The sequence below is a fragment of the Carassius gibelio genome, chromosome A25 (genome assembly GCF_023724105.1).
Source record: "Carassius gibelio isolate Cgi1373 ecotype wild population from Czech Republic chromosome A25, carGib1.2-hapl.c, whole genome shotgun sequence".
Taxonomy (NCBI): Eukaryota; Metazoa; Chordata; class Actinopteri; order Cypriniformes; family Cyprinidae; genus Carassius; species Carassius gibelio.
In genome coordinates, this window is record NC_068395.1 from 2,662,010 (window position 1) to 2,734,098 (window position 72,089).

General features: G+C 39.6%; 2 protein-coding genes across 2 annotated transcripts in view; both read left to right on the top strand.

Moving 5' to 3' along the window:
- LOC127946880 (beta-1,4 N-acetylgalactosaminyltransferase 2-like) overlaps nt 1-1,143 on the top strand; it is a 22,582-nt gene extending 21,439 nt beyond the window's left edge. The window contains exons 10-11 of the mRNA XM_052543704.1: nt 184-409; nt 746-1,143. Of these exons, the coding sequence (XP_052399664.1) occupies nt 184-409; nt 746-927 (408 nt within the window). The 3' untranslated portion in view covers nt 928-1,143. The remainder of the gene's footprint in view (nt 1-183; nt 410-745) is intronic.
- A 30,489-nt stretch (nt 1,144-31,632) lies between these two features.
- Nucleotides 31,633-50,553, top strand: LOC127946881 (beta-1,4 N-acetylgalactosaminyltransferase 2-like). The gene is made up of 10 exons (XM_052543706.1): nt 31,633-31,637; nt 35,080-35,217; nt 35,291-35,397; nt 35,826-35,863; nt 36,289-36,469; nt 45,630-45,716; nt 47,475-47,656; nt 47,743-47,886; nt 48,124-48,349; nt 48,710-50,553. The coding sequence occupies exons 1-10, from the start codon at nt 31,633-31,635 to the stop codon at nt 48,889-48,891; spliced, it is 1,290 nt and encodes a 429-aa protein (XP_052399666.1). The 3' UTR covers nt 48,892-50,553.
- The last annotated feature ends 21,536 nt before the right edge of the window (nt 50,554-72,089 follow it).

Here is a 72,089-nt window from a genome sequence, read left to right on the forward strand (position 1 = left end):
TAAAATTAACTTAACTGTGAGTAATTAAACCTGTGAATTTTCTAATGTACATGTGCAATAAATGTTTATAGTTCACTAAAAAATAGTTCAAACCAATTAAGAACTTTATTGTGTCCAATATTGTGTCTTATTTTTATGTTTGTGAAAGACCTTGACTGATCTTATTCTTTCTCTCTCCATCAGGTTGGTGGTCAGGTAGGAGGAAATCAGTTTGTCTTCCAGCTGCAATACGAGGAAGGGAACAGTGAGGAAGGCGGCTGTATCACGCGTGTCACTCGTACCCATGCGCCCCTGCCGGGTTTCAACGGCTGCTTCTTTGCAGATGGAGTCGTCAACTACTTCCTGGGCCGGACGGAGGCTGTGCGGAGGGTCGGTTTTGACCCATTCCTCAAAAGAGTGGCTCACACTGGTGAGTGGATCTTAAAACATTCAGATCAGATGAAATCAACCATTTATTTTAGATTAAGTTCGTTATTAAAGTTGCCCAAAGACCTGACTATTGTGACTATATGCTTTGATATACTATATTCATCCACTGGCATGTAGGTCTTAGGTAATTCAAAGCAATGGGTGTGGTACAGATTTTGATTCATTGTCCAAAAACAACAGTTTATGACAGCTGACAAATGAGAAATGTGAATGAAGCTTATTCTTGATCCACGGTGAATGCCAGCTATAGAGATTGAGATGCCAGAGATAATAAGTGTTCATTCAAGAATATGTTTTTATTCTATATTCCCAACAGAATTCTTCGTTGACGGGCTTGGAGATCTATTAGTTGCCACCTGTAAAGGTCTCAGTATTGGTCATCAAAAACACAGTTCCACGAACAAGTATGGTTCCTACAGGCATCCTCCCAGAAGTGATACACAGGCGAAGATGACCCACCATTTTTTTAAGAACCATCTGAAATGCATCAAATACTAAGGAGCATTTGAGGTGAAACATGCCATGCCTCACACCTCATTAATCATTGTTTTTTTTTTTTTTTTTTTTTTATTTACTCTACAAATCAAAGGTTTGGATCTACTTATTCACAAGAAAGCTTGTTTTTACCATGGAATAAAAAACGAATTGCTATTTTTCAAAATTCTGATTTTTTTTTCTTCGCTATTCTGATTTTACATCTCAAAATGTAGACTTTGTTTCTTGCCCTTTTTTCAGATTTTTTGGTTTAAATTTCTTAACTTTTTTCTCTCATAAATCTGTAATCTTTTTTTTATTTTTTTTCACAATTTTTGCAATTTTTTTATTGTAAGTCTGTATGACAGTTATGACTCTTTTTTTCTCTAAATCACAAGAAAAAAGTCAAAATTGTGTATTGTGAGATAGAAACCCAGTATTGCGAGATATAAACTTGCAAAATTTCAATTACCTTTAAGTTAGTCCATGGTGAAAACATGCTTAAAAAAACATTAAAGCTATAAAAGAACAGATGGAAGAATGAGAATTATATAGTGACCAAACATATTTACTAAACTTAATGTTTTCATGGTCTGTCAATGAGCACTGGTTGACTGGGTTTGATTTTCCTTTCCTTTCATATCCACTCCAAAAGGTTTATTTTTTTAATTTTTTTTTTTTACTTAATTTAATTTGTGCAAATTAAGTAATGGCCTATGGGTTGGATGTTCATGTGGGTAACTGGTAATGATTTCAGGATAGGGAGGGTGAAAATGATAGTGTTACATTCCTGTTTTTTTATAAGTGGATCATACACAATTTTTATAAGTGAAGTATATAAAAGTGTACGCTGTTAAATATTACAGCTTATGCTGGGAGTTCATTTTTCAAAATTTTTAAATGTTATTGCTTATTTTTAGAACATTCAAAGGTAGTTCATTCAGAAATAATGTTCATAACAATGGTAGTGTTAGCAAAGTGTTCTTACTTTGTTAGCTGGGAAAGCACATTAACAAGTGAACTGAAAACAAGTGTTGCAGTTCCTGTGAATCACCTGTTTACTGTACACACTCTCAGAATAGTTTTTTACAAAAACTGTCACATGGGTACTGCCCCAGTGACCGCTTTTGTGCGTTTTTTTCTGAGAGTGCAGAATTAAACTGCTGTTCATTTTAGCTTGAGGTAGAAAAATATATTTTTGTAAATATATTTTGATGGTGTAACCTGCATATTACTTATTTATATAAGAGTCAAATTTGTATTTTATTTGATAAAATCAACAGGCCTGCAAAGTTACCATTGTCACCAAAATGTCAAAGTGTCATCGGTCTTTCATCTTTGCATGTTTACTGGATCAATATTGTCACTAAATACATTGCAGTGCCAATAAAGATTCAATGCTCGGTTGTCATTTTATTTTTTGAGAAAATTATTTATTTGTTTAGTCTTCAGCTTATGTATCCACTGTAGAAGTAAGCTATTTTCTGCAAATGTCCGACTTACCATTTGTTAGCTGCTATAGATAAATCGCTAGAAGAATAACAAAGTGCATTAAACATTAAACTTGTGCTATAAACCAATGTGTTCATGATTAGGACAACACATTAACATATTGTGATAGCACATACCAGTTTGCATTGCAATATCAATCAGCATAACGGACTGTTTTTATACAGCTAAAACAACTGCAGGCGAATGACACCGGAAGCTTCGAACATTCAGGTTACCCAAAATAAGGCAGGCGCGCAGATGGCACTAGGGACGGGGGGGACATGACCTCCCCAGATTCATAGTGACCCGATCCATCCCCCTCACTCTCTCACTGAAAGGCTCTATTGGTAAACAGAGTTTCTGAGTTTCCGCTATGTATATTAGTCTAAGCAGAAGCGACCCGGCCCGCCGCTCCTGCCGCTAAAAAGCACGCTTTTGACCGCAGTGTCTGATCGAGTCCCAAAACCAACTTGAGAGAGATTGAGAGAACCGATTAGAAGACGTACAGGTTGCTCACGTGACAACTACGTCATCAAGCTCAGTTTGAGTCTGTGCAGTACACCCGACCCCCAGGAAGCGCGTGCTTCTAATTGACTTCATTTTTCTCAGTTGAATCCAATGGTGTCGCTGTGTCCATTTCTTTTACTGTCTATGGTAAATATCGGGGCAGCTTTCCAGCGGTGGAGAGAAACTCAAGGATTGGGAAGGGCTCGAATCGGACGCCAAGGTTTCTTTGTTCCTTTTTGATAGGTGAGTAACGTTGATTTTGCGTTGTTTCACACAACTTATCAATGTTGGCTTTTGTTTGAATACGCCTTCGTCGTTGCCATGTATGTGTGGGGTGAAGATTTCAAAATAGGGGCGAGGCATGGTGGCCGAGAGAGCTCAACACGCTGCAACTTCACAAAACGCATTCAAATAGAAAAAGCACCAGCAAATTAAGAAAAGTTCTTCATCAGTTTGACAGCACACATGCTGAAAATACTCGCAATACAATGAAATACAAAAAACTGTTTTTTGAATTTTTGAAAAATTGTTTTTTGAATATTGATTACCATTTGTATAACCACAATTGTACAAATACCATGGTTAAACTATGGTTAGAGTAGTGGTTAATGTGTGCATGATTACAGTAACCATTTTTTGTTTGCTTTTTTATATAATAAATGCATTTATTCATTCATTTCAATAGTAAATTCACAGGGCTATGGTTAGTTTTTGTAAACTAAGCTGTAAAAGTAAGTTAGCCATCTTACATAACCTTTCACATTTACAGTAATTAGTCAGCTTATTTACAGTAGGCTAATAATATCCACACAAAAAAAACTAAGGAATGGTATGACCAGGATTGTTCAAATAAACTTTCAAAAGCAAAAATTTATATTATGTCCCAGCCATATTTGTCACTTTACGGTTCCCTTAAATATTTCTGATGTGGTCTGTGTTTTTGCAGCTCATTTCTTTATTTGTTTGTATTGTGAGTATTTGCAGCAAGTGCTGTCAAACTGATGAAGATGCTGTCTTAATTTGCAGGTATTTTTGTCATTTGCAGCACGTTTAGCTCTCTTGGCCACCGCAGCAGGTCCTGTTGGGGTATGGGTGTATTTGTTTTGATGCCAAAGAATCGGGTCAGGGCAGACTCAGGCTGAAGCACAAAAATAATCTAACCATTACTTTGTACCCACCTTCTCACTACACACTGTTCTGTTGTCAATAAACACACAACGATGGTGCTTCCTCTGACGTTTACGTTCTGTGTGTGTGTGTGACTGTGTGCTATGACTCCTGACCCCAGGGTCCTAAGAGGAAATGGTAGCTTCCTGAATTGTGCCTGTTAGGGGTGTAACGATTCATTCGTTTTCTCGATGCATCGATTACAAACATAGACAGTAAAAGAAATGGACACAGCAACCCCATTGGAACTCAACTGAGACAATTGAAGCCCATTTTTAGCATTTTTTAGCACTTCCGTTTCTGACGCGAAGACTCAAACGAAGCTTGACGACGTCAGCAACCTGTCTGACAGATGTACAGATTCTAGTAGCTGTGCGTGCAAACTGCCATCGTTAATCTTGCAGAGACGGCGAGCTTGAGCGGGGAGTTCTTTGGCGTGTATCTTTTGTCGTGTATCTTTAGAAATAAATAATGGACAAACGGAGCCTTTAAACGCCTCAGATGTAAAGTTATTCCCTGTCAAATTGACGCCAAAATGAATGGGAGTCAATGGGAATGCTAACGCAAGTGAAGTTCTGCTACAAGATGGCAGCACTCAGCCGACTTCAACTTCCGGTCGACTTCCTTGCCGCCTGATTACAAACCCTGTCGATTCACATGCATCGATCTTGAAACATGATTTTTGAATTGTGAATCGCCAATCTTGGACAGTAATCGAATCTAATGAATCGCGATTTCTATAGCGATTCAATGCTCTCAAAATGTATACACATTAAATTACTACACGCACAAATTAATGGAGACCTTGAAGAATGTTCGTGAATCGTGCCTCTTATCTGTCCTTCACGCGCTGTATCTGTTTACCGCCTGAAGACTGTCACAGGATTGCGCTCGCTCTCCGTTCGTCTCTGACGCAGCTGACTCGTGGCAAGTAATGCTAACGTGAAGTAGTTTTATTTTTCTGTAGTTTGTCAATGGCTCTCTTCATCTTACCGACGGAGTTACCGGAGCCATCGACAGCTGTATTTATTGCATAGACGGAGCAGAAATGTAAGTGTCTAAATCATATACGCAGATCCATTGAATGATAAATGTTTTTAAACAATGCAGATAAACCGAATATACGAAGGAAACTTTTAAAATTAACCACAGCATTAACAACGACCTTGAAATAAGAGCGTGAGATTTATCTGATAATCAGATGCATGAAAGTAGCGTTTGTTTCATTAGCAAACAGACATCTGGCACGTTTTCTCTCAGAATCATTCGCTGATGAAGAGGAAAAGTTAAATAGAGATGAAGACGTTTTCACACTGAAAGAGAAGCGATCCAGGCTATATCTGCAGCTAAACTGAATAAAAGCAGAATGAACTGATGAAACTAAAAAAAAAAACACAATTAAACAAATTTATGAATGATGCAGTGCTAATTGACATTTATTACAGTAGAGAAACTATAAAGTATATTTTCTACCTTATTCTGTGCAGAAAATTTAAATAATTGCTAATTAAATGTAGCCTAGTATATAAAACAATCATAAAATTGCCATTAGGAAAAAAATATTGATTACAAATGATTGATTATTGTCCAGCAGTGTATTTGATTTATTACAGCTAATTAAAAGTAATTAAAAAAAGAAGATATTTCCTTGTAAAAAATAATAATAATAATAATAATTATTATTATTATTATTATTATTATTATTATTATTATTATTATTATTATTATTATATAGGCTACATACATAAAATGATTTTATTTGACATTTCTGTCACTTCTGAAATTATGGCTACGCCCCTGGTGTGACAAAATGTTAGCTTATACAATCTTTAAGCTCTTTTTTAAAAACTTGGCTTACGCAATGCACAAAAGGGATTTTTTTTGTTTGTTTTTTTCTAACCTATGGTTCTCTAACCATAAATGCTACTGTAATTTCCCCCTTGACTAAGCAAAATGTAGTAGAAGCATTTAAATAATCCCGTGAATGCACTTAAAGAATGCAGAATCGAATCGAATTGAATCATTCAAAATTTGCAAAAATCGTTCTTGAATTGAATCGAAAACCTATGAATCGTAATCGAATCGAATCGCTGCCTTGCCAAAGATTCACAGGCCTAGTACTTATTGTTATGTATTTTGCATATCGCTAAAAAGTGCACCCAGGTACATTTATGCCATGAGACTAGGTAGCCCATTTTTAATATAGAAACCAGTCCAAATGCAATAAACAGAGGTGGGTAGAGTACCCAAAAACTTTACTCAAGTAAAAGTAAAAGTAATTCTAGAAATATTTACTCAAGTAAAAGTAAAAGTACTAGTCTTGAATAGTTACTTGAGTAAGAGTAAAAGAGTATCGGATAAAAAATCTACTCAAGTAGTTAGTTACTAGTTACTTTGGGTCATATATACGGAGCCTTTTTTTATATAGATATATAGACAAAAAATGTATGTAATGTATGTGTGTGTGTATAAATGTATATATTTCATCAGCCTTTAATCCAATTTATGTAATTTATTATAAAACCCTGTCTGTTTATTTAAGTAACAAATATAGGTGTCATGCCATAACATATTTTTAATACGACTGACTTTATTTTAAATGTGAATTTAACATTGAAAGTTAATGTGATATAAATATTGCTACTAATCTTTCATTGTTCAGAAAGAGAGCAAATAACATTTACATTATTAAACATAATTTTCACTGACAGTCTAGATTTCATTCACTCTCAGAAACTACCATTAAAATCACTGAAACTGTTAACACTGTGAAATCAATATCTTAATTATAGATTCGTACACACATCTGCACTTTGTTGTTTCTGACGAGAGAATTCGCCAGAAAGGTATTCAGTGAGTGAGCGAGTGAAGGAAGCACCGGCATTTCAGCGATGACTCATCGGAACAGAACCGTGTGTGATTGGTTAATGCGCAGCGCTGTAAAAACGGGTCTGTCTCTGGCTCAGCGCCAGCAAGCGATCACAGATCTGAATTTAGCAGCTGATGATATGACTTGCTGAACGTACTCGCACTGGTGTGATTGTATTAAAATTAATAAAATCTTAATCGGCTATTCTTTGTCTTTTGGAAGCTGCATTCAACCTGTTATAAGCCACACACGTACAACAAACTAATGTCACAGTGGTATCATGTACTGTAATCGAATGTAGCCCAAGTTGTTACCTGTTAAACAGTAGACAGCACACGCGTTCATCTAATAAGGATCTCCATCGCAAGCAAATAATAGCCTTTGCAGATTAGCTTTCAATTCAGTGCAGTTCCATAGCCCCGTTTTCAACGCTGCTAATATTCTTAAACGTTACAACTCTGAGTGAACCGCTTCAGAGCTCAGCGCGTGCAGCATGGAACTGAACGACTCAATCAAACTGATTCATGAACCAATTCACTCGTTTGCCAATTGGTTTGATCAAGCCTTTGAACAGAGTTGACTCAAAAGAATGAATCATTCGCGAATGGGCATCGCTCATTGTCCAGAGAAAAGTAGACGGCGCGTTTGGAATAAACTGAAGCATTTATTGCATTAAGATAAAGTAACGAGAGGGGCGTCGCCCACAGTAACGAAGTAAAAGTACAGATTTTTCCCAAAAAATGTACTCAAGTAAGAGTATAAAGTACCCATCTTTAAATATACTCCGAAAAGTATTCGTTACCCCGAAAAATGACTCAAGTAAATGTAACGAAGTAAATGTAACTCGTTACTACCCACCTCTGGCAATAAAACACTAAAAACGTCTATAAATATATAATAAAAAATAAAAAAAAACATGACAAACTACACATCATTGAGAGCTATCTGTAGAACTCTGTTCTGTCTGTACTGGTCACCCACTCCATAGGCGTTTCTCAATGTCAAGGATACTTCCTTGGTAGGACTGATCCTTCCAAGTCACTTCCTTCAGAGGCTAGGTGAGACTCCTCTTTAGCATACGGAGAAAACGTAAATGGAACAGGCTAGCAAGTGCACGTAATTGCGTCATTACATCAGTGAAAAGGTCCGTTTGAATAACGCTGTGAATGGTATCATTAAATTACTTTGGACAACTTAACTAGTTATTTATAAAAGAAATGCTGATGATGCAACCAATTGTTAAATGACAGGTCCAGTTCAGTTAACTATTTTTATTTGTATAATTTACAATATCAATACGGTAGTAATTTGTACTGGCATTTAAATGTCAAACTTTACTTATATTTACTACAGTTATAACAAATGTTTGGTAACGTAAATAAAAACCGTTAACGCTCCGACTACGTTAATGTTCAACATTTTTAACTAACGTTAGATAGAAAAGCTGCGCGCCTAGGATTGTGGGTGATTTGAGAGCGTGAAGAGCGCGAAGGATACACATATGCATCCTTTCCTGTGTATGGGATATTCTTCGAACAAAGGACTCAGTCCTTGGTTGAAATTCCGAGGATCCTCGACATTGGAACAGTCCTTCGACAGATGTCGATGACGTAGCATCCTCGAAATACTGGCTTTCGAGGATCCTTCCTTGACATTGAGAAACACCTCATATTTGCCTATGAGTATTTGCCTAAGATATTTGCATAAAAACAGTTCATTTGCATCTTGGGATTTAGGGACTGTTTGAGCATGAGTTCTCTCAATTTTAGTTGAAATGCATGTAATGGATCAAATTCAAATGAGCTCAAGGAAGAAAAAATAAAGAATAAATTGAGTGTGAAACAGAGTGAGCACTCATTAATTTTATCTCGTTTAAAAGCTCCCTGTGGCTTAACACAATTGTTTTAAATGTTCTGAGGATTTGAGGCTTTAGAGTGCACTTAACGATTGATAGTATCGCTATCCAGTTGAGTTTACACGTTCCGTTTTACACTTGACCACATCTGGGTCAGTATAACATGCTCACAACTTTATTTTATTTTTTTACTGTTTTGGGAGGAGTAAAATCTCCAAACAACCAGATGCATTGACACCGGATCCTTGTGTCGTCAGGCTGAGAGTCCAAACAGCTGATAAAACTTAACAGTACTCCACAAGTAATCCATACCACTCCAGTCCAACGATTAACATCTTTTGTTACACAACTTAATAATAAGGTTGTCCTGGGTAGTTAAAAATAGCACATAAGTAAGAATGTTAAATGCTAAGCATTAAATGCTCTATGAGCAAAGCAATAACATTATGCTCTCTACACACTCTTGTTTATAGTAAGGGGAAAGGACATTTTATTAATATAATTTTTCAAATTTCATGAATAAGTGATTTATTTACAATTTAAGAAGTGTAGTTTGAGCTACTGTGGCCGCCATCTTAGATATGCCATTTTGTCTGCAGATATGTCACTGGCGTTATCGTCACTGGTGTTACTGTTGCTGCTGGTAACACCAGTAACAATCAATAACACCACTAACTTTTTTCTCAACATAAGGTTTCATAAAACCTTCAACAATTATATTGATAAAGACTTGTTAGCATTTCATTACTGTTTTAATATTCCAAACACATAATATGGCTTTCCTTTTGACAGATATGGCGAAATTAAGTGCTGCTGAAAAGCAAAGTCTACAGGCAGCGCAGGGATACTGACCCAGACCGCAAAGCAGCCTACCCTAAACAGAAACACCAGACTTACTTAAATGATTTGGAGGGTCAAAAAAGAAAGAGAGTGAAGGATCTCACATAAAGGGAAAAAAGACAGGAGCAAAGAAAATGGCGTATCAGACAGGCAAAACACAGAGCGAGATTGAAAGCAGGAAAGACAGTGTTGACCCCCCCATCCATTCCAGACAGTCAACCCAGTACTACAAGGTCAGGTTTTAACATTTAACAATGTATTGTGCATTAAATGTATGCTAACTTTTTAGCATTTGTGACACAGAACCAAAGCAAAGGAATGACAGAAATTGAGTAAGATTTCATCGTTATATTATGTTGCATGCACCTCACATTGGAAATCTAATAAAATAATATATTACATCTTTATGCTATACAGACAAAGAATCCAAGGGCGTAGAGTGTGTAGGAGAGTAGCACAGGTAGGCCGAAGAAAATGTCAGGAGTTGCAAGAGAAGTTGGAAAAGCACAAAAGACTATTCCACAAGTACAAGAAACATTGTAAACGTTTGCAGGGTAAAAAATCAAGACATTGAAAGTACAAGAACGAAGACGAGAAGCACTCTACAAGACTGTCCTGCATTTTCATCAATTAGAAGAACTTTAAACTTCCATTATGCTCTCTTGGGGGCTCTAAGAGCTAAGTACAAAGCAGACAAAGCCAAACAGGGGGTTGTAAATATACGGACAGGAAAGCTGATAAAGAAATACAAATTCAAAAAGTTGTGCGAGCAGATGATTGGTTTTTCATACAAAGCCTGGAAGCCACAAAACATAGTATAACATGCTCACAACTTTATTTTATTTTTTTACTGTTTTGGGAGGAGTAAAATCTCCAAACAATCAGATGCATTGACACCGGATCCTTGTGTCGTCAGGCTGAGAGTCCAAACAGCTGATAAAACTTAACAATACTCCACAAGTAATCCATAACACTCCAGTCCAACGATTAACATCTTGTGTTACATAACTGAATTATAAGGTTGTCCTAGGTAGTTAAAAGTAGCACATGTAAGAATGTTAAATGCTTTATGAGCAAAGCAATAACATTATGCTCTCTACACACTCTTGCCAACTACTTTCAATAGACAACTTGCTAAATTATCAAATTGATGTCATTGCATCACCTTTTCATTAGATTGCTTCTCTCCTACTCTCTGTGCTCACATAGGGTACTGTATTTTAAAACCACGCAATTCCCCAAAACACTGTTATCATTTAGATTTCTGTTTTCAGACAATGGACCAAATTTTAAAGAGTGACTGCAACACAGCCCATTATAGGGGACATTGAGTGAAATTTTCATTGTCCCCTATAATATATATTCCCTATATATTAGGGATATGCCATCATCAAATTTTCCTTTTGCGATTAATTGCTTATGCTTTTATCACAGTATAGAAATTTTACAGTATAACAGGTTAAATTGCTTTTTTCTTATGAAAAAATAACTGAGCATTTAAATACAATAAAGCATAAAGAAAAATACATAAAGTTAAAAGTTTTACACATATTAAAGTGCAAAAGAACTATAAAGACCAATAGGTCACTCTTTACAATAAGACCTCATCAGTTAACTATTAACAGTCACATTAACAATGAGCAATAGCTACATTTGCTACAGAAGTTATTAATCTTTGTTAGAAATTACAGTCTTCATTCATGATAACTCATTAAATAACAGATGCAATTTTTTGCTTTCATTCAACACGTCTCTGTGTTCCTCCATGTGCTTCTCCTGTGTGTTTGTTTACATCAGAGAGCACACACGTCTTCCAAGCAATATACAGCGGTGTTGTACATTTTGACAAGTTGATGGGAACAGTATTCTTAGAATGCATTCCAAATTCTGAATAATCTGTAATATATAACCCAGACAGCAAGCAGTGTCAGCCCAGATCCAGCCCGAATGGATTTCACGGGGGCCAGATGTGGGCTGGATCTGGGCCAACACTATATTGCTGTCTGGGAATTATTCACGGTATTTAAAGTGCCCACAATAACAATATTGTGCACATTCATTACTGTAATATATTGCATTACCAAATACCAGCACATGTCTAATGCTGTGTTCACACCAAATGCGAATAGAGCATCTGGCACGAATGATTACAATGTTAAGTTAATGTAAAGATGCGTTTATACGTGTCTGGAGGTCTCACGAGGCGAATGTTGAGCGTCTGCCACGATTGGTGCATTTGAGCATTTCCGCGTTTGACGCAAATTTTAACTTTGGTGTCAATTCACGCCACGTTAACCAATCAGGAGCCTGCTCAGGAGTCACTCATTCAACATGGAGGAATGACTGATTTTGTCAGTGAGCGGGCTAAGACACAAGTATCATACAGAAGTTCATATTTCAGGAATAAAAAGGACCTAGCTTGGAAGAGTGTGTTGTAAATACACATTTAACTTTTGAGTCACGTACACGTTTATTGACCCACTGCCTTCCCACCGTTTTTTACAACTATTTTCCCCCAATATAGCCTACAATTACTTTTCGCTAACAAGATAATGTGTTCAATTCAGAGGACGTGTGGAGGAAATAGTGGAAAAGCCCCGAATGCTCGATCAACATCAGCGATCTTGCCAACATCAATTGACGTACGTCCGAGGCGAAATCCACATTCAAAATGTTCAAGGGGCAAACTAGATGCGGTAGACACGAACTTGACGCTCTATTCGCATTTGGTGTGAATGCTGCAAAATATATATTATATATGTTAATTATGAAGCACTGATATCAATATGTAATAAGCTTTCTGGCATTGTGTCTTCTCTGAAGACAAGAATGTCTCCGATTAAGCAATTGAGTTTTTATTTTTTATTTTGTTGGATGTAATAATGATCATAGCAGTCGTCATTTACTCCTGACATTTGAGCCGCTGCAAGAGGCAGAGGATTATTGTTACATTCGTTTTGAAGGGAATGTGCCGATCCCCAGTCTGCCTAAATGCTTTTATGTTTTAAAAACATAAAACGAATTTATGAAGGTGAAAATTAATATTTGAATAAAAAAATTTGTAAAAACCTGCGGTAGTAGAGGCGTGGCTGTCTGCTTGGTGAGTCAGGGTTAAGGAAGAGGTCACAGGAGTTGCACTGTCTGGCACAGCGTCACTGCTGAAAGTGGACGTGTCTTGCATGGAAGATGGCAGATAGTGCAGAGCACAACTCGAACGCAGCAGAGAAAGCGATTTTAACCTCCCAAAATCTAAAAAGCCATGTCTGGAAGTACTTTGGATTTTGGTAGGTACGAGTTAAAATTTTTGAGCCGTGAGATAAAGCTGTATGCAAGCTGTGTAAGATACAGTTAGCATACCCAGGGGCGGTGCCAGCTGATTTTGCCGGAGCTTCACCCACGAATGTTTTGAGTCAAGCCCCAAATGTAATGACTGTCACTGAGCAAATATGAAACTGGACGATAGCCTATATAAACCCCCAAAATCATAAGGTGCTTTATTTCATTGTGCTTTGGCTTTGCATATGGGTCATTCTACGAAAATGGTGACTTTCCTGTCCCGGCCTCAAACACCAGGAAAAACATTTAAAAGTGTCAGATAATGACACAAAATATATGTGTTTTTTTTTTTTGTTTAATTGAAGTGTTTTATTGTTAATAAAACATATGTAAGACAGTTAATATTGCAAACTATTTTTATATATATATATTGTAGAACACGGTAAGTACCATGAAATTGGCTTGAATGCATACCTTGACTCTAGGGGTCAAACAACTAAAAATAAAGTCAGGAATCTTGGTGTGATTCTTGAGACAGACCTTAGTTTCAGTAGTCATGTCAAATAAAAGCAGTAACTAAATCAGCATACTATCATTTAAAAAAAATTGCAAGAATTAGATGTTTTGTTTCCAGTCAAGACTTGGAGAAACTTGTTCATGCCGTTATCACCAGCAGGGTGGACTATTGTAATGGGCTCCTCACTGGCCTTCCCAAAAAGACCATTAGACAGCTGCAGCTCATCCAGAACGCTGCTGCCAGGATTCTGACTAGAACCAGAAAATCTGAGCATATCACACCAGTCCTCAGGTCCTTACACTGGCTTCCAGTTAAATATAGGATTGATTTTAAAGTACTTTTACTCGTATATAAGTCATTAAATGACCTAGGACCAAAATATATTTCAGATATGCTCACTGAATATAAATCTAGACTTAAAACTCATCTGTTTAGCTGTGCATTTATTGAATGAGCACTGTGCAATGTCCGAACTGATTGCACTATATTTTCACAGTTTTTTATTTTTATTTTATTTTATGTTGTGATGAGGTTCGACTCAGTTATAATCAGGAAGGAAGAAGACAGGGGTCGGCTTGAGGCTAGGATCCTCGTTTTATTATAAAAACAATAAACAATAGTGCCCATCAAGCGCGATCAGGGTGCCCTTGCACAATACTACTTACCTGTAAATAACTCAGACTTCTGGTCGTTGTCACTCCCAGCATCGCCCATGAGGTCCCAGCCCCCCCCCCTCCCTCTCTCTCTCTCTCTCTCTCTCTCTCTCTCTTTCTAACTGTTTGAAATTCATTTTAAATAAGTCAATTTTTTAATAATTGTAAAAGTTTTTAAATTGCTTGTTTTATTCTTGTTCATCATTATTATTTTACTTTCTTTTATGTAAAGCACATTGAATTACCATTGTGTACGAAATGTGCTATATAAATAAACTTGTCTTGCCTTGCCTTGCCTTGCCTTGCCTCATCTTAGAAATGCATTATAATCATTCCAGTGATATACCTGATAAAACAGGAAGAAACACGATACTGCAATGTTTCCTGAATAAGAACATTTACTCGTATGAGGAAACTCTCGTGATCTTGCCTTTGTTTTCAGATTAATGGATCAGGCCTCTTTTGTCAATCACCACCTATATTCTACCTACCTGGTAAAAAATACCAAAGAATAAACCAATTCATTAAGTGAATATTTTCCCCATTTCATTTCCACCCTGTTCCAAACACAATTAATGTTAAAACGAAATAACTTTACATTAAACAAATTATTAAACAAATTAATACATGGTTTTGCATGTCTTAATGACATGTTCATGTCAGCTAAATAGTGTAATTAATACTATGAAATATATACTACCTGTTACAAAGACATCCTAAATAATCATACCAACTGGAAAATCAGCATCTAATGTACCCTTTAATAATTTATATATTACAGTTTTTCTTGATTGCTTAAACACAATAACCAGACACCTTTTGACACATGAATCAAATTTGTTAAACTGTCACTAAATAAATTCTACACCCAAATCTCTTCATTTCTCATTGTCTACACCATGTGGTCATTTAAAAAACACTAGCATTCAATATTGTTCACTCAAGTCAGCATAGCTTGAACTCAGGTAGCACACAATTACCCCGGTAGAAACACTTAGAGTCAAAACCGAACACACATTGATCATATCCTTCTTTAAACAGTTAAAAGGGCCTGAATCACTTTATTGAGTTTGGAACAATGGATTTACAGAGAAAGAGCAAGAGTGAATGGTAGTGGTGTAGAGTTTCATTTTACCTGAAAATAGGATGTCTGGGGAATTGGGTAAGAAGTTATGGATTTGTGTTACCTGTTCTGAGAATATGAGGCATACAACCTTCAGCAGGATTCCAGGTTGAACTACTTTTAACCCCTTTCTAGGCACCTCCTTTTTTGGCATGGAGACAGAAATGACATACCCAAAATAAAAAGGTTTCTGCTCATGATTCTTTCTGACTAGATACATATTCAACATATGTTCACAAAGCTGACACTTTAAAGTTTACTGTTCAGGAATCAGAATCACTCAGACTGTTATGATAATAGAGATATATAAGTTCAAACATAAAAACAAAAATAAATATATTAAAAACATATTTTTTAAATGTATTTAAAAAATGTGTTGATGTAAGATATGAGTTTAGAAATAGAGTGTAGCTAAAGCCACAAGTCTTTCAAAACTTCATTAGAAATTTCATAATCTAATCTGTAAAACTGTGAATTTTATGAAATATTTTCTAAGGCCATGTCATGTGTGTTTTTTAGAGAAGGCAAATCAGATTGATTTATGGCCCTTGTCATTTCTGTAAGATCTCACATGTAAACACTGATGTGTGTTTTATATGTGTGTTTAGCTGTGAAAACTGCCCGTTTCATGATTGTATTGTTCTCACCAAACGAGTCTTTCACACCTCCGCCAGGTACGACACATTATCCGCATTATTCTTTTATCATTATTCTTTTGTTTTTATTCCACCTTTATTAGCATTGATTGTGGTTTTTCAGGCTTTACAAAGCAACAAAGCAGCGATCTCACTTCAGTCTCTCTTTGCATTTAGCCCTTATTTATCAAAAGTCTTAATATAAAAATACAACAAAACATTTTCTTACGACATTGACGTGAATTATTGAGACAAAAATGCATTATGAAGAAGAAAAGCACCTGCTATTAGTAGCATCGGAGCTAACGTTAGCATCAAGCTACATCAGACAATTTATGAAATTATTAGTACACTTTTATACAAAACTCACTTTAAACCCCGATCGAGTGTTTATAATAACTTCCTTTAGCGATCAGGGGTGGAATTTGGTCGTTTACTATTGTAAAAATATGCTATTTGTAGCCTTTTTCATCGCTGCACAAGTTAGCATTTCCCATGTACATTTTTTTGTATATTTTATAAAATGCCCCAGATCTCAAGAAAATCTCATACCAAGCTTTTCTATCGTAATCGCGGGTTTATTATTCGGATATTTCGTGTATACAGAGGTGTTTCAGTGTTGTTGTGAGCAGATATGAACCAGGAACTGTTCACGAACCATGTGACACGATCTGACGCTGTCTGGTTTTGGGACTGTCAGATTGACAACCCAAACGTCCAATCAGAGTCTTTCTGGGTCACAGCTGGAGTACACGGAAGCAAACAAACAGAGACGGCTCTGGCAGAGGCTATTTATCATCAGATCGCGTAAATCAGTGGAAAATGAATAGAAATGACGATTCTGTCTGAAGAAATATGAAGTAAACATCAGTAAATATATCCATATATCTCCGCAGATATGCATCTTTGGTCTATAAATCCTTATTGACGCTGTTCAGTGAGTCTATGTGAACACAAATAAACCGCTCTTGACGTGACTGAATATGAGTGAGTGGTGAATTTCTATTCAAAATGGGGCATAATACGGATTTATTATTTTGCACTCCTGACATAAATCACTAAATATCAATCACTGCAACAATGTTTTATCAAAATATTGGTCAAATATCGAAGCTAGAGTCTTTAAACTTTCAATTGATGCACAGTTTGTCCAGATCAAGTAAGAGAGTGATGTTTAATGTGCTGTGAAAGTGAAACAATAATAAACTGGGGCCGTCAGCGATGTTTGCACGTAACTGTTGCTTGGATTATTTATATAGGAAAATAAGGGTCAGAATAAGGGATGCTAAAAATATTTTTTATGTAAAGTGTATGTCATTTCCGTGTCTGCAGGTAGGTATAAATAAAAGTATAGAAAATTCAGAAAAAATTACATGCTGTATGTTTTGCCTCTCCTATTTATGCACTATTATTCTAAAAGGAATTTTAATGTCATACCAAAATAAATGTCACACACATTACACACAAACCATTGGCCATTACAGAATAACCATTATAGAATTTTTACTGCACAAGTGGTATAGTTATTCAGGAGTTGTATATACAAATTGTTAAAATACTAATTGCATCAAATTTGAAAGCATAACAACTGAATGTGTATGAAACGTCAACGTCATTCAGTAGAGCATTTTGTTTAAACAATGGCACTTACTAAAATGTATAGCAACAATAGGCTGTGAATAAATGAAAATGCAAACATAATTTCCTCATGAAATACAATGACTGAAAGTATGATGTTACGCTATGACGCGTTAGGAATGTTTATACTTTCAACAGTTTAGTTTTGTGTTCTCATGTATCTTATGGATAGTCTCACAGAAGGTGTTTTATATATATATATATATATATATATATATATATATATATATATATATATATATATATATATATATTTTATGTCTAATGGAAAAATTTGTCAAAGTGTCTTCCAGTTGATTTGCACTGGGATTTCTTTCATTCTCTCTGGAAAACATCGGTTACATATAAATCTAACAGTTATGGCAGATGGCAGAATATCTGCAAAAATTATTTATCTGTTTAGTCTGTTCTTTATTTACATCTAAACATGTTATTATAAATAATCTAACTAATATTATAGCTAATTAACAAAGGCTTTTAATGCCATTGTGTGTAGTAGTACAAAATACTTAATGCCGGTTCAGTGCCACAGAAGGATTGCTTTTTGAAAATTAAACATTCAGAGAAGATAGTTAAAGTGCAGTACACAGATTGTTAAATATAATATTTATTTATTCAGAGTTAAAATGGTAGGCGCATCTTTGTTATGGTCTATGCTTTGATCTTTGCAACTTTAACAGAACAGTTAGAGAAATACTTTGCTGTAATTCAATAATGCTGTTGTATGGAAACATAATAGGTTGTCAGGAGAGCACTATCATTTTAATAGTTACAGAATGGTAAGCAGGCACATGCACACATCAAAGGGCCTTGAGCACCTGCTCTTTTTCTTCCTCTAAAGAGAGTGTCCTTTTTTCTGGGGAGTGTTTTTTTTTTATGTATAGTCATATTATATAGTGTGTTTCTGTTTGCGCACAGCTTTCCCTGTCAGACAAATAAAAATCTAAATATCAGGTGGGGTCAGGAAATGCTGAGAAATGCTCCGTGTCTCAGTGACTGGCACATGCACATCACAGTCACAGACGTCGCTATTTTTATGACTTGAGACTTGACTTGGACTTCGAAGTTAAAGACTCGGGACTTGACTTGACTTGAGACACGATGACTTGAATGACTTGAGTGTTAATCACATCATGCTTTCAGTTTGAATATAAAATATATAAATTATTTGTAAAAATAAAGTTGATTACTCAGCTGGAGCGCAGGCTGAGAATAGCGCATAAGAATAGCGTTGTCATGACTGGATCAGGACACTATCATCAGTCATGCCCTCTCTACCTTACACACACCACGCCCACTTAAATCAGATATGACATCACATCAACATGTCAGCCTGAGAGGTACTGACCCAGCAAACAAGCCCGCGCGGGCCCACTGCGGGTTTTCTGTGGGACAGTGTGGGCAGAGCAAACCCACACTAAACCCACGTGGGCCCCATGTGGGTTAGCCTATTCTCATTTCAACTCATTTCTCTCTAAAAAAAAAAAATTCTAATTGTAATATTTCATAATGTTACTGCTTTAACTGTATTTCTTATCAAATAAATGTTTTGGTGAGCATAAGAGACTTGTTTCAAAAACATTTACAAATCTTACCTATCCTAAACTTTGAACAGTGTTTTTCTTCATTTATAACATGGCCGTGAATAAATCAAAGTATTTGAAATGTATGACTCTTTAATTTATTACTTCTACTTCTACTAATAATTATTCTGCATGTGATTTAATAGTAATATTGCAGCATTCTGCAGGTACAAAGTTTTATTTGTTAAAGGCCATGTTGCAGGTTAAACACCACTTTCGATTAATGGGTACATAAATCACTCAAGATATGTATATCATTTTTAAAATGTCTCAAAAATGGTCTTAAAGACCTATTTTTTACGTTTTTGGTAGTAACATTTTTTTTATGCATTTCGGTGATGATGTCATGTTGGGGAAAAGTCGAGGAAAGGTAGCCTCAGTCTAGTATGATGCAGCGTTCCAGGCAACCCGTAACCCGTGTTTTTCCAACCTTAAACCAGTGAAAGTGCACTGGAACGACAATCAAACCCGTGACTTCCCACCTGTGAACTCGTGTCTCGTACTAGATCGATGTACTCCGAGTTCCGAGGTCACACAGCACGCGAAACAACGATGACAGCCCATACGAATAATACTGCCTGCGGATGCAGTGTTTATGCAAGTAGTACACGTTGAAAAAACGATTTTAGGTCAATGCAACGTTGCAATAAAATAAATAATCTAATCTAGTTACAATTCCTTGCGCTCAGAAAGTTTGGCGTAACTTGCCTGGAAAGGTACAAAGTCGTTAGTAGTGGTATGGAATAGTGATTACGAGCTCAAAAACCTGCCTGGAACGCAGCATCAGAACTATAGCGACTGACTGGGATGAGGAAGAGGTGGCGAGAGCAAACATGTATGATGGCCCTCAGCTGTGTAATTTCGATCGAGCCAGCCGTGAGAGGGCAAATGAGGAATTGCCAAGAACTGATGTCCGTCAAAGCCTATGCATAGTCCGAGGAGAATGAGTTGGTGAAGTGTCCTGGTGAGTTGCTATCATTTAGCATCTATATATAATTTTATATATTTATTACTGTCATTGAATAGCACAGAGTGAAAAATAAACGTTTTCTTTATATCTAGTGGCAGTGATCATGACGTTAGTTCAGAGAAGTACCGAGTGTCATAGTGTCATAGTGTCACTTTGTCATAGTGTCATAGAACTGGTAAATTTTGTCTTTGTCATCTAGAAATAAAAGGCATCATGCTAGCTATATGGACGTTTCTAAGCGTTTATCTCGTCCTCCGGTGAAAATGTTGTTGCAAACGTAGCCGCGTGTGTGTCGCTGTGTTTGACAGGAGCTTGTGTGGGTGCCGTCCCATGTAAACTGCGTTAGAAAGCTTGTGCTGTAGGGAAGTGAGTGTGTTTGGGTCGCTATCTCTCTATCTATCTGTCTGTCTATCTATCTATATACTGTATCTAGTCTATCTATCTATCTATATATATATATATATATATGTATGTATGTATTTATGTATTTATCTATAATCTGCGTTCTGAATACTGAATCTGAATACTCACGTCTCTCTAGTCACTCTCAATGCTCTCAAGGCGGCACATTTCCCTCCAAAGTGTGGGCATACTGTGAGGACTGCTGGGGCCCTAGGTCCACATTTTCAGCTGGGACGCTACTTTGGATGAATAGAGGGCACACTTTTGGCCCACAGTATTCCCACACTCTCCCCACTGTGCCCACACCCAGCCCACACTGTCCCCGCGCTCTCCCAACTGTGCCCACACTGTACCCACACTCTCCCCATTGTGCCCACACCCAGCCCACACTGTACCCACACGCAGCCCACAATGTCCCCGCGCTCTCCCAACTGTGCCCACACTGTACCCACACTCTCCCCACTGTGCCCACAGCCAGCCCACACTGTGTACATACCTGTGGTCATGTTATGGGCACACAATTGGTCCTATTGGGGGCCCACTCAGATTTGTGTGGGCCAGCCCACACTCAACCCACACTTTTGGGCTGTCCCACTCGGGCCCCACACGGGCCCCGCAGTGTGGGGCCCACACTCAACCCACACTTTTGGGCTGTCCCACTCGGGCCCCACACGGGCCCCGCAGTGTGGGGCCCACACTCAACCCACACTTTTGGGCTGTCCCACTCGGGCCCCACACGGGCCCCGCAGTGTGGGCCCACACTCAACCCACACTTTTGGGCTGTACTCAGCACGGAAGCCAAATCTTCTTTGAGCTTCTCCCCAATTCGTTCTAGCCACCAACTGGGGGAGACTTCAGGGCCCTAAAGTCCAATACTTTAATTGCTCCTCTAAGAATGACCCCCTAGGTCTACACAGGGAACAAGGTCTTTAGAGAAATACAAATCAGTCAGTCCCTCCAGAAAAACGCGATTATGCGATCGCTTGATTTGATGCATAATCAGCCAAAGGCCACATATTTATGAGGGGGGTCACATTTTTTCAAATACGCTGCTCTTTTGCCACATAAATTGCCGATTTCAGAAAGCAACATATGCGGGGCTAGCATGATTTCATAATGTGCAAAAATATGAAAAAAAATCACATATATATATTAGCAGAAAGTTGAAAAATGTTGCGTTTAATTCACACAAGAAAAGCGCCATTTTCCCCCTATTGACATGGGAACCTTATGAAGTGACATAATTACGTGACGTGACCATCATCTGCAAACCCCGCAGTGAAACCAGGGTGAAACTTGAAGCGCGAAAAAAAAAAAAAAAAAAAATATATATATATATATATATATATATATATATATATATATATATATATATATATATACCCCGCGAAGCAGTTTCCCGATTTGTTACATGACAGTGGAGCCAAATTATATTGCGAGAACTTGCGAAAACTGCGGTTTGATGAAATAGAGAAAAAAAATGTGATTCCCCCAACACCCCCTTCTCACTAGGCTACTAACACTGTTATAGTTTCATTCAGAAGTTGATGCAACTTTACAGTTGGCACTTTTTTGTTACAGAACAGTACCAAAAACTTATATATTAGTAGTATGTAAAATAATTTACGTTGCAGTAAGAGGTTGCAACTTAAATATTCTGTGATTTAGTATGCACGCTTATCATAGGAAGTAATAAGAAATTACTCTTTACATTAAGGTAGTAGCCTAGTGATAAAAAGGTGTTGGGGGAATCATCTTTTTTTCTCTTTTTCATCAAACCGCAGTTTTTGCAAGTTCATGCAATTCCATCGCATTTTTTACGAAAACATGCCGCAAAATCAAGGATTTTTGCCCGCAACAATCACAAAAAAAATCTGCGTTTTTCTGGAGGGACTGATCAGTGTTAGTTATATACACAGAATTTTAAAGACCAAAAAGTTTACCTGCGGTGTGCGGAGTGAAGACTCGCCAGAGCGTCAATGAATCTGGGGTCCACCACTTTTACATGCCTAAAAGAGGCGCTCACATCAACCAGTTGCTACGGTGGGCCATCAGAACATAGTTCTCATCATAAGGCCCATCCCCAGGGCTGGTGTAACGTAAACGTCTGGGGAGTCAAGAAGAGGGAGAGGGCTGGTAGAAAAGGCCCTCCAGGGAGATCAAACCCTACTTCCACTGAGCGTTGCTGCGCTTGTGCTGAATGACCTCCCTTAAGTCCCTCTTTTTGCGGGAAGCTCACCTCCTCTGCATCCTACTCCTCCATGGAGGGGGCGCACGAGGGGCGACACTAGACCTCTGGTCCTGTCTACGGTCCTCAGACCAAGACGGACCAGGTCCTCCCACCTGCCTGGGCTGGGGCCCGGATCTCAGTGGTATACAAGTCTTAAATGCGGCTGAGCATGCCTTCGCCTCCCTAAACTTTCCAACCACCACCTCAACGGAGGTGCCAAAAAGCTTAGCAGGCGAAACTGGTGAATCAAGGAGAAGGGATTTTTCTTTTTATACCTGATATCAGCCAAGTTGAGCCACAGATGCCTCTCCGTGCCCACCATCGCCACCATCGATCGGCCAATCGCGGCAGCAGTCTGTTTAGTGGCCCGGAGAGACAAATCTGTGGTCCGGCGCAACTCAGCAACTGCCTCAGGGGACAGTCTTGCCCCCTGGTCGAGATCCTGCAGCAGGTTAGCTTGGTAGGCTTCGAGCACTGCCATGGAATGAATGAAGAGCAGCACCAGCCTGACCTGCTGCCGTGTACGCTCTGCCATTCAAGCGAGCCGTGGTTTTAAATGGCTTGGATGGCTGAGTCAGAGCTTTTAATGTCGACACCCACCCAGATACGAGATAGTTCGTAATAGTCTCGTCAATGGGCGGCATCGACACATAACCATACTCCCTGATCCCCTCAAACTCAGCGAAATTACACCGCTGATGTCGATGAATACGGGCAGAGTACGGTTTCTTCCATGCCCTCTCGATCTCTGAATGGAGATCAGGAAGGAATGGAAGGATCTGCTGAGCTGGTGGTCTATGTTCAGGGAGAAACCAATCGTCCAAACGACCGCAAACGATCTCTCACTGAGCGCGCCACTATGGGAACTGAAGATTGTCAGTGGCGTGCTCCATAACTTCCACCAACTCTGCGTACAGGGAGCAGGATGGCTGACGAGGTTGAGTATCTAAATTATTCTCCTCAGCCATCTCTTGCCCAGCCCAAAGAGCACTCGCTGCAGTATCAGTAGGAGAATCGTCTCTGTCATCCACCTGCAGCTCGCTCTCGTCAGCCGATGACGCGTCCGAGAGGTTAACGCCCCTCTCGAGACTGTCAGCGAGCTTCATCTGGGAGCCCAATGAAGCGCGTCGCCGCTCTGCCTTGGCACGAGCGGGACCCGATCCACGAGGACCAGATGCTGATCTGTCTTCCCTCAAGAAGAGAGCCCAACGAGAGCGGAGTGTTCTCATAGGAAAACACTCACAATTTGCACAGGACACTCCCTCAAGAGCAACCTGTGTGTGCTCTTCACCCAAACAGTACACACACATTTCGTGAGTGTCACCCGGTGACAAATTTTTAGGACTTGCCTTAAATGTGTGTTTCATTTTCGCTGTAAGCAGACGTTTAAATCAGACAAAACTGTCCCTGAAGACGAAAAGGATATTGTCATGGTTTCAAGGCGCCCTTTTTATATATCCAGGTCACACACTCATCATTCAAGCTGATGATTCACGGCTGTCGCCGGTCAGCATGATTATTGTGAGTTGATATTTGATTTCAGACACCTGTCACACACACGTGTTGGAAGCGTTTCCAGGCAAAATACAATAGGAAAATATGTTTATATGTCATTTTGTACACAAATACATATTAATTCATGACATTTTGATATTTGAAAGTCTATAGGTTGACATAAAATCAGATATAAATGTAATTTAAAAAATAAATAAATAATTGTCGATTTTCAAATATTGCACCTGTCAAACATAGTCTATTTTGCTGTCAATACTGGTGACGGTGTCCTTTATCAGTAGGCGTAGGTGTGTAAAAAAAAGTTGATATTGAAGACAAGATCCTGGTCTGTCGGCGGTCTCCCTCTGCTGCGTGTCAGTTGCGTGGCGGCTGCATCGCGTTTTCTGTGTCTTTACACACCACAATCGTGCCTGACAAAAAAGTGACTTGAGTAGAAGTTGAAGTGCTCTTTAAGCACCACACTTAAGTAGAAGTACTAAAGTATTCAACATGTTTTGTACTTAAGTATTGCAAGTAGTCTGTTTTAAAATGTACTACTCAAGTACTGAAAGTAAAAGTACAAGTATTGTGTTATGTAGTTATTAAAGAAAGTAGTCAAAAGTTTGAACATATTGTTTTTACTATTTCAAATGATTAACCTAAAGGACAATCACAATTCCGTTGACTAACTTTTTGTAAACAAAAAACGGTTACAGGGTTAGTTCGCCCAATTTGCTAAATTATGTCATTAATAACTTACCCTCATGTTGTTTCAAACCTGTAAGACCTCTGTTTATTTTTGGAACACAGTTTAAGATATTTTAGATTTAAAATTTTCCATTGAAGCTGTGTGTACGGTATACTGTCCATGTCCAGAAAGGTAAGAAAAACATAATCAAAGTAGTGTGACATCAGAGGGTCAGTTAGAATTTTTTGAAGCTTCGAAAATACATTTTGGTCCAAAAATAGCAAAAACTACGATTTTATTCAGCATTGTCTTCTCTTCCGTTTGATATCCGGTTCGCGAACGAATCATTCGATGTAACCGGATCTTTTTGAAACAGTTCACCAAATCGAACTGAATCGTTTTAAAAGGTTTGTGTCTCCAATACGCATTAATCCACAATTGACTTAAGCTGTTAACATGTTTAATGTGTCTGACACTCCCTCTGAGTTAAAACAAACCAATATCCCGGAGTAATTCATTTACTCAAACAGTACACTGACTGAACTGCTGTGAAGAGAGAACTGAAGATGAACACCGAGCCGAGCCAGATAACGAACAACAGACTGACTCGTTCACTAGTCAAGAACCATTTCTGTCAGACGTGTCCGATTCGAGAATCGAGGAGCTGATGATACTGCACATGTGTGATTCAGCGTGAAGCAAACCGACACACAGAGCGTCTGAACGGAACTGGTTATTTTGGTGATTGATTCTGAACTGATTCTGTGCTAATGTTATGAGCCAATGTAAACCGAAGGCTTGCAGTCAACGGCAATGACGCCATTACGTCGAGCGCAAAAGAATCGGTGAACTGTTTTCTCCAACTGGTTTATTGAATCGAACTGTCAGAAAGAACTACTGGTTATCCGAAAACTGATGCAACTGGTTCTTGACTCGTAAACGAGTCATTATCTGGCTCGGCTCTGTGTTCATCTCTCTCTTCACAGCAGTTCAGTCAGCACGCGCAGTCTCGCTTGATTCCCTCAATGATGTGCCAGCTTCATCAAACCTGCCATCTACAGTTCTGGCAGTGGTAATGTGGGTTTGTAATGGAATGATTCGTAACATTTTTATAATTGTAAGGATCATGGGCATAGGTTTAGGGGGGGACGCTAGGTACTAGTCCCTATCAATATTTTGAGATGACAAATTTGTCCCCACCAATATTTAGCAAGCTCCTTTGAACTGCTATTTGTATCTTTGCACTGCTATTTGGATCGATTCTAACGGCCACAACGACAGTACAAGAAACGCTGTAATTTGATTGGCGCCGGGGTATCTGACAGGCTACACGCGCGGGCCGGGACTACTTTTGTGCTTGAACTAGCAGCGAGCGGGTGGTGTGTGTGCGCGCGTGCTGCCGATGGTAAGTTACCAGCAGTGGTGGACGAAGTACACAAATCAAGTACTTGAGTAAAAGTACAGATACGTAAAATAAAATATTACTCCAGTAAAATAAAAGTACTCCTTTTTCAATTTTACTCAAGTGAAAGTACAAAAGTACTCAATTTTTTATGTACTTAAGTAAAAAAGTACTGAAAGATAGATTTTTGCAATTTTATATAGGCTAATTTAATTTTATATTAGCACTTTTTTTTAATAATCCTACTGCTCAAAATACCTGTGATTTTTTCCAAAATAACCACTATATGGAGTGAAGATATATTTTTGTTGTTGATATGGACTACGCTGATGAGAGTAATGTTCACTGTGAAGCTTACACTGTGATGTACCTGAGAGAAAACAGAGATGACCATCTGATTTTCACCAGTAAAAACAAAGTATTTTAAAGTTTGTTGTTTTACAGAACATCACAGTTATATATGACATGATAATAAGGCCTGAAGATTTTAAGGAAAATATAATTATATTTTCATAATTATTTTTTCCTTCTCAAAACTTGTCTGGGGTGTAAAAACACCCCTGTCCAAACTGGGTGCATCTCTTCCCCTCTTTGATAATTACTGTAGTAACCATGTTCTGAACATCACATCCTTTCTTTTCTCCCCAGATGTAATCTATATATATATATATATATATATATATATATATATATATATAGGTGGTTGAATAAAAAAATTTGGACATTATTTATAAAATTACCTCAAGTTAGCACCAGCAAGCTTGTTAGCTAGACAGTTAGCATCAGCTAACAATATTTAGGCTACTTATTTTCAGAGCGGTTATGAACAACGTCCTTAATAACAATGGATGAAAAGTTTAGAGCTTTACTGATGATTAAGTCTAGAGTGTGTCCACCTTTGTGTGTGGGTCCATGTTCATGCTGAATCGACAGGTAAAAAAAAAAAAGCCTCAAGTCCAAATATTCATTTATCACCAGTTAACCGTTTGACCGTCGAACTTGCTTCGATGTCCAGATCTGAATTTAAAACAATCTCAAACATGCTCCAATTTCCCGGCGCTCTGAATCAACCGAGTCGCGAACAGGCTCCGAAGTGCCGATCTGAATCAACCGAGTCGCGAACAGGCTCCGAAGTGCCGATCTGAATCAACCGAGTCGCGAACAGGCCTCTATGGAACAGGCTCCGAAGTGCCGATCTGAATCAACCGAGTCGCGAACAGTCTCCGAAGTGCCGATCTGAATCAACCGAACAGGCTCCGAAGTGCCGATCTGAATCAACGGAGTCGCGAACAGGCTCCGAATTGCCGATCTGAAAACTTCGACCAAAGAATGTAAAAAATAACTCTATTTAATATTACGGTTGCGGGCATTTGGACAAGCATGAGTTATTTTATTTAATCTGTGTTAGTTTAAAGTTATTTTATTTTATTTTTTAACCTAATACACGGAGACGCTGATAGATGTGTCTGCTTTGCACTGGAGCATTTCAGTGGGCTTAAATAGTTCTCTCTTTACAGCGGATTTAGTTCCCAAACAACTGACAATTTTGACCTAAATATGATTTTCAGTTACAATAATTAATCCTAAATTTCGACATTAATAACTTACTTTTAGCAACATCAGACGCACTCACGCTCACAAGATCTCCCGGTTCTTACTTCAGGAGACTCGCACTAAACGGTTCATTTGAATCAGTGAGTGGTCGACTCCAGAACAGCTGCAATCGGATCATTCTAATTCGTAAACGAATCGTTTGGTGCGATTCGCGATCTGAGTAAAGTTTATTTTGAAAAGACTCAGTTCATTCATGATGAATCAGACACCGCTTCTGCGTGTCGGAGCACGTGATATATTATAGGGAGTAACGATATGTTTTATGAAATGTAGTGAAGTTAAAAGTACGATCTTATGCTTTGGAATGTAGTGAAGTAAAAGTAAAAGTTACTCAAAATAAAACTACTCCAGTAAAGTACAGATACTTGAAAAATGTACTTAAGTACAGTAACGAAGTAAAGCTACTCCGTTACTGTCCACCACTGGTTACCAGGGCTGTCTTTGTGCCACATACAAAGGCCAGTAAAAACATTTTAATATTCAGTTTTATTCTAGGTGTCACCACCGTGTAGCCTAGTTTTTCAAGTGCGAAGTGAATTATTGTACACCGCAGCCAAGTTTCTCCAATGTCCAAAATACACATAATGACGCCTATTTCTGTATAGTAGCAATATAATATGCAATATATGCAAAAGTATTCATTATGATGCCACACATACAATTATTGTACGTAAAACACAAAATACAGTAAGATATTAGTGGCTTAAATACCTTTTCCATTGCACCTATACCATTAACAAACGTTTACATACACAGATAAGATAGATAGATAGATAGATAGATAGATAGATAGATAGATAGATAGATAGATAGATAGATAGATAGATAGATCAGACTGCACATCTGATAAAGCATTACTTTACCTTTGCCATTCTGATCCTTTTTTTTTTTTGGAGATTTCTATGTCCCCTCGATGGTTCTGTCCAATCTCAGCGATGATAAAACAAGGGTTGGAGCAGAGATGTATAGTAACGAAGTAGAACTACTTCACTACTGTACTTAAGTATTAAAAGGCGGTATCTGTACTTTACTAGAGTATTGTTTTTTTCTCCTACTTCCACTTTTACTTCAGTACATATTTTCGCTGCGTTTAATACTTTTACTCCGACATTTTTTTATGTGCTGCATCGTTACTCGTTACAGTGTGACAAAACGATGACTGCATATGCATCGAAGGCGAAGCCCCTCAGAGTTGGTCGTTTGTGTCGAGGACGCAGTCCGTCAGAGCGGTTGCAGTTTACTTTCGGTTTCATTTTCTCTGCCGCTATTTTCAATGAATGGGAAATTTGCGTGCATGAACGTAATTTATAGGTATATTTTTATCTTTATTTATCTATCATAATGCACTAATGTCGCCATAGCATGTCTGGGTTTTTTATATACTTTACTGTATACAGACGGATTCTGATATTTCATTTGTTTATTTCAGACTAAACCACATTTGCCAGAACTGTACAATGCTGGATGATATAAAGTGACACAACTTGTCAGATGCAAGCCAGAGTTGGTCATCTTCACATTCATCGTCACATTCATATTCGCAGCATCACGACATAGCCTTGCCCCCATCCCCTCTGCTAATTACTGGGCCTTACAAACCATATCAATAGCCGAAGATGAAATATGCAGCGGCACCGTTGATCCTCAGCTTGCCTCGACTGGGATTCAGCCGATTAGCCATGACTTGTTATCTTTGTAGTAGCCTATACACCAGGTCCTTTCAGTGGGAGCAATATAGACGCTGTATGCAGAACTGGCATTCTCATCCAGTGGTACCCACCATTCCAAATATGGCAGCCCCCGCACGTCCAGTATACCAGCCAGTCTTTGCTACACCTCCGTTGCAACCAGTCCCAGTCCCATCATTCAGATCTGAAAATAGCCCTAGACAATCTGCTGAATCCACGAACTGATCTCAGCGAATACTACAAATATTGTGTGCTCATAGGTTTTTACATTTCAAATGTATATTGTAGAACATTGTATACAAAATAGTTATGCAACAGAAATGACTTAAAAAAAAGGGGCGTTGATTTTTACTTTGCGCAGAAAATATATGCACATGCTTGTAAAGAACATAAAAACTAAAGATACTGGATCTGCAGGGGTCGCTATATTAAAAGGAGATTTCAGGTGTCAGGTCCTGACTAAGCCGTGGATAGAATGATAATATTGCACGTCAACATTAATATAGAAATGGTGAATTAAACTCTATAAGTAAATTGTTAATTAATAATACAATTACAGAGAACGTTAAAAAGATATCACACTGTTACTCAGTTTTACAGTGTTTATACACTTCAAATTCTGTAAATTCTGATATGAATGACTTTTTAAACAATATTTCAGATGAAGGTAAAATGACTGAGGAAGATTTAATTTCATGAGTTTTTCATTGCTTATATACAAAAATATTCTGGACTGATATGGAACATTTAATTAAGATGAAACAGCACTGGTTTATTGTATTTTTTGTTTGTTTGTTTAGTTTTTTGGTCTCTATCTTTGTATGTTTTGCAATGAATAATTCTCATTTGTATTGTTTTTGGTTATGGCATTAATAATAATAAAAAGCACCAAACTTGTCATGTATTTAACAGTCAAAGCCTTAAGATGCTTTTTTCTTTGGGAAGCGTTTTTATGATGCATTAGTCACAGATGGATAGTAGAGAAGGACAGGTCTGACAGGTTATTGATATGCATGGTTTTCCAGTCAAGTGGAAACTTCATCAGAATGTTTTAAATACGTTTTTTATTAAATTTCATTCTCGACAAAATGGGAGCCAATTCTGGTTTAGGGCTGGTGCTACAGTATATTTATTTATTTATTTGTATTTAACAGATTCCTAAAAAAAAGTATCCATACATTATATACACATATAAGCTATTTTTTGTAAGTTCCCACATGTAAAGTACATGTGTCAAGGCTGGAAGTAACCATCTTCCTGGGGTTTTTTTTTTTTTTTTTTTTTTTTTTTTTAAGCCAGATATTCTCCTATATGTCATGTTCTTATAATGACAACATTTTAACCCAGTTGACAAAAAATTATTTAGCCTTTCATTTTATGCTTTTATGTTTGTGGTCCTAGAGAATTAATTCAAATATAATTAATTGTATGGATTGACCTCATCGGAGGATGTCGAAACAAGGTGGAACTGATTTTCTCAATGATTTTGAATAGTAATTGGTCACCCCTGAAACGGGTCATAGGCTACCACTGAGCACTAAATGTGCTTTTATAAAACACATTCAGAGACATGGAAGAAGGAAGTATATATATCATAATGTAGGTGTTTAAAATGCATACACAGTTCGTAATAATAAATTGGACCGCTTTAATGCTGTTAAAGAGGATGCACGAAGCAAACTGCTTGACATTAAGCAAGACGCAACCAAATTACAGAAATGTTATGTGAAAATATTTTCTTATTAATAAAAGCGATCGCTTATGTCGATCCAAACAGTCACATATCTGTCCTCTAGTCTCTGTCACTCATTCACCTGTTACTCTTCAACAGGTAGCATCCGATACAGTATCTGTAATAGTCCTGTCTTTATTTAGACGCTTATTAGCGTAATTTGAGTTTCAAAGCTTCATTTTTATTTGGATATAGACCGCCTATAATTAAATATATTACATTGTTTTTAATCGCGACAGATTTAATCATGTACGGATCCCGCAGAACTTTATTCCTCGTCATTGTTTTAAGTGGCTCCCTTTTAGCCTTATTTTATGCTGGCATGGTTTTTTGGAGTAAAAATTCACTACCGGTAATGAGGTAAGTGCCTTGTACATCAGTAAACTTTATTTATTTATTTATTTATTTATTTATTTATTTATTTATTTATTTATCTGTCGTGTCCAAATGTATTTTGATGTATTCAGCCAAATAAAATCATATAGTATCTCACTTGTATTTCGAATGGTTCTGTCAAATACAGTCATAGCCTACTTCTGAATTAAATTAATCTAATAGTAATAAAGAAAAAAATTTATGCTTAATATAACGTAGAAATATTTTGTGTAGCCTATATGGATATATAAAACAGTGTACCTTTTTTTCTCGTCATTATCAGAATACTATAGAGTCCGTGTGAATCAATTAAAAATTATGTTTTTCATACTAGGCTATTTAATAGATTTCATATTCATTCCAGCTTTGAAAGGTAACAGTGCACGACGAATGAACAACGCCCTGCGAAGCTAAAGCACAAAGAAAACGTAACGCACAAGTGGTTAGACAAAGGCAAAACAATTATTTTCCATTACAGTGACGTGGCATCTTTTTTATGGCAGGCAACCCAGAACAACTTAACATTGATGAGCTCATGAGGATATAAGTTCTGCCTGGTGAAGAGTACCTGAAAACAATAAAATAATTGAGTTCAGATACCTTACAGTGAAAATGACTCCATTACAAGTTACAACAAATTCACCTTCATTTTTTTTCTTCACATTTTGTTATTCTGCTGCCTTATGTTATAATGCTTTAAAATACTTTTTTCCACATCAATTTAAACTCCATACAGTAGTGAAACAAGATTCTCTGGTCTGATGAAATATAAATCCATGTATAATGTTAGAGGAAACCAGCTCTGCTCATCTCAAAAGTAAAGTGTGGGGTAGTAGAAGCCTCATGCTGAGGGACTGTTTTTCAGTGGCAGGGACTGAGGGACTCGTCAGAGTAGAAGGAAAACTAAATACACCAAAACATAGAGATAGCCTTAATGAAATCCCAGTCCAGAGCATTCAGAATCTCAGACTGGGCAGAAGGTTCTCCTTCCAATAGGAAAATTACCCTAAGCACACAGCAAGAGTGGCTTATCTCTGTGAATGTCCTTAAGTGTCCCATGCATCCACAGTCTGAGCTTTAACCTAATCAAACATTTCTGGAGAAACCTGAAAATGTGTGTGAGTGGTGAAGTCAAGATTGGCAGATAATTGCCAAATGCGGATGTGCAAATCATATCCAAAAAGACTTAAGGTAGTGCAATTGGAGCAAACAGTCAGCTGTGGGTGGCAAGACACTATCAAAAGATCCCTGAGATTACATTGTGGAGAGGCACAAGTCAGTATAAAAGGGTTATTCATGATGCTATGGTTTTAAATTCAACAGCTTGGGGGATGATTTTAATGAGGATCAGTTGTAAAACTTCCTATTTCTCAAATCAGGAACAAGTCACAAATCAGATTCACTCGACTCATGCTAAGCTTAGTCCTTATTTTGTGACCGAAAATCCTGCTTTGTAGTTGAACTCGTCAAAGCTAAACTAGGATTAGTGTCTGAAGTTATGTTTAATGCAAGTTGTTAATGCTAATGTAGTTAGCTTTAAGGTGAGCTATTTCATTGCTACAGGACTCGGGGTTAGTTGTAACATCAATGAAACGATTTGCCACCTACCCCAAGCAAGTTTTAGTTTGATTAGTAGGTTTTCTTTGAATTTCAGTATGGTTAAGGCTTGGAAGAGAAAGACAAACTGAGTGATGTCTCTCAGCATTTTGAATTTTAAATGAAAGTAGCAAACATGCTCCCAAACAAACTTCACTTTAATTATGGCCAGTTGCCATTAATGACAGAAACATGCTTACATACACATACATACAACTTTAATCCATTTATTTATTAAATTATTTTTTGTCGTAATGCTTATTTCATAATGTTACATTTCACCCTGTGTATGTTACAACTAACCTGAACTATAGGATGAATTGTAACATTACATTGATGTTTGAAACTAAACCATGAATTTTGTTAGCGCTGCGAATGGAACAGCTGTGTCATATAAAAGCAGACACGTACAACTAGTCTAACTAGTACAACTAGTTTGTATCACATTTGATTTTTGTTATTAATATTTTATATTGTTAATAATGATCAAATATATTTTTGTTATTTTATTTTATTATTAAAATGGTGTTGTTTTGTTTTTCAACAAATTTTACTGACTTTCCTCTTTATTTTTTGGCAGTTCTTCTCTTTCCTCATTCATATTTGGGAGTGTTTGACTGAACCTTCTCACGCAGGACTTGCAACACCCACTAATGCATTCTGTATTTTTTTAAGTTAAAACTCTGGCAACCACAGCTGCCAGTTTTTTACAGTAAATTGTATGGATTTTTATTGTATTTGACAGTATACAGGCACCATATTATGCTCTCAAAAATTCTGGGTTATTTTTCAACCCAAACACTGGGTTGAGCCTGTTGGGTCATTCTTGGGGCTTGTTTTTTTTTTTTTGTTTTTTTTTCAGTGTTGGGTAGTTATTGTGTTAGTCAGCTGCTTGGTCAGTCTCACAGACAGCCGAAAACAAATTCACCCCTCCTCCACCGGTATGTAACCCAGCCGGTTGAGTGCAGGTATTTTGCATCCTCTTCAGGAGATAGCAACTCAGCTCCATCGATAAGTTGCACTGTTTATTTATGGGCAGTGGGAATCAGTGTCGGTCACAGCTACTTCTGGCTTTGAGTGAAACCAACCGCCCTTTAAAGGAAAGTCTGTTCACTCGAAAGCCATATTTGCAACACCTCAGTCCAGCCAATGCGCATGAGCAGTTTTAACCACACGTACACTGACTGAACGAGTAGGGTATTCCTGCAATACCGGAGACTTGCAGGATTGCATTTCTAGGACTATATTTTTTTTGTGAAAGTACCACCTAGCTAACTCTATTCTTACAGAGAAGACCTGATGGGGGGAACTGAACTGAACAAAACTGTCCCATTCTTAGTAATATTTGTATATCATCTTTGTATATTTAAAGTTTTTGGGTTAGCCCACCATTTGTTCTGTATCATATTTACCGAGCCTCTGGGCTAAAAACAACCCAAATTAGGCAGTTTTAACCCAGGAGATGTCTATAGGCTACAAATAAAAATGTTACTCATTAACTAAAATGTTAACTCTTACAGGTAACCCTTAACGTCTTTATCATACAACAAAAACGATTTAATTCTGGTGTGGAAAGATATTTGATACAATTCACTCTTGTTTAAGGTTAATTTGGTTATAGACAAAAAGTCCATGTAAACTGTTCTCAAATTTATTTATTTTTCCCCCCACTCAAACAACTTTCTCAAGACTCTCAAATTGCCACCATGTTTCAGAGATCACAGACTTTCCCAAACCAAAGTAAGTAGATTCATTTTATTTTTTATGAGTGACCCTGAAGCAGTGAATTCCTTGTTTCTGATTTTCACCTGTTGCTTGTTACACATCTCAGTATTGGGCCTTTTCGCAATGAGAATCCAGCACCCTGTACTTGCCAAAAGACAAATCCAGCAAACCAGTTCGTGTCAGAAGACGAGATGGATGACCTGCAGAAACGCCGGGCAGAAGAGTTCAGACAACACCAGATCAGGTTACCCACAATTCCTCAGATCTCTTTAGTGTGGCACACACTTATTCCTCTGACTGAATGAGCTGTCTTTCAGATCAGGTAAAGAAAATGATGTTCTTCTTCTCGTCCCGGCCAACACACCGCTCCAGTATCCGATGAGAGGATTCAGAGTAACTCCCATGAATAAAACACTCATTCCTGGTGAGTCTGATTTCTGTCTGTCGTTTATTTGATTGCTAATGATCTCAGGTTTCTTAAATGCATCTCCAGAAGATTACAGAGAGACATGCACAACCTCTCAGATTTAAAAAATGTTTCTGAATGCAGTCTCTTATTCTTATTCACATGATCCTTCAGAAATCATTCTGATTTGCTGCCATTAAATAGTTTAGGCTAAGCAAGTTTAAAAGAGTAAAATAAAAGGAATTCATAAAGGTTGTATTAAATTGATTCATTAAAAGTACCAACATTTATGATTTTTTTTTTAAAGAAGCCTATTTAAAATAAATGCTCCTCTTTTGAATATTCTGTTCATCAAATCCTTCGATCACCTATACAATATAAGACTGTCAGTTGTTTTTTTCATCTTTAACCATTTCATTAATCAAAGAAATGTATCACTATTAAAGGTCTAGCACTGCAAACACAAAAGAGAGCGGTTTACAAGGTTTGTCCTGCTGAATATGGTGTTCTCACTAAAGGTGGTGGGTTTTGTTATATTGATCGTAATAATTTGTTTGTTTCAGACGGTCTCTGAATGGGGGTCTTGCTGTTTTTCCTTCTTTTAATTGATGCTTTGTGAGCTTTTGATCTAAAGCTGTTAAAGGTAGGGTAGGTGATTTTGTAGAGGCTAGCAATAGCAAGCTAGATGTGAAAGCATAAGATCCCATCCCCTCTGCAAATCAGAATCACAATCAGACTATATATATATTCCGCAGACAATATGAAAACATATAAAAACATTAAGAGACCTTCAACCAGCATGTTTTTGAACCAAATCACCTACCCTGCCTTTATTTTGGGTGTTTTTCAAAAGGATTCATCATGTGTGAAATGTATAAAATGAGGTCAAATTATATGAAACCTCTGCAGGTTTCTCTAAGGGTGCATAAAGGAGTGCTTTCAGTGATGAATGTCCAGGAAGGAGAGCAGGTGGAGGGCCAGAATGAGCAACATCTGAGCATCTCATCCAGCAGCCTCCAACAGCTCAACGACCTGCTGAGCAGACTGACCTACACCAGCACCATCTACCACATCAAGACAGAAGACCTCGGTACGTAACCTGTGACTTAAAGAATAGTTCACCTGAATTCTATCATTGTTTATTGTCATGTCATTCTATACCTGTTTAGACTTCTTCTGCGGAACACAGATTTTTGTTGAAGAATTTTAGGTTCCAAAAAACATTGGACCCAACTAAAAAAAAAGAAGAAGAAATTTTTCAAAATGACTTGGGGCTTGTCCAAAAACCCACACTTTAGGTCTTTGCACTTGACCACTTATTTACATGCATGATATATTTCCTGTATTTGACCCAAGTGTTAAAGTGAGCATGAAGACCAGACATGTGTGTAGAACTTTTCATTACCCCGATGGGTCACTCTTATAGTGTTTACAAAAATGCAAGGGTTTACAGTGTTTCAGCACTTTGCATTCTACAGGTGTTAATCATATAATTAGAATATCATCAAAAAGTTGTGAAAAGTGAAACTTGTATATTATATTCTTTCATTACACACAGACTGATATTTCAAATGTTTTTTTCTTTTAATTTTGATGATTATAACTGACAACGAAGGAAAATCCAAAATTCATTATCTCAGAAAATTAGAATATTACTTAAGACCAATACAAAGAAAGGATTTAAAAAAAATCTTGGCCAACTGAAAAGTATGAACATTAAAAGTATGAGCATGTACAGCACTCAATACTTAGTTGGGGCTCCTTTTGCCTGAATTACTGCAGCAATGCGGCGTGGCATGGAGTCGATCAGTTGAATATCTGCCCTGCCCTGGATTTACGTTTAATGAAAGCTGCCGGAAGACAATAAGAACGGCAGTAAAAAAAATCTTGCCTGACGGTGCACAGGCTTCTTTACACTGAACAACAGTCTGCTTACCATTCTGCCTTGAATACTGCACGTAAGAGCTACTATTCAAGCATCATTGGTAACGCTGCAACAAATTCTAAATCGCTGTTTGAGACTGTTGACAATCTTTTCAAACCAACTAAGGCTGTTGTTCATTCCTCTGTTGACCAGTGTAATAAGTTTCTTCATTATTTCACTGGTAAGGTTGAGGGTATATATAGCACTTTAAATACCATCACTCCTCTTGAGCTAGTTAATATCCCGCCTTCAAACTTCCCAACTACTACCTTTTCAAACTTTGAAATGGTCTGAGATTATTTTATTATAAGTACAGTGAAGTCCATGAACTCTACAACCAGTATTTTAGATCCGGTTCCCTGCTCGGTCATCATGAACTGCCTTGCATCAATTTGCCCTTTTATGACTTCAAATGTGAACTTGTCATTGACTTCTGGAATTGTTCCTCCAGAACTAAAAATAGCTGCCATTACACCAGTCCCTAAGAAGACTGGTTGTGATGTATCTGATTTATCCAATTACAGGCCGATTTTTAACCTCCCATTCATGGCTAAAGTTCTTGAGCATGTTGTGGCTGTTCAGTTAAATAATCACCTAGCTCTGAACAGTCTCTTTGAACTTTTCCAATCTGGGTTCAGGAGAGGGCATAGTACTGAAACCGCTTTAATTAGGGTCGTAAATTATCTTCTTATCATGGCTGATTCAGGTGCATGCAGTATTTTGATCTTGTTAGACCTCAGTGCTGCTTTTGACACTATATGTCACTCTCTTCTGCTTGACAGGCTGGAAAATTGGTTGGGTCTTTCTGGAGCTGTCCTCAATTGGTTTCGGTTTTATTTAACGAATCGTTCCCAGTTTGTTGGTTTGGGTAACTACAAATCAGATACCGTGCCTGTTCAACAGGGAGTTCCTCAGGGTTCAGTATTGGGTCCAATATTATTTAATATTTATATGCTTCCACTTTGGCAGATCATTAGGAAACATGGTCTTGGGTATCTCTGCTATGCGGATGATACGCAGATTTACATCACCACTAGTCCTGATGTTCATTGCTCATTAATAGTGTCACGGGGTGAAGAACCACTCGACAAGAGGTACGTGAAATCAAAAGCCCCGGAGGGTGGGTTTATTGAAAAGTGAAGGGTGCCTGGTGAAGTGTCCTGATCTGCTTTCCGCTGGTTGGTGCTCCCCGTGTGCTCTCCGTGCTCCTCTGTGCCAATCAAGGGGAAAGTGGGTGTCCTGACGTGCTCCAAAGGGTGTGGGCTGTCGGTCACTCGCTGCTTTCTGTGGGGATAGGAGAGAGGGGTTAGTCCAGCTTTGCGTTCTGTTTGAGAACCTCTTCTCAGTGCAACATGTGCTGCTTTTCAATGTGCTGGCTGATGGGGAGCAGCTGTGACCGATCAGCCGGTGACGAGGACGTGCAGGTGTTTTGGTTTGGTTTCCAGGGCGACGCTGATTCCTCTGGGAGTGCTCGTCACATCCCCCCCCCCTAAGCGTCGTTCTGGTCCTGCGAAGACATGTAGAAAGTAGGGGTGAGATTAGGGGAGGGTGGGGAATGACCCCTGACAGACCTGCATAAGCTGTCCAGATCCGGGAGAGGCCATCGGCGTTCGCGTTGGCGGCCCCAGCTCGATGGCGGACTTCGAAGTGGAAGTCCTGGAGCGCTAGGAACCAGCGAGTCACCCTGGCGTTGGTGTCCTTGGCGCGGGCCATCCACTGTAGGGGCGCGTGGTCGGTTACCAGGGTGAACTTGCGGCCCAGGAGGTAGTACCGGAGCTCCAGGACTGCCCACCTGATGGCCAGGGCTTCCTTCTCCACAGCGGCGTATTTCCTCTCGGCGGGGGACAGCTTCCTGCTGATGTAGATGATCGGATGCTCCTCACCTTCCTGAATTTGGGAGAGGACCGCTCCTAGTCCTGTGTCGGAAGCATCCGTCTGCAGCAGGAAGGGGCAGCTAAAGTCCGGGGCGCGGAGTACCGGCGAGGACGTGAGTGCTGCTTTCACCTGGGAGAAGGCTTCTTCCGCCGACGGGGTCCAGCATACTTTCTCCGGCTGCCCCTTCCTGGTCAGGTCTGTCAGGGGGGCGGCTAAAGAGGAGAAGTTGGGGATAAAACAACGATAATAACCCGCCAACCCCAAGAAGGCTCGTACCTGGGTCTTTGTCTCCGGTCTTGGTGCGGCGTGGATGGCCTCAACTTTCTTTTCTTGCGGCCGGATGAGTCCTCGGCCGACTTGATAGCCCAGGTACTTGGCCTCAGAGAGGGCTAGGTGGCATTTTCGGGGGTTGGCGGTAAGTCCAGCCCGCCGGAGCTCCGAGAGCACCCTCCGCAGACGATCCAGATGTTCGTCCCACGCCTCGGAGTGGACCACGACGTCATCCAGGTAGGCGGCCGCGTAAGCTTGGTGAGGCCGCAGGAGGATGTCCATCATCCGCTGGAACGTCGCGGGGGCCCCATGTAGGCCGAAGGGAAGGGTCCGGTACTGCCAGTGGCCACTGGGGGTGGAGAAGGCGGTTTTCGGCTTGGCGGCCTCGGAGAGCGGCACCTGCCAATAGCCCTTGGTGAGGTCTAGGGTGCTGATATACCGGGCCCTTCCTAGCCGGTCCAGCAGTTCGTCCACCCGAGGCATGGGGTACCCGTCGAATTCGGAGACTTCGTTCAGGCGGCGGAAGTCGTTACAAAAGCGGAGGGTGCCATCCGGCTTTGGGACCATCACAATGGGGCTGGACCACGGACTCCGGGATGGTTCTATTACCCCCAACTTTAGCATCTGTTGGACCTCTTCCTCAATAGCCTGCCGACGAGCCTCCGGGACTCGGTAGGGCCGTTGCCTAACGACGACTCCTGGGGGCATCCGGATATGGTGTTGAAGCACGTTGGTCTGCCCGGGCTGAGAGGAGAACACATCCTGGAACTGACTGACCAGGTGCTGCAGCTCCGTCTTCTGGGCAGCCGAAAGGTGGGGGTTGATATCCACAACCACGGGCTCGGTGAGGCTTAGGGCAGCGACTTGGTCCCGGGTCCCCACCCATTTCTTTAGGAGGTTGACGTGGTAGAGTTGCTCCGTCTGCCGTCGCCCCGGCTGTCTCAGGCGGTAAGTGACCGGTCCAACCCTCTCGACGACCGAGTAGGGCCCCTTCCAGGAGGCCAGAAATTTGCAGGCGGAGCTGGGGACCAGGACCATGACGCGGTCTCCCGGTTGGAACTCCCGTGGCTGGGCTGTCCGGTCATAATGACGTCGCTGCGCTTGTTGGGCCCTGGTGAGGTGTTCCCGGACTAACGGCATCACCCGGTCGATCCGTTCCCTCATTTGCCGGACATGTTCGATGACGGTACGATGCGGGGCCGGCTGCTGCTCCCACGCTTCCCGGGCCACGTCCAAGAGGCCCCGGGGTTGACGGCCAAACAGGAGCTCGAAGGGGGTGAAGCCAGTTGAGGCCTGGGGAACTTCGCGGATCCCGAAGAGCACGTAGGGGATCATGAGGTCCCAATCCCGCTTGTCCTCCGCCGCCACACGTCTGAGCATTTGCTTGAGGGTCTGGTTAAATCTCTCTACGAGGCCATCAGTCTGGGGGTGATAAACAGTGGTCCTCAACTGCTTCACCCGCAGCAGCCGGCAGAGGTCAGCCATTAGCCGGGACATAAAGGGGGTTCCCTGGTCAGTCAGGATCTCTGAGGGGAGGCCGACTCGGCTGGCCAGCAGAAACAGCTCCTGGGCGATGGACTTTGCGGTGGCCTTCCGCAGGGGGACTGCTTCTGGGTACCGGGTGGCATAGTCGACGATGACCAGGATGTGCTCATGCCCTCGGGCAGACTTCGGCAACGGCCCCACTATGTCCATTCCAATCCGCTCGAAGGGCACCTCGATGATAGGCAGCGGGATGAGCGGGCTGGGGGGAGGAGTCCGGGGCGACGTGGCCTGACAGGTCGGGCAGGCCTGGCAGAACCGCTTTACCTCGGCGTCCAGGCCCGGCCAATGGAAACGGTCGCGGATGCGTTGGGCAGTATTGGCTGCCGCGAGGTGTCCTGCCATGGGGTGGGAATGGGCCAGCTCCAGAATGGTCTCGGTCTTGGCACGAGGCACAACTAGTAACTTTTTCTCCTCCCCCCTACGCTGGGCGACACAATACAGCAGGCCATTCTCTACGACAAAATGTGGGAGAGGGTGGGGCCGGGGGAGGACGTCCTCTCCATCCACGACTCGCACCTGGCTCCAACAGTGCTTGAGTCGGTCGTCCTCCCGCTGTTCCTTGGCGAAAGAGCCCCCTCCAGCAGCCTGTTGGTAGACATCATAAAACAGATTAGTAGATTGGGAGGGGGCCTCACCTTCTCTCCCACTGTCGGAGACGAGCAGGGCCGGTCGGCGGCGGGGTCCAGGCGGCCGCCTCGGTCTTCGACGGTTCCCCTTGGGGCTGGCAGGCTGAGTAGCGGCGGACAGCAGCTTCTCGAAGCCGGGCCAATCCCTTCCAAGCAGTACGGCCACCGGCAGGTCCTTCACCAGGCCTACCTCCACTGGCCAGGTGCCTTGGGGGGACGAAATGACCATCTCACGGGCCGGTACTTGACGAGTGTCTCCGTGCACACAGGTAATCGGTAGGAAGGTTTTCCGGCCGCTTCGCGGGGCGCACAGCCGCGCCTGGATGAGGGTGACCGCACTGCCTGAGTCCAACAGGGCCCGGAACCGTCTTCCATCCACCTTCACATCTGCTTCGGGGGCTCCCGCCGGCACCCGTTGGTGAAGGATGCAGCCTGCCAGCCAGGCTCGCGGAGGCGACGGTGGTTCGGCACTTGGCATGGGCTCATCTCGCGGTGGGGGAACCGTCGGCCTGCTGACGGATCGCGCGGTGCCTTCGAGCGGGCGTCGCTCCTGGACCACCCTCCGGGGGAATGGCGGCAGCCGGTCCCCTGCCCCGCTGGGATGAACGGCATCCGCCAGCTCGATCGCCTCCACTAGTTCCCGGACGTCACGTGGGTCCCTCATGCCGACGGCCTGTCGGTGGACGCGAGGTAGTGCGCGCAGGAGGCGATCGACCACCACTCGTTCCGCTACCTGTGTTGGTGTGGGGTTTCCTGCCAACAGCCAGTGCTGGGCGAGGCGGCTGAGTTCGGCTGCCTGGGCACGGGCTGGCACCCGGGGCTTGTATTCCCACTCGTGGAACTGCTGGGCGGCACTTACAGGGGAGAGGCCCAGCCTCGCCAGGATCTCTCGCTTCACTTCGACATAACTGTCGGCACTCGTCAGGGGGAGCGAGAAGTAAGCCCTCTGTGCTTCACCGGTGAGTAGGGGTGCCAGCGCACGTGCCCACTCGTCCTCTGGCCATCCCTCTCGGTGGGCAGTGTTTTCGAAGACCTGAAGGAAGGCTTCCACATCGTCATCGGCCGTCATCTTGGGCAACAGACGGGTGGCTTGTGCCCGAGGCTCAGGTAGCGGAACGCGCTGGGCCGCGGCCGCCCGGACGGCGGCGAGTTCATCCTCCGTCCTGCCCAGGCGAGTGGCGAGGTGTTCCGCTATTTGCTGCTGGCGGATGCTAACCTCAGCGAGGCGTTGTAAGACGTCCTCCATCGCGGGGCCGCGCGTGCCGCCTTCCGTGGTGCTGCTGACAGAAAGCAAAAAAAAAATTAGGAGTTGGGGCGGTGACCTTGTCGGTGATTCCTCACTGTTCTGCCCGCATTCTCCACCACTGTCACGGGGTGAAGAACCACTCGACAAGAGGTACGTGAAATCAAAAGCCCCGGAGGGTGGGTTTATTGAAAAGTGAAGGGTGCCTGGTGAAGTGTCCTGATCTGCTTTCCGCTGGTTGGTGCTCCCCGTGTGCTCTCCGTGCTCCTCTGTGCCAATCAAGGGGAAAGTGGGTGTCCTGACGTGCTCCAAAGGGTGTGGGCTGTCGGTCACTCGCTGCTTTCTGTGGGGATAGGAGAGAGGGGTTAGTCCAGCTTTGCGTTCTGTTTGAGAACCTCTTCTCAGTGCAACATGTGCTGCTTTTCAATGTGCTGGCTGATGGGGAGCAGCTGTGACCGATCAGCCGGTGACGAGGACGTGCAGGTGTTTTGGTTTGGTTTCCAGGGCGACGCTGATTCCTCTGGGAGTGCTCGTCACAATAGCTTTGCGTGGTTGTTGATCAGAGATCAGTATCTGGATGCATAACAACTTCCTGAAGCTGAATGGCTCCAAAACTGAACTGATGCAGATTGGTACAGTTGCAGCTACTCGTAAGGCCGAGCAGATCAGTTTGATTGTTGATTCTTGTACGGTAATCCCCACTTCACAGGTGCAAAATCTTTGTGTCGTTTTTGATCCACAATTATCATTTGAAGCACACATAAAACACATCTCTAAAACTGCATTTTTCCACCTGAGAAACATAGCTCGACTTAGACCTTTTCTCTCTTTTGCAGACACAGAAAGGCTTATACATGCCTTCATAACAACTAGGTTAGATTATTGTAATGCCTTGTTCTCTGGCCTTCCATCTAAATCGTTGAGCAAGCTTCAGTATATACAAAATTCTACCGGTCGTGTGCTCACTTGTACTTCTCGTGAACACATTACACCGGTTCTTTCACAATTACACTGGCTTCCCGTAAATGCGAGAATTGATTTTAAAATTCTTATTTTAACATACAAGGCACTTCATGGGACTGCACCTGAGTATCTTTGTGATCTCATCAGTCCTTATATTCCATCACGCTCTCTTCGCTCTACTAAGGCCTGGTTCACACAGGACGATTTTAAAATTGTCGGCCGATTTTCCAAACCTGAGAGACCCCACACACGGCGATATACGTATACGTACTACACAGATTAATAACCGTTGAAATAAACGTTCATATATTCGTTTCCATGTACTGCAGTTGTGGATGTAGTTATGCCCATCGACTTTATTTGTATTTGTTATATTTGTTATATACGCCGGCTGTTTTGATTTTGTTTCCCGGTACTTCCTCACCGCCTCGTCACCTCGCTTTCTGATTGGCTACACGCCACAGTCCACAGGCTGCGTGATTGTTTGTCCTCGGGGGACACCACACACGAGAAGAAATCGGGCCAAATAAATCCAACTTGTTGGATATCCCCGATTTGAGATCAGAGCGGTCCCGACATTCTTCCGTGCAGAGGAGAGCAGTCTTAACACACCACACACGGCAGGAATATTTGATCAGATTATTTAACGATAATCGGAGCATCCTAAGATTGTCGGAATGGGTGAATCAGGGCTAAAATCGGCCTAATTATCCTGCCGTGTGAACCAGCCTTAACTCTTTCACTTTACCAGCCATCATGTAAGCTAAAGGCCACGGGAGAAAGAGCCTTTTCATATAAAGCCCCTAGCTATGGAATGTACTTCCTCTGCAGGTCAGAAATGCCCCAAGGTTGGGTGATTTTAAAAAGTTGATTAAGTCACATTTATTCAAGACTGTCTTTCTCTAATGAATTGTTGTATTGCTTTTGGTGTTTTGTTTTATTTTATTTATTACTTTATTACTGTAGCGCTTTCGGTTTAAGAAAGCTTATTTAATTATTATTATTATTATGGTCATCTTTTGGACAACTGTCAAGTCAGCAGTCTTCCCCATGATTGTGAAGACCAGGTGTCTTCAATATTGAACCTTTTCACAATATTCTAATTTTCTGAGATACTAAATTTGGAATTGTTCCTTAGTTGTCAGTTATAATCATCAAAATTAAAAGAAATAAACATTTGAAATATATCAGTCTGTGTGTAATAAATGAATATAATATACAAGTGTCATTTTTTGAATGGAATTAGTGAAATAAATCAACTTTTTGATGATATTCTAATTATATAACCAGCACCTGTAAATGTCTTTTCAGTTTAGTAATAGTGGTGCTTCTAATTAAGTGATAAAAAGCAGTTGCAAATGTTGTACAAAATAAACATACTCATCCTAAAATGTGCAATAATTTTTTACTACCAAATTAATATCTAATTATCATTCACATTTAACTTTAAAGATTTCCGCAAAACCTTCTGAGATCCCTGCAAAAGTCTCATGATTTATTTCCAGAACATGATGCACGATATGATACTCTTAGACTCAAATACCGTTCCAGAGCAGTATTCAAGATTCAAGTGTAGATTTAGCATGCATTAAGGCTGCTGCACTTTGATGATTTACTTCCAGTTCCATGCGCATGCTCTTAAATGGCCAAGACCAAAAATGTGGTATTTCGACAAGCCCTTGGAATATAATGATTCACACAAAGACAACTTTTATGATATTATGAAGTTTCATAAGACATATACTTTTTTTCATTAAACATCAATCTGAATGTACTGACTTTACAAATGCATTCATGTCCTTAGCGTACTTCTCTTTTGAGAATCATGAGGTCATATTCCCGATTGAGATCAGACGTTTGTCAGTTCCTGTTCTGTTTGACATGGGAAAAGGTGAGCTCAAATACTTACTGTAGAAAAAAAAAAAAAAAAAAAAAAAAAAAAAATATATATATATATATATATATATATATATATATATATATATATATATATAATAAAATAAATTAAAACAGAACTATTACTTATAATAATAATAATAATAATAATCTGTGAAATTTATGGTATGGGAAACCAGCAGAAATGTACCTGAAGAAATATGGTAGCCACAATTTGTAGGACTTACATTGAAATACAGTACATTTAATTAACTGATATGATGTTAATATACCAACTTATCTTTATAATGTACCAACCATAAAACCACATGTGATATTGAGAAAGCTATATGTGGTCCTGAACCACAAAACCAGTCTTATGTGGCCATTTTTTTTTATATATTTATGCATCATCTGAAAGCTGAAAGCTTTCCATTGATGTATGGTTTGTTATGATAGGAGAATATTTGGCACAGATACAACTACTTGAAAATCTGGAAACTGAGGGTGCAAAAAAATATTGCCTCTGAGAAAATTGCCATTGAAGTTGTCCAAATGAATTCTTATCATTGCATATTATTAATAAAAAATTACGTTTTTATATATTTACGGTAGGAAATTTACAAGATATCTTCATGCAGCATGATATTTACCTAAATCTTTACACTGGTCCCACTTTATATTAAGTGTCCCTAATACCTGTGTACTAACAACTCGATACTTTACATTAGATTTATCATGTAATTACTCTGATGTTACACAGCAGCAGCCAGTAAGTTAGGTTTTACATAGAAATTGTGGTTGGTGTCCAAACTGTTACACTTTTATATTAAGTGTACAGTTCTTGAGGAGTTACCATCCAAGTACACTGGTATTACAATGGTGCACCAACTCCAACTCGAGATCCAACTCCTCTTACTTTACGTATCCCTAAACCTTCCCATTCCCACCCCCCGGATCCTATTTCCAGCCCTAAACCTTCCCATTCCCACCCCCCGGATCCTATTTCCAGCCCTAAACCTTCCCATTTCCACACCCTGGATCCCATTTCCACCCCTTGGTTTAGATGGTTCCAATTACTCTTATAAATATTGTTGTTACAAAAGGTAGTTCCTGTTACACAAGTAGTGAAGGGGAAAAAAGTGTTGTGACCAATGTCCTGTTACACATTTGTACTTACACAGACCATCTGAGGGTTGTTACATGTGTGTTGTTACAGAAATATTACAGCTGTATATGCTATGTACCTATGTGTACTTACACTATGGTTACATACTATGGACACATGCAGTTACTGTGTTAGCACACAGGTAGGGACACTTAATGTAAAGAGGGTCCAATTTAGCAACAAAAGCCCTAACAAAAACCTAAATGTACATAATAATAAAAAAAAATGTCTCAATCAAAAATCATTAATTGTAAAATTTCATAGAAGGCATTCTGGTTCTTTTTCACAGCCGTTTTAACATAAAACATCCCAATTAAATCTTTACAGTTTTTATATTAAGTTTAGACCACAGAACTTTTTTTCATCAATATTTTTACACAGTTCTTATAGAGTGCAGTGTGTGCTTTATTATCGTCATTTATTTATTATAGTTTTATTAATATTTTGAATAACATTTATTTTTATATTCAGTTTTCATTTTTGTTTTATTGATTTTGTTATGGACTTTCTGTCATTTTTATTGATATTACAGTTTAATCACAGTGTCTTTATCATGTGAACACAAACACCATAATAATTGCCCCCCCCCCCCCTCTCTCTCTGTAGATGTGAACTCTCAGGTGACTGTGCTAGTAAAAGCATTTCTGCGTTACAATGAACTAAATGTCCTCATCAACAGTATCCGTGTGAACTACCCAAAAATAAAGATCATTGTTGCTGATGACAGTCTGAACCCAGAGAAGGTGGTCGGTGACAATATAGAGCACTACATAATGCCCCCAGCACAGGTACAAACCTCAGGTTTTTCAAGTTGACTGTTAATATAATCTTCCTGACGTGTGAAGGTTACTTGTTTCATTGTTTGGCTTTTCAGGGCTGGTTTGCAGGAAGAAATCTGGCAGTGTCGCAGGTCACCACTAAATATTTCCTGTGGGTGGATGATGACTTTGTGTTTCTCAATGAGACGCGCATTGAGAGCTTTGTGAACATTATGGAAGCCGTTCCTGAACTAGATGTGGTAAAAAAACAAAAAAAAAAACAAGTCTGCTCACCAAGGCTGCATTTGTTTGATACAAATACAGTAAAACAGTAATATTGTGAAATATTATTCAAATCTAAAATAATCTATAGTATTTATAGTTCACTAAAGTATGAAAAATATTGTTCAAACCAATAAAGACTTTTATTGTGTCCAGATCTTATTTTTATGTTTCTGAAAGACCTTGACTGATCTTATTCTTTCTCTCTCCATCAGGTTGGTGGTCAGGTAGGAGGAAATCAGTTTGCCTTCCAGCTGAAATACGAGGAAGGGAACAGTGAGGAAGGCGGCTGTATCACGCGTGTAACTCGTACCCATGCGCCCCTGCCGGGTTTCAACGGCTGCTTCTTTGCAGATGGAGTCGTCAACTACTTCCTGGGCCGGACGGAGGCTGTGCGGAGGGTCGGTTTTGACCCATTCCTCAAAAGAGTGGCTCACACTGGTGAGTGGATCTTAAAAAAATCAGATCAGATGAAGTCAACTATTTATTTTAGATTAAGTCTGTTATTAGAGTTGCCCAAAGACCTGACTATTGTGACTATATATTTTGATATACATTCCAGTGGATATATTCATCCACTGGCATGTAGGTCTTAGATAATTCAAAGCAATGGGTGTGGTACAGATTTTGATTCATTGTCCAAAAACAACAGTTTATGACAGCTGACAAATGAGAAATGTGAATGAAGCTTATTCTTGATCCACGGTGAACAAATCATTTACATGCCAGCTATAGAGATAGAGATGCCAGAGATAATAAGTGTTCATTCAAGAATCTGTTTTCATTCTATATTCCCAACAGAATTCTTCATTGATGGGCTTGGAGATTTATTAGTTGCCACCTGTAAAGGTCTCAGTATTGGTCATCAAAAACACAGTTCCACGAACAAGTATGGTTCCTACAGGCATCCTCCCAGAAGTGATTCACAGGCGAAGATGACCCACCATTTTTTTAAGAACCATCTGAAATGCATCAAATACTAAGGAGCATTTGAGGTGAAACATGCCATGCCTCACACCTCATTAATCATTGGATGTTTTTTTTTTTTTTTTTTTTTTACTCTACAAATCAAAGGTTTGGATCTACTTATTCACAAGAAAGCTTGTTTTTACCATGGAATAAAAAAACTTGCTATTTTTCAAAATTCTGATTTTTTTTCTTCGCTATTCTGATTTTACATCTCAAAATGTAGACTCTTTTTCAGATTTTTGGATTTAAATTTCTTGTAACTTTTTTTCTCTCATAATTCTGAGTCCGTATTCTTTTTTCTTTTTTTCCCCACAATTTTTGCCTTTTTTTTTAATTGTAAGTTTATATCACAATTATGACTCTTTTTTTATTTTTCTCTCTAAATCACAAGAAAAAAGTCAAAATTATGAATTGTGAGATAGAAACCCAGTATTGCGAGATATATCCTTGCAAAAATTGCAATTGCCTATTCAATCTTTTAGTCCATGGTGAAAACATGCTTACAAAGTCATTAAATCTATAAAAGTACAGATGGAAGAATGAGAATTATATAGTGAACAAACATATTTACTAAACTTAATGTTTTCATGGTCTGTCAGTGAGAACTGGTTGACTGGGCTTGATTTTCCTTTCCTTTCATATCCACTCCAAAAGGTTTTTTTTTTTTTTTTTTACTTAATTTAATTTGTGCAAATGAAGTAATGGCCTATGGGTTGGATGTTCATGTGGGTAACTGGTAATGATTTCAGGATAAGGAGGGTGAAAATGAGTGTTACATTCCTGTTTTTTTATAAGTGGATCATACACAATTTTTATAAGTGAAGTATATAAAAGTGTACGCTGCTAAATATTACAATTATGCTGGGAGTTCATTTAATTTTTTTTTTTAAATGTTATTGCTTATTTTTAGAACATTCAAAGGTAGTTCATTCAGAAATAATGTTCATAACAATGGTAGTGTTAGCAAAGTGTTCTTACTTTGTTAGCTGGGATAGCACATTAACAAGTGAACTGAAAACAAGTGTTGCAGTTCCTGTGAATCACCTGTTTACTGTACACACTCTCAGAATTGTTTTTTACAAAAACTGTCACTGGGGGGATGTTGGGTGGTACTACCCCGTGACAGTTTTTGTACCAAATTTTTTCTGAGAGTGTAGGATTAAACTCAAGTTCATTTTTGCTTGAGGTAGAATTTTTTTTTTAAAATATATTTTGATGGCGTAACCTGCATATTACTTATTTATATAATAGTCAGATTTGTATTTTATTTGATCAAATCAACAGGCCTGCAAAGTCAAGTCAAGTCAAGTGACCTTTATTTATATAGCGTTTTAAACAAAATACATTGCGTCAAAGCAACTGAACAACATTCATTAGGAAAACAGTGTATCAATAATGCAAAATGATAGTTAAAGGCAGTTCATCATTGAATTCAGTGATGTCATCTCTGTTCAGTTGAATAGTCTCTGTGCATTTATTTGCAATCAAGTCAACGATATCGCTGTAGATAAAGTTACCCCAAAGTCATCATTGTCACAAATGTCAAAGTGTCATCGGTTTTTGGTCTTTGCATGTTTACTGGAACAATATTGTCACTAAATACACTGCAGTGCCAATAAAGATTCAATGCTCTGTTGTCATTTTATTTTTTTAGAAAATTATTTATTTGTTTCTAGTCTTCAGCTTATTTATCCATTGTAGAAGTAAGCTATTTTCTGCAAATGTCCGAATTCCGATTCATTAGCTGCTATAGGTAAATAACTAGAAGAACAACAAGTGTAGAAGTATAGTAAACATTAAACTTGCGCTATAAACCAATGTGTTCATGATTAGAACAACATTTTAAAATATGATATCAATCAGCATAACAGACTGTTTTTCTACAGCTAAGATAACTCCAAGTGAATGACACCTGAAGCTTCGCACATTCAGGTTACCGATACAAAAAAATGTCAATTGCATCATCCATGTGAAACGGCATCAACTCAAATGCACACTAAAGATATGTGTGTTTTCATCTTTCAAGAAATTAAACTTTTATGCGCCATTTTCAACCTGGTCTCATAAAAATAGGTACCTCTGTGCACTTTTTGTGTAACACCATTTACGTACCCAACTGCACATTTCGCAGCAGGTTCAATGAGAAATGTCCACTGAGTGGCACTAAAACATTGGTTCAATTCATGAACCCTAGCACGTTTTTATTACGTTAAAATGGGTACGTATTACTGTGTTTTTATGTTGCTTCTATTACGTTTGTTGCTTCTGGCCTATTGCAGTGGTTCAGAATTCAAATATCCACGGACTGTCGCTAAAAGTTAATGTTCTATCGTGTTGGAAATATGCTCTTACAACAAACCCAACCCTAAACCTGCCAGATAGTGTTAACAAATGGAAAAAAATAGTGCCATCTGAACTTCCTTATATGCAGATTTGAAATGTTTTGTCGAACCGCGGTTACATGGGATTCAAACCCTCTTAAGTATGTCTCTGTCTGTGAGCTACCAAACAAACCTACCATCTATGAAAACCCATAAAGCGGGATATGTGTGATACTAACATTCAAATCTCCCAGCATATTCATATTGTTTTGAAGTCATGATATTTTTCAAGTAATTGTACAAAAGATTATGCTTTATTTATCGAAACTGTACATTTGTGTGAAAAGGAATAAAAGGTGTCAGAGCTTTACTGCCTCTAGTGTTCATTTATTTTGGAAGTTGCAGTGATGTGTACTTTTTGGTAAGTATTTCGCGTCTCGCTAAAACGTGTAACCAGGTACATATATGCTATGAGACCAAGTAGGCCATTTTTAATATACAAACGGGTCCAAATGCAATAAAATACTAAAAATGCTAAAAAACATGACAAACTACACCCTGTATGTGTTATCAGTAGAACCCTGTTCTGTCTGCACCGGTTGCCCACTCCATATTTGCATATGAGTATTTTCCTAAAAGATTTGCATAAAAACAGCTTATTTGCATCAAGGCATTTAGGGCCTTTAGGGCATGATTTCTCTCCATTTTAATTGAAATGCATTCAGCATTGTTTTAAAGTTATTGTATTCTCAACAGGGAACAGACCCCATCAATGTCTTGTGATGGATCAAATTCAAATCAGCTCTAGGAAGAAAAACATGAGAAATAGATTGAGTGTGAAACAGAGTGAGCACTCGTTTCATTCATCTCTTTTTATTTTTACATCTCCCTGTGTTCTAACACAATTGTTTTAAATGTTCTGAGGATTTTGAGGCTTAACAGTGCACTTAACGATTGATAGTATCGCTTTTCAGTTGAGTTTACAAGTTCCATTTTACACTTCATCACATCTGGGTCAGTATAACATGCTCACAACTTAATTTTTTTACAGTTTTGGGAGGAGTAAAATCTCCAAATAACCAGATGCATTGACACCGGATCCTTGTGTCGTCAGGCTGAGAGACAGCTAATAAAACTTAACAACACTCCACAAGTAATCTACACCACTCCAGTCCAACAATAAACATCTTGTGTTACATAACTGAATTATAAGATTATAGGTAGTTAAAAATAGCACATGTAGCACAGAAGTTATTAATCTTTGTTAAAAAAAAATACAAGTCTTAGTTCATGATAACTCATTAAATAACACAGTTGCAACTTTTGATTTTAACAACATGTTATTAAATATTGGAATACCTAAGATTAATAAATGTTCAGAAGAATTTTTCATTGGCAGTTTGTTAACTAATGAATTAACTAATGTTAACTAATGAAGCCCTAATGTAAAGTGTGAATGAATAATAAAGAATCAAAACACTTCCAAATAATATCTAGGGCATGTTGTAGTCTAGATTAAATTAAAATAAAAGAGTGTGAAAATAAATGTACAATTAAGTCTAAATATTTAAGTATTTGGTGCTGTGATGAACACCATAGAAAATACACAAAACTGAATGACTATTTCAAATTATTTCATTGTTTTAGAAAGTAGCCAGCTGCTTTATTTATGGGGTTTCCAGGCTGCATTTTCTGAAGCTTAGCGCCATCTGCTGTCAGAGAGTGAATGTGGTTTTTATTCATCTGTGTTGTCCATGTGCTTATCGCGTGCTTGTTTACATCAAAGCACATGTGTCTTGCATGTGTTGTACATTTTGACCAGTTGATGGGAAAGGATTTTTGCTGGTGCCGCAGCATAAATGGCTGCCCACTGCTCCGGGTGTGTGTTCACGGTTTGTGTGTGTTCACTGCTGTGTGTGTGCACTTTGGATGGGTTAAATACAGAGCATGGATTCTGAGAATGGGTCACCATACTTGGCTGTATGTCACTTTCAGTTCAGTAAATGCTTATGTTCGCACTAATCATTTGTGATACGGCTTCATCTACAGAAGAAGTGAGTATAAGGTTTTTTATGAATCTTTGCAAATTGCTATGGGCTAGTAAGCAAGTTTCTCCGCTAAAGTATATTAGCACCTCCCTGCTACACTTATAGTAAAGGCTGTGTATGCTTGTCCTTACAAGTACAATTTTAGCTGTATTATTTGTGTCCCCTTCAAAAATTGCTCAATAAATTTTATGTTTGGGTGGGTTTAAACTGTATTAGACTATAATTTGACACTCACCGTCAAGGCTAATAGGAAAACAGTGTATGTTTTAAATATGAAACAGTATGTTTTAAAATATATGTTAAAGGAGATATATTAAATGTTGTATTTACATCAGTGAATCATAAACATGTCAGAAATCACAACTGAAACCTTGCTTTTGGCTATTCTCCACACTGTAAAAAAAATTCCGTAAAAAAAACGGATGATGTACTGGCAGAAAGTTACCAGGACATTTTCTGTTAAATTAACAGAAACTTCCTTCAACATTTAAACAGAAAGGGATATGCTTGAAGCACTTTGAGAGCAATAAATCTTTTAGCTCATTCCAGACTTCTTATTTTATTGACGGGAAAAAATGAAAGCCTTCAGCTTTGTACAAAAGTTCATGGCAAAGCTGCGTCACCTATACACACACAACAAGTCCAATGAGCGATTTTATTCACTTAAACATTGGATAAAGTGATTAATTTCTCTTTTATACTGATGATTCCAATGTAATTTCTTTTGATGAGTGCGCTCATGTCTACAATGGACCCGATTACTGTTGCAGCGTGACTACAACAGCTTTTGTGTAAGTTGTGCAATTTGGCACGGCCTCCCAGCTGCACAAATAGTAAAGGCTGTGTCTGTACAAGTACAATTTTATCTATATTTATTGTGTCCACTTCCAAACATTGGTATGTTTATGTTTACTGCCCCCCCCCCCCCCCAACTGTTAGTTAATTAACTGATTAAATTTACGCCTGTGTATCTTAATACGAAAATACATGTTTTAATAGATTATGACATGACAAACACTGGTGAGATTTATTTGATTGTGATGCGAAGGAGCGTTAGTGTAAGCCATGCAGAGGACAGGACTAATGACAGATCATTGCAGAGTAGTGAAGCCTATCTTTGCTACTCGCTCCGTCCGTCTGTTTATCAGTCATTTACATCTTCAGATCACTTTTTTTTTTCTTCTTCTTATTAGAGGTACAAAATGCCACACAGCAACTTTTCGGCACTGCACCAAACAAAAATCAATTTCCTACAAAGATCAAGCGCCTAATAAGGTCTCTGTGCATTAATTCGAATGGTTTGATTTCTCCCACGGTATAAACGGTTATGACGTTTTTGTGGGCGTTCTCAACAATGCCGAACAAGTCAATGGGATCTGCATTAAAAATAAATCTTCACAAGTCTACAACGAAGATATTTGCAATTATATATAACATGTAAATTGAAAGCTATTTGACATATTAAAGTGATCTAACGCTGATATCGCTCCAAATGATTGATCATTAGTTGTTCTTGATCAAGATTAAATGGATGCATATCTCTCATAAACTGGTTTTAATAAAACTCTTTTGCATTAAATAATAAAGACACAAAGCAGGTTAAGGTAAATATTATTGTACAAATAATTATAAAATGCTATAGACTGGAAATAAGATTGCAGTTTCACATTTTGCATATCAATTACAAAGTTAATCGTTTTTTACATGCAATTATACAAAATAAAACCAAACAAGATGTGTAATGAAGATAAAATATGTAGACAAATAAGAATAGATGTTGTGCATTTCACTCAGCATCATGGCTCTGCGCAAATGTTGCACTCTGATATTTAAAGTCGACATGAAATCAAAATTGACTAGTCTTATTTTTTAATGGAATACTGGAAGGTTGTACCAAACTGAAGTGTGCTTACTCCGAAGTGCAGATGTGAAGTGCGATTGCGTCACAGCGTCACGACGTAAGTTGTCCCAAATTCAGAATGCGCACTTCGAAGACCGCATTTGAAGTGTGAATGCATCACCGCAGCGCGACAAAGGCTGACGAATTTCGAAAGCAACTTCAACTGCGCCCTTCATTTCCCATGAAGATGAAGTGTACATCTGATAGACACTTCACACCCTACCATATCCCGGAATCACTTGTTTACATATGACGACGGTGACCAAGATGGCGGCGCGAACACATCGCGAGGCTCAGCGTCTCTCCAGTTTTTGCAATTTTGCAGTATTATTCCTGCTCATCTCGGGTCTGTTCGTACTGAACAGCTTTGCTTTAACATCATACACCCGACAGGAGCTTTTGGATATCGGTGAGGACTTTACCAGCAGTTTTATCACCAATCTTCGACTCATCCCTGAGATCGCTAGAACAACCGAGGCTTCGCACTCTACCCGGCCGGGCGGAAGTGCTCGCAGGCGGCGTCGAGATCGTAAACAAAGGCGGGGGAAGCGCGGAGGTCTAAGAGCCAAGCTAAAGCTAACACCGCTCCGGCTCTCTTTACCCAGCATTTTCCTCGCTAATGTGCGGTCACTGGTGAACAAAATGGATGAGTTACGACTCCGCATCACCCACAGTAAGAGACTTATGGACTGCAATGTCATGGTTTTCACGGAAACATGGCTACACAGCGACGTACCCAACAATGCTATTGAGCTAGCAGGACGCTACACGCTCCGGGCAGATAGAACGGCAGATGACTCCGGCAAGACAAGAGGTGGTGGATTGTGCATTTATGTCAACAAAGCTTGGTGTACGAACACTGTCATTGTTGGGAGACACTGCTCAGCTAACCTAGAGTTTCTCATGGTTAAATGTAGACCTTTTTATCTGCCACGGGAGTTCACTTCCACCATAATAACCGCAGTCTATATTGCACCGGATGCTAATGCCAAGCTTGCTTTGAACGAACTTCATGCAGCCATTAGTAAACAACAGACTGCTCACCCAGAGGCCGCTTTTATTGTCGCGGGTGATTTTAATCACTGCAAATTAAAAACAGTACTCCCCAAATTTCACCAGCATGTTTCCTGCCACACCAGAGGAGACAAAACTTTGGATCATGTTTATACAAACATCAATGGAGCTTACATCGCGAGCCCCCTCCCCCACCTCAGACAGTCTGATCACCTTTCTTTGTTTCTCACCCCTAAGTATTCACCCCTCATCAACCGTGTGAAGCCATCAGTGAAGACCATCAAAGTGTGACCAACTGGAGCAGACTCTTTACTTCAAGACAGGTTTCAACACACTGACTGGAGTATGTTTGCTTCTCAGGCTGCCTGTGGCTCTCACACGGACATTGATATCTACACCCTACTCTGTACTGGATCACATCAACTCCACCATTGACAGTGTAACAACAGAAAAACAGATAAAAACATACCCTAATCAGAAGCCATGGATGAACAAGGAGGTTCGACTTCTGCTGAAAGACCGCAACTCTGCCTTCAGGTCAGATGACGCTCAGGCCTACAGTAAATCCAGGGCTAACCTGAAAAGGGGCATCAAAAAGGCCAAGTACTGCTACAAGCTGAAGGTAGAGGAACACTTTTCCAACTCTGACCCCTGACGCATGTGGCAGGGCATCCAGATCATCAGTGACTACAAGTCAAGCAACTCCACACCAACAGTCACGGACGTCTCCTTCCTTAATGAGCTAAATGACTTTTATGCTCGCTTCAACAGCAACAGCAAGGAGACGGCCACCAAAATCTCACCCTCAGCAGACCACCAACCCCTTAAACTCACCCCCTCAGATGTCCACACTGCACTGAGCCGGATCAACGCACGCAAGGCTGCTGGCCCGGATGGCATTCCTGGACGTGTGCTTAGGGCATGTGCAGAGCAGCTTGCAGGGGTCTTCACAGACATTTTCAACCTGTCCCTCACCCAAGCAACTGTGCCAACATGTTTTAAGTCCACATCCATTGTGCCAGTACCGAAACACTCCTCCCCAATGTGCCTGAATGACTATCGCCCCGTAGCACTCACACCCATCATTATGAAGTGCTTCGAGCGACTGGTCCTAGCACACCTCAAAGACTGCCTCCCACCCACACTGGACCCACACCAATTTGCTTACCGCAGAAATAGGAGCACAGAGGATGCAGTATGCACAGTGCTGCACTCTGCACTCACACACCTGGACAATAACAACACGTATGTTAGGATGTTGTTTGTTGACTTCAGTTCAGCATTTAACACCGTCATTCCCTCCAAGCTGACCACAAAACTTGGAGACCTGGACATCAACACCTCCCTCTGCAACTGAATTATGGACTTTCTGACCAACAGGCCTCAGCATGTTCGGTCAGGTCACACCCACTCCACCACCATCACACTTAATACTGGCGTACCACAGGGCTGTGTGCTGAGCCCATTCCTCTACTCCCTTTACACCCACGACTGCAAGCCTGTGCATGGATCCAACTCCATCATTAAGTTTGCAGATGACACCACGGTGATTGGCCTCATCAGTGACAACGATGAGACTGCCTACAGGGAAGAGGTACAGCACCTGGCCACATGGTGCGCAGACAATAACCTGCTCCTTAACACCAATAAGACCAAGGAGCTCATTGTGGACTTCAGGAAGAAGAATGGAAGCACGCATGACCCCATCCACATTAACGGGCTGGCTGTTGAACGTGTCTCCAGCTTCAAGTTCCTGGGAACCACCATCTCGGAGGAACTGTCCTGGGCCACAAACACCTCCAGCCTGGTCAAGAAGGCTCACCAGCGCCTTTTCTTCCTCAGGACACTGAAGAAGAACCAGCTGTCTTCATCCATCCTGGTGAACTTCTACCGGTGTGCGATCGAGAGCATCCTGACCAGTTGCATCACAGTCTGGTATGGGAACTGCTCAGTGGCTGACCGCAAGGCACTGCAGAGGGTGGTGAAAACTGCCCAGCGCATCACAGGGACACCACTTCCTGCTCTTGAGGACATCCAGAGGAAACGCTGTCTACGTCGAGCTCGCAGCATTCTCAAGGACTCCTCTCACCCTGACCACGGACTGTTTAACCCCCTCCCCTCCGGGAGGCGTTTCAGGAGCCTCCGAACAAGGACCACAAGATTCAGGAACAGCTTTTTCCCTAAAGCGGTCTCCTTGCTGAACTCTGCCCTCTAACACCCCTCAACACCCCCCACACCACACATAGACTCCTCCCCCTCTTCAACACTCTGATTTATTTATTTATTCACAACAAGCAAAAAACAGTAACTTGTTATTACTTGCACTACTGTCTGTTCATCCAGGAACACTGTATAATCCATTTGCACATTGTAATATTTTCTATGCACTTTACTGTCCATTGCAATACTGTAAATTATGTTCATAGTTCTGCCTATAGTGTACATACACTTTTACATAGCCCATCTGTATAGTATGTTCATAGTACACCTATCTGTATATCGTGCTTATAGTATTTAATATCTGTAAATTATGTCCATAATACTTACCTGTATAGTTATTGTACATATTATAGACCTTTATTCTGTACTTACTGCTTATTGCACTTCTGGTTAGATGCTAACTGCATTTCGTTGCCTTGTACCTACATGTGCAGTGACAATAAAGTTGAATCTAATCTAATCTATATATTCAAATAACAAGGCAGGTGAGAGGTCTGCGGAGGAATTCACATTTAAATGTAAGTATTTTGATTTCATTTGCCCAAAACTTTTTACATAAAGCCCACAAACAATAAGACACTCAAGTCAAGATTGTATGTAGTATAAGGCAATTGTCTTTCCCTTTGTCGTGTTTTTGAAGTGCTGTCCTGCTAGATATGTCTACAAATGTTTTAACCAAACTTTAGCACTTAAGTATTTTGGATGCATGTCCTGCAGTGTCATACAACATTGTAGAAGTATGTTAGGATCGACAGTGTCATACGCAGTACTAAGACCTAGCAATACCAGCGCCGATATTTTGCCAGTCACAATTCAAGCGAATATCATTTATTATCTTAATGAGTGCTATCTCTGTGCTGTGATGTGGTCGAAAACCAGATTGAAAATTGTCCAGGTATCCATTTGAGTTTAACTATTTGTTCAGCTGATCAAAAACAACCTTTCTATAATTTTGTCTATAAAGGAAGATTATATATTGGTCTAAAATTGCTCAAAATGGCGTTATCAAGATTGCACTTTTTCAGGAGGGGCTTAACAACTGCAGTTTTTAGGGAGTTTGGAAATGTCCCAGAAAGAAGTGAGGTGTTCGCGACTTCTAAAAGATCTGCTTCTAAGCAGTTAAGCACACTTTTGAAAAAAGACATGGGAAGTGTGTTGAGATAGCAGGTTTGACGATTTTAGGTGCTGCACTATGTCTTCCAGAATTTTGCTATCAATAGCTTAAAAATAAATATAGTATCTTTTTGATATTGTGGCCGAATCTGTCTGACCTCTGCATTATTTGAGGGTGTGCTAATCGCCTTCCTGATATTTATGATCTTCTCAGGAAAGAAGGAAGCAAACTCATTGCATTTGCTGTCTAATAGCATATCACTGGGAATCTGACTTGGGGGGGGTTTCAGTCTATCAACAGTGGCAAAAAGAGTATGAGTGTTGTTTAAGTTACTGTTTATAAGGTTTGAGAGTCTAGCTGTGGCTAGTTTCACATTCATAGTCTGAACTGCTGTTGATCTTCTCCAAACTGATTTCTGTCTGTTTGTTTTCTTACTGACTATTATTGGCGCAATATCATCAATAACATTCTTAACTTCTGAGTTGAAAGAATCAAGGAGAATATCAACAGAGTCTGCAGAAATGCTTGGTGTTAAAGATATAGCCTCCACAAATAGTACACTTGTGTTCTCATTTATGCATCTCCTTCTGACAGAGACAGATCTAGATTCAGTGGTAGCAGGGATCAATATATCAAAGAAAATACAGAAGTGATCAGATCAGTGCTATGTCCTTAGTAACAATGGATGAAATGTTTAGACCCCTACTGATGACTAGATCCACCTTTGTGTGTGGGTCCATGCACATGCTGAATCAGGTCAAAAGTGTTTAGAACCATTATCATTTCTTTTGTAGTTTTGTTTTCTGCATTATCTATGTGAATATTAAAATCCCCTGCAATTGCAAAACAGTCAAACTCTGAGGAAATAATTGATAAAATTTCTGTGACCTCTTCAACAAAGGCTGGAGAGTATTTTGGAGGCCTGTAAATAATAATAATCAAAATGAGTGGAGCACCTTTCAGCACAATCCCTAGATATTCTAAAGACAGGTACTGACCAAATGACACTTGCTTGCATTGATGGACATCTTTAACTAGAGCAGCTACACCTCCACCTCTCCTAATAGTCCTGCAGACACTAATGTAAGTGAGGTTAGGAGGGGCTACTTTATTTAGGATTGTTGCACTGCAGCTGTCTTCTAGCCATGTTTCATTTAGAAACATAAAATCCAGATTGTTTGTGGTTATAAAATCATTGATTAGAAATGATTTATTTTTTAGTGAGCTAATGTTTAAAGGTGCTTTCACACTAGCACTTTTGGTGCGTACCCGGGTTGATTGATGTCAGAGTTCGGTTCGTTTGGATGATGTGAACGCTGTCTTCCGTACTCAGATGCGCCCTTACGAAAAATAACCATGGTTTTATTATAGTAAAACTGTAGTAACCCATGGTTTTTTGGCGTGTTGACCACCATTTGTATAACCACAGATTTACTACAAATATCATGGTTAAATTATGGTTAATATAGCAAAACCATGGTTATTTTGTGGTAACCATGGTTTAACTATAGTAACCATGGTTTTTGGGGGCATGGTCTTTTGGGTTTTTCTCCGTGGTCTGGGGTACGCTTTTTGTGAACTCTAGTACAGTTCGCTGCTTATGTGAACGCAATCGTACCAAATCGTGGAAGTGAACCGCTTTTAATGACAAATTATTTGCTGAAAATGTGTGTTTGTGTGTGTTTCACTCACTTTCCTGATGAGCGTGACTGACGCACTGCAAGCAGAGAGCTGTACATCTAATTTTTGTTTGCCTTCAATGTTCTTTAGAGCATTTTCAGCACATTCGTAAGACAGACTTAAGTGCCGTTATATACCGAAGCTTTATAGACAAAACATACAGTTCAAAAACGTAATCAAAAAGTGCAGAGAGTAATGTTATGCATTTGCCGCCTTCTCCTGCGCTGTCGTTACCAAGCAACGGGGTAAACAGCTGCTGGCTTGATGATGCAAGCGAACTGCGGTTCGGACTCAAATATTATAATATGAACACAGTCCAGCGAGGGCAGGGGGAGGGGGAGCAACCGAACTCAGGTTCGGACCAGGCAAGTGAACCAAGTGTGAAACACCCTACAAGTTCTAGCTTGATGGCAGTGCTTTGTTTCTTTACATCAATCTTAGTTTGATGCATAATAGGCCGCAGATAAGATGAGTTTGCCCTTCGGCTTGAAAAGGCTTTAGACTTTCTATCACGTGATAAAACTGAAATAGAGAAAGCTACAGGCACACTAGGTTCCCGCTGCTATAATAGCGGGGACCCGACAAATATCACTGCTATCAGTTTTTTTTTGGTTCACCTTCAACAGATAGAGGGTTTGGGCCCTGGCATTATGGCAGCGGTTGGAGAGCTCTTACAGGAACAGTGCCCACAGGCTTTGGTGGTTGGGGGGCCCGCCATTTTTTTTTTATATCTGAGGGCTAGCAGCGAATGAGTGAGAGAGTTTAGTCCCAGCATACACCAATTCTTCCATTTTCTGTGAAAAGCACAGAAGATGCTGGAGAGAGCAATAGTATGTTGTCCTGGCTTCTTTGGCTGTTTTCCAGAAAGCCGTCCTTGGGTGCTGAATCTTGTAGCTGTTTTGATATATCACGGTCTGTCTGTGAGGCACTCTGTGGGCAGGGCTCAGCCGGGATAGTGTCCGTCCACAGTGCTTGTTTTGGCTGCATGGTGTTATCAGTGTCCTTGTGGGATATGTCAACCACATGATGACTCATACCCAGTGTGTGTGTGCTGAATGGATTGAAACACAATATTGTCCTTAAAGGTCCTATGACATGAAAATTTCAGTTTCTGAGGTTTTTTTAACATTAATATGAGTTCCTCTAGCCTGTATATGGTCCCCAAGTTTCTAGACATTTTAATTGGTTTAAATTGAGATTTTGCTATCTTTCTCTGCCTTTGAGAAAATGGAAGCTCAAACGGGCTGATCTTGAATCTCGTCATTGTGATGTTGTAAGGAGAATTGTTACCTCCCCTTTCTCTTCTTTGCCCACCCAAATATTTACATATAATTCAGTCGCAATGTCAGCACAGGCGTTACAAACAGACTTTTATGATATGGACTCGACAGCACCAGCACAAACAGTGAGTAACAGTGTTCATTAATGCCTGATCTGTGATCAGTGATTTCTGATGTGTAGCTAATCATTCAAGTTCACACAGACTTTCTTTCTAAATCGTGTTGCAATAATGAAGAGATCACTGCATTCACGCGATAAACAGACTCTGTCTACTCAATGCTCATCTCTGCAGCCTTTCATGTGATGTGAAAAGATCAAAAAATAATTATATAATCAACAAATCCACAATTCTTTAATCTTGACAGCTGTAATAGTAAATGTGTATATGAGAGGGGTTTCACATGTTATACGCATTTCGTATGCAAAGATGTCAGCCAATCAAAACAGTTGTCGTTTACCCAGAGTTTTACAGCAGACAAGCCCCTTCAAACAGAGCATTCGAACCAGAGGGCTAATATCAGGATCTAAAAATGCTTTTTATTTCTAAATCATACTAACAATATAAGTACACCTAAGGAAACATTAAAAAGCATTTAAAGAAAAGGAAATAATCCATGTCATGGGACCTTTAAGCACTCTAGCACCAAGTTTGTTTGGGTGGAGGCCATCTGGTTTAAACAGTTGTCTATGGCCCCAGAAAAGATTGAAGTTGTCGATGAAATTCACTCCTTTTATATTACAAGATCTTTGTAGCCATGGTTTCAGCCCAAGCATCCGTGAAAACATATTTGTTCCCCTTGCTGGGAGTGGTCCACTGATGAACGACTGAACTTTGAGTCTTTGAAGTGTTTCAAAGAGTTCACTGAAGTCCTTCTTAAGGAGTTCTGACTGCTCTTGCCGAATATCATTCTTTCCCACATGGATGATGATTCGATTTGCAGTCTTGTGCTTCATCAGAATGTTCTTAAGTTCCTTGTTCACATCAGAGACCGTTGCTTGAGGAAGGCGGCATGTTGTTGTAGTCCTGCTACGAATGTTTCTGATAACAGAGTCACCCACTATCAGAGTCCTGGGCTCGGCTGCGCTCTGAGCTGAATATCGCTGTCTGCTCGACCTTGAGCGCCTGTTAGTAGCGATGTTAGCTGCTGGCTGATCCGATCCATGTTTAATCACATTTGGGGATTCATCACCCACATTTATTAATGATTCAAATCTGTTCTCCAGTTGTATAGGGGGTGGTAGAATACCAGTATTTACAAGCCTTGTCATAGTCGAATCTGGGGTAGAGGAAGCTACAGCAGCAATACGAGAAACTCGTGACAATCTGATATCTCGTGTTCCTTTGGGTCTTGCTCCCTGTTTGTGCCATCAATTTGTGTGGTCGGTCAGTTTCGGCTTGTTCCTCTACACTTGGTATAAACTGTTTAGATTCAGAAGATTCATGGGACTCACCGGCTGTATGCTGAGGGGGTCCATGACTACGGTCTGCTGAGTGTTCCATCTGTTTCGGAAGTCCAGCAAGTAACTTTGTTTCAAGAATCACAATCCTTTGTAGAAGTTTGCAGCAGTTCATGCAACAAGTAGATCCAACAGGAGGCATTTTCTCTCTCTTCTGTTTGAATGTAGGCAGTTGTTTTCCTGTCTCCGGAATGTAAGCTGCTGGCAGTGGGAGGCAAAGTCAAATTTTTGTAGAATTATTCCAGTCCCAAAGTTTTTAGTTTTAGCGTTTGTGCCAAAAATCTGTTGTTTGAGCACTGTGCTGATCTGCTGAAGTAAAAAATCTTAGAAAAATCAGAGAAAAGTACAGAAATAAGAAGCAAAGTGCAGAGCAGTAAGCTAGAACGTTCACTATCTGAGCCACTTGTGTGGGTTGTAGACTCTGTCTCATGCAACCACTAGAGTGAAAGCACCGCCAGCAATCAAAAGTGACCAAAACTTCAGCCAGAAAGCATAGGAACCATGAAGCCAATATAGCCTGTGATGTGGACCAGATTCTCTGGCCTGACCCAGACCAAAGACGGGATGCTGAGGCAGAATAATTTTTGTAAGTTGTATTGTGCAGTACATGAATGAATCAAAATATAGGCCATAAAAAGGCAACATAACTTACCAGTTTTGGAAATGTTGTTTTGAATATCTTACCAGTGTGTAAGACTATGTCGTTGTGTGTTTTTGAGGTCTTGTGTGCGATGCCTGAGGGAAAAGTGTTTTTTTTTTTTTTTTCAGCAAGAGTGAAATAGTTACATTTCGACCTGAAAATAGGGGGTTTGAGGAATTGGGTGAGAAGTTATGGATTTGTGTTTCCTGTTCTGAGAATGAGGCATAGTTTCGATGAAACAACCTGCAGCGGGATTGCAGGTTGAACTACTTTTAAACTGTTGCGTGGATTATTTATATGATTATATATTATATATTATATAGGAAAATAAGGGTCAGAATAAGGGATGCTCAAAATATTTGTACTGTAAAGTGTATGTAATTTCCGTGTCTGCAGGTAGGTATAAATAAAAGGTATATAAAATTAATTAATTTCAGAAATAATTACATTTGTTTTGCCTCTCCTATTTATGCACTATTATTCTAAAAGGAATTTTAATGTCATACCAAAATAAATGTCACACACATTACACACAAACCATTGGCCATTACAGAATAACCATTACAACATTTTGACTGCACAAGTGGTATAGTTACTCAGGAGGTGTGTATACATATTGTTAAAATACTAATTGCATCAAATTTGAAAGCATAACAACTGAACGTGTATGAAACGTCAACGTCATTCAGTAGAGCATTTTGTTTAAACAATGGCACTTTGAACTGAAATGTATAGCAACAATAGGCTGTGAATAAATGAAAATGCAAACATAATTTCCTCATGAAAATACAATGATTGAAAGTATGATGTTACGCTATGACGCGTTAGGAATGTTTATGCTTCCATCAGTTTGGTTTTGTGTTCTCATGTTTCAGAGTATCTTATGGATAGTCTCACAGAAGGTGTTTTCACGAGTTCACGCTTACATATAATTAGCTGAGGTATGGTATGCATATTTGCCGTGCTGCCTGGGGAAGGGCCCCGAGCTCGGGAATGGCATGAAGCCTAGAGTACCCCACCCCCCCCCCCCTTCCACGTCTAATTATAAAGTGAACTCAAAGTGAGGAGATGTATATATATATATATACAGACCAAAAGTTTGGACACACCTTCTCATTCAAAGAGTTTTCTTTATTTTCATGACTATGAAAATTGTAGAGTCACACTGAAGGCATCAAAACTATGAATTAACACATGTGGAATTATACATGGAATTATATACATAACAAAAAAGTGTGAAACAACTGAATATATGTCATATTGTAGGTTCTTCAAAGTAGCCACCTTTTACTTTGATTACTGTTTTGCACATTCTTGGCATTCTCTTGATTAATTTCAAGAGGTAGTCACCTGAAATGGTTTTCACTTCACAGGTGTGCCCTTTCAGGTTTAATAAGTGTGATTTCTTGCCTTATTAATGGGGTTGGGACCATCAGCTGTGTTGTGCAGAAGTCAGATGGATACACAGCTGATAGTCCTACTGAATAGACTGTTAGAATTTGTATTATGGCAAGAAAAAATCAGCCAAGTACAAGAAAACGAGTGGCCATCATTACTTTAAGAAATGAAGGTCAGTCGGTCCGAAAAATTGGGAAAACATTGAAAGTGTCCTCAAGTGCAGTCACAAAAACCATAAAGTGCTACAAAGAAACTGGCTCACATGCGGACCGCCCCAGGAAAGAAAGACCAAGAGTCACCTCTGCTGCAGAGGATAAGTTCATCAGAGTCACCAGCCTCAGAAATGGCAGGTTAACAGCAGCTCAGATTAGAGACCAGGTCAATGGCACACGGATTTCTAGCAGCAGACACATCTCTAGAACAACTGTTAAGAGAAGACTGTGTGAATCAGGACTTCATGGTAGAATATCTGCTAGGAAACCACTACTAAAGAAAGGCAACAAGCAGAAGAGACTTGTTTGGGCTAAAGAACACAAGGAATGGACATTAGACCAGTGGAAATCTGTGCTTTGGTCTGTGACGCCAAATTTGAGATCTTTGGTTCCAACCACCGTGTCTTTGTGCGACGCAGAAAAGGTGAATGGATGGACTCTACATGCCTGGTTCCCACCGTAAAGCATGGTGGAGGAGGTGTGATGGTGTGGGGGTGCTTTGAAGGGGGAAACTGTTGGAGATTTATTCAAAATTGAAGGCATACTGAACCAGCATGGCTACCACAGACAAAATTTACGTCTAATGGAACAATTAGTCCAAGTGTTGATTTGCACTGGGATTTCTTTAATTCTCTCTGGAAACATTGGCTACATCTAAATCAGATGGCAGAATATCGGCAAAACTTATTTATCTGTTTAGTCTGTTGCTTATTTACGTCTGAACATGTTATTATAACTAATCTAGCTAATTTTATAGCTACTTATCACAGGTTTTTAATTCCACTGTGTGTTGTAGTACAACATACTTAATGCAGGTTCAGTGCCACAGAAGGGATTCCTGTTTGAAGATTAAAAATTCAGAGAAGATAGTTAAAGTGCAGTACAAATTAAATAGAATATTTTTTTTATTCAGAGTTCAGATGGTAGGCACATCTTTGTTATGCTCTATGCTTTGATCTTTGCAACTTTAACAGAACAGTTAGAGAAATACTTTGCTGTAATTCAATAATGCTGTTGTATGGGAACATAATAGGTTGTCAGGAGAGCACTATCATTTTAATAGTTACAGAATGGTAAGCAGGCACATGCACACATCAAAGGGCCTTGAGCACCTGCTCTTTTTCTTCCTCTAAAGAGAGTGTCCCTTTTTCTGGGGAGTGTTTTTTTTTTATGTAGTCATATTGTATAGTTTGTTTCTGTTTGCGCACAGCTTTCCCTGTCAGACAAATAAAAATCTAAATATCAGGTGGGGTCAGGAAATGCTGAGAAATCCTCTGTGTCTCAGTGACTGGCACATGCACATCACAGTCACAGACGGCCGCAGAAGTGAAGCCTTCTCTCTCTTTTCAGTTGTGTTTGTCTTGCTGTGGAGGTGAGTGGTGATGAACAACAGACTAAGCTACCTGTGCCTCGAAGTTACAGCTAATTATCCAAAAGACAAAATAGTTAATTTGTCTTTCTAACATCCCTGACTCATGAGAGAGCTATAGTGTAAGTTAGCTAAAGTTCAGCTAAGGCAATAGGAAGTCTAGTAGGTTAGATTGGTGCACTTTAGATCACTCACACTGCATGATTCAATTTTTTTATGCATTTAGAATTATTAAAAAATTCAAGATATGGGGGCAGAAATTTATATATTTTTATCATTTCATATAGTTAATCGCAATCATGCGAAGTTTTTCCCACCAAAAAGCAGCATGATCACCTACTAATGTGATATTGATTTTATACAGCAGTTCAAAAAACAAGAATTTATTATATTAATACACTTATGTTTTAGACAAAATTTTGATTGTTTTTGCTCTGTTTTGTCAACAAATCTAACTCCAGGCTGCTTTTTCATAAAAGACGATAAGAAAAGCGGGGATTAAAGTCCAAAACCTGACATGAAAAGTCACCATCATAGAGTAGTTTCATTTTGACCTAGGATGTTTGGGGTAAAGGCGTAATTTGCCGATGAGACATTTCCACACCACTTTTTGCCAGGGTCGATGCTGTCCCTACTACTGATAAAATAGAAAGATTAACCGCTTTCGTTTCCATATAAATATAAACTATGATAAAAATTCATCAGCATGCATTGTTGAAGCAAAACAACAACAACAAAAAAAATTATTATTAATAATAATAATAATAATAATAAAACCTTCTATTGTGACCAACTCAGAAAGCTCGACCAGTGGGAATGAGTCTGGAGCGCCAAATTGCCCATCTCCCCATCAGTGATCAGTAGGCCTACCTGCGTTCAAAATTTGTCTTGCGCTGCCCCTAATACATTAATGTATTTTTAAAAGGCTAAAATTAAGTTTTTCCAACTCTAAACCCAGTCCTCTAATAAATTAATCTATTAAATAAAAAACTAGTATAAAAACGAGTTGTGCGGTGTTCCACCAATTTTTAAAGCAAAGTTACGCCAAATGGGTGCGATGTTATGGATGTGGGTTTACTTTTCTGAGAATATGAGGCATAGTTTCAAGAAATCTTTAAGCAATCGAGAAAAACTACCTAGCTGCAGCAGGATTACAGGTTGGACTAGCTACTTTTAAACTGTTGCCGACCATTTAAATTCACGCCATCTCACGTATTTGATCCAGTTTCAATGAGTCAGGATAATTTGTGCACACTTATGGGCCTTTCACACAGGACGCGGTATGCGCGGCGCTGCGCTATAAAACCCATGACTTGCGCCGCGCAAGGACGTTTTGTTGCTGCGTCGACCAAAGCGCAAGCGCAGCTGTGCGCACGCCGCGGTCAAAGTTCAAAATAGTTCAACTTTTGCCGCGGCGCTCTGTGACGATTGCCAGCGCAGCCAATAGAATCGATCGGGGCATCCAAACAAGCACGGAAATCAAAATGGATGGACTAGTACTATACTGTGTCGGAATTTCCTGAGCTGTGCGATACAATTAACAGGCCTGTACGTTATTAGAAAGAAGAACTGTTATAAATAGAACGTATGCACGGGCAGTTCTGAAAACTCCACCTACTTTGCTCTTGACATAGCAGCGCAAATCGCGTTGTATCTGAAGGGCAACTGAGCCCAGGGTCCTGTGTGAAAGACACAGCAGCCACTTCGCTAAATATAGGCGCCTAGTCTATTTTTGACGGACGCGCGTCCAAGTCGCTACGGAAATACAAATTAAAAGTCAAAAATCCCTGTCAATTTCGAAATAAACACCCTGTGCAGACTCACAAACGTATTGCATGTATATTGGCAATATATCCTTGGTAGGAGACAAGAAATGGACGACGAGAGATTCATTCTGGAATCAGAAAAACACGTCGGACAGGCAAATCACGTGGTCTCACGCATCCAGTCGCTCCGCTTCTGATATGCTCCCGGTGTGAGTTGGCACCGCGTGGAGGACGGAATAAAACCTTGTCGCAGCCGTAATGCGCCGTACAGGTATTCAGTGTAAATGAGGGGTTAGGTCGGCGACACACTGGATGCGTGGCGCAAGCGCCTCAGCTGCGTGGCCTGTCCGTTTTTAATTCGGCTCCCATGTTAACAGGTTAGAGCTTGCAGACTGCCTGCGTGAGACGCGCGTCTCAGGCCGTGCGGAAAACGCGTGCCAGCTAGAAATAGAACTGACGCCTATTTTTCACGTGTAAGATTTAAAGATATAAATGTAATTTAAAAAAGAAATTAATAATTATCGATTTTCAAATATTGCACCGGTCAAACATAGTCTGTTTTGCCGTCAATACTATAGCATATAAAACCTATAGTTTTCTAGGGTAACACTTTACAATAAGGTTTCATTAGCTGACATTGACGTATTAACTAACATTAACTATGAGCAATACATTTGATACAGTATTTATTAAACTTTTTAAGTTAATTAGACTAAAGCTGTTCTACACCAGCTGGCAAAATAGAATATAGGAAAATATGTTTATATGTCATTTTGTACACAAATGCATAATAAATTCACGACATTTTGATGTTTAAAAGTAAATAGGTTGTAAAGGCTGTAAAAATAAATAAATAATTATAGATCTTCAAATATTTCACCTGTCAAACAGTCTGTTTTGCCGTCAATACTGTTGACGGTGTCCTTTATCAGTAGGCTTTATATTTATGCTCAACATGAAGTATAGATATAGATATCATGTTAAGCATAAATATAAAGCCTAGCCTACTGATAAAGGACACCGTCAACAGTATTGACAGCAAAACAGACTATGTTTGACAGGTGAAATATTTGAAGATCTATAATTATTTATTTATTTTTACAACCCATTTACTTTTAAACATCAAAATGTCGTGAATTTATATGTATTTGTGTACAAAATGACATATAAACATATTTTCCTATATTCTATTTTGCCAGCTGGTGTAGAACAGCTGTAGTCTAATTAACTTAAAAAGTTTAATAAATACTGTATCAAATGTATTGCTCATAGTTAATGTTAGTTAATACGTCAATATCAGCTAATGAAACCTTATTGTAAAGTGTTACCCTAGAAAACTATAGGTTTTGCCTGATAGAGAAAATATATAGTTCACAAAACCAGTTTAGTAACCTTATGTTAAGTGACATTAACCAATTAAGCAATTATTGCCAATTCAAATAAGACAGATATATAGATAGATAATAAAAATAATAAAATGAAAACGCTTTTCAAATTCTGTTCCACCCTCTTTGGCTCAGACAGTGTAGCTACATGCAGTGCAGAACTGCAAAAACAATTAGAAGCTAATGTATAAGGGTCACAATATATGCAGTTCATGTTATCTTACTGATAAATCGTACATTGTTTTCTAAAACTATTTATTGTTTTACATTTTTAAAAGATGGGCTAAAAGGGTACAGAAGACTAAAATATTACATGAAAAGATTTGAAACCAGATATTTTGCAGTTTTACATTAATTGTTTTAATTCTACTCACTCCAGCAGGTGTCCTTAAGTATGGGTGTGTTCTGAGTACATTCTCCTCAGACAAGTTCTTTCCATGCTATCTCAACGCCTCCAGAAGAATATTCGTGCTATGTGGTCTTTGAGAGTCGAGGTGTCAAGATGTGTTTTCTGATACTCAGTTTGTAGCACATTCACATGGGCTGACAGTGAATCCTCCCAAACAAGTTTCCTTAATAAGAACAACAGGAAGAGATAATGCTTAGACCGTGACCGATAATGACAGCCAAGACAGATAATGCGATAATGCGAAACATCTAAATACACATTGAACCAGGTGCTTTAGAGCTATTGTTGCCGTTGCTTTCTGGGCTACAAAAAGAGTTTTAAATTCATTATTGAGTGATTATTGAATGAGACTGTAGATTATAAATCCTGTGCGTGCGGGGAGCAGAGTTGCCATGGAAATGGGACGTCAACACAAAAACGGTTATTGAGCAGCATCTCTCGATACGGCTTTTTTAGGTAAGTTTAGTTGCTAAAATCACACAAATATTACACACAAACGTTCCTGGCATGTTTCTTACTTGTTATTGACATGTTTCAATTACATTTATTTTATAGAAAAAGTTTAATGTCTTCAAAAAAGGCCGTTAGCATCTTAGCAGTTTTCAGGTAACTGTTAACGTTAGGCTAACTCTATAGATTGAGCTCTTGTTTATGAAACTTAATCAAATCTTTGTATATTACATATGTTATTATAATTGTTATACATTATTCTGCCTTTTATCTGTATTTTACCTCTGCTCTAGCTTGTTTCCTTCTAATGAACCTGGAACTGCAGACTCAGTATTGTTGTCTCTGTTACAGATTGCTTGTTTTGTTCTCTTCAGTGATGATGAGCAGAGTTGGAGTGAACCTACTGTCAGACCGTGAGTACTGTGGGGTTTCAGTCAGGGCTTTCAGTAAACAACTGTATACCTGTACACATCTTACACATCTCTGTTACAGCTAACGCAGCCGTATGTGTAATGCACATATTATGACACACACAGGCTCTCAAAAA

Bases quoted from the DNA above. Each gene is read 5' to 3' on its own strand.
- LOC127946881 (XM_052543706.1), top strand. The intron at 35,398-35,825 runs GTGAGTCTGATT...TCACTATTAAAG, and splicing joins GAATAAAACACTCATTCCTG to GTCTAGCACTGCAAACACAA. The intron at 36,470-45,629 runs GTACGTAACCTG...TCATGTCCTTAG, and splicing joins CATCAAGACAGAAGACCTCG to CGTACTTCTCTTTTGAGAAT.